Genomic DNA, 51,657 nt, shown 5'->3' with positions numbered 1-51,657 from the left:
TCTCACATCAGGAAACTCCCGTGACTCCTTGAGGCCCTGCCCACTGGACCTTCCTCATGGTGTCATATGTGGAGATCCCCTCGTGGTGACACATTCAACACCCCCCTCGCAGTGACAGGGCATGTCCCCAATTGCGAAGATGATCACTGACAGAGGCCCAGACTGCAGCACCACACACCTTTATTTGACCTCTTCTCGCCTGGCATGCAGCTCTTTGCAGGGGCCATGCCAGTCTTGGCATCTTCCAGGGCTCTCGTGCCCAGGAAGCCTGTCCTGGGGCCTGCTAGGCCCACTCCAAGGTACTGGGCTCCAGCCTTGGGTGGAGGGAGGCGAGGCTGGTGCCAGGAAACAGAGCCTTTAATGGTCACTATGGAAACGGGGGTCTGGAGAATCCATGGAGCTTGATTTTGGGCCTGGTGGCCCTGACCCCTCAGGCCTACAGCACCTGGCAGAGAATATGCTTCATGAGCTCTGGTGTTGGGCAGAGCTGGGCCGAGGAGGTAGGTGGGACAGGGAAAGCAGCTCCTCTCTCCTCACCCAAGTCTGAGCTCTGCCCATTTCCTCACTGTCCAGAGCCTCAGAGCCACCTTGCAGGGAAGGCAGTTACATGGTGTTGGCCCACTTTTCTGATGACAAAAAACAGGCCCAAGAGGACACCGCAGCCTAAGGTCACTCAGAGCCAGGACTAGAATGTCCACTGAATCACTGCCCTCCGGCCTCACCAGCATTGCCCCGCCTGCCAGCTGCCTTCGTGTGTCTGGAGCACCCCCAGGGCTGTGTGTGTGACTGCAGACCTGTGCCCAGAGCTGACTACCACCTCCCCTTCTCCACCTCTGCCCCCACCTCTGCCCCAGATGCAGCGCAGGCAGCAGGCCCAGCCATTTACCTGCATCTCCATCACAGCCTCCTTCCGTGCTCTTCAGTGTGTGGCTAAGGCTGGAAGAGATCCCACAGGTTAGAGCTGGCGGTGGGATGGGGTCTTCTGGGGACCAGGTTGGGGGTGGAGAAACTGGAGAAACTCAAGGCGACATCCCAGGTGGACTCTTCAGCCCCCCCCCCGAGAGTGGACAGTCCTGACAGCCTGACTGCAGTCTCACTACCCTTTTGTCCTGCCTTGACTTTCAGGGCTCAGCTTCCTCTAGTCCAGCAGGAGGAGAGGTGGCATCTCCTGTTCTCCCCGCTGGCAGGTCCCTAAGGAGAGACCCTCCTCAAACCCTCACCTTTGACCTCCAGCCGGCAGTCCACAGACGCCTCCCCCAGCACATTGATGGCCTTGCAGGTGTAGACCCCAGAATCAAAGGGACTGGGTTTCCGGATCTCCAGGGTGTAGACGCCTTGTTCAGAGAAGGTGCGGTATTTGGGGTCCCCCTGGATGTTCATGTTGTTTTTCATCCAGATGATCTTGGGCTGGGGAGCATGATCACAGGGAGGCTGGGAAGGTTGTGGGCTGGGGCCAGGCTCTCCAAGGCCATCCTCAGGCTTTGGCAGAGATGCCTGCTGAGATTCCCCAGCCCCACTGCCCTGCTTGTCCCCCTGGTCCCCAGGGCACAGCAGGGCCCTGCCCCTCACCTTGGGTGATGCTCGAACACTGCAGGAGAGCTGGGTGCTGTAGCCAGAGGTGGTGGTGTGATCAGCCAGGGGCTGGGTGAATGAAGGGGCTTCTGAGAAGTCTCTCTCAACAAACCCTTTAAGTTTGGCAACAATATCTGGGTTCAGGGGAGAAAATGGGGTAAAGCTGAGGTTATAGGAAGAGACCACTTAGGACTGACCACAGCCCTTTTCCTAAAATGATCACTGTAGCTTCCATCTGGGGATCCCCTGACAACTGGCTCTCTGGGTAGAGCGCCGATGGCCTGGAGGAAGGTCTTAGCACCCGGAGGAGGAAGCCAATCCATTTCATCCTGGGCCCTCCAGAGCTCGCTGCTGGGGGTCCCAGGCTCCTGGGATCTTGGGCAGCCAGGCATGACCAGTATGTGGGAACTTAGAGCCAGAATGTCTTAGAGAGGCAGAGGAGAGTTGAGACCTGGGTAGCTCAGCCAGGGGAGCAGAGAGGGTGGGCAGGAAAACCAGAGAGTTGAGATGATCTTGCCTGATGGTGGAGACCAGCAGCCTGAAGAGACTACATTTTATTTTTGTTTATCTTTGGAGAAATAACTGGCTTTCCTTTTTTAAACAAAAATTTATTCCTAAGTCTGTGCAGCTCAGGCTGGTGTTAAAAAGAGTGTGCCTTCCAGAGGCCACACAGACTCTGCGTGGGGAGGGCCTTGGAGCATGCAGAGTGACGGAGGAAGGGCTTGGGTTTGACGTGAAGGGTCACACCCCGCATCTCTCCTGTCCATCTGTGCGGAGTTATATTAGGGTTGGGAGGTCTGTGCTATCAGCAAACTTGCCAGAGTCCACGCTCCATGCTGCCCTCACATTGGTTCCTTTGGGACACTGCATGTGAGACCCAATGACCCCTATGATGTCAGAAGCCACACTGCATCTTTGGAATAAATAGTCTCCCTCTCCCAAGGGACACTTCTTATTTGCAGGGGACTGCTCTGATGTGTTTGTTAAATCAGCCCACCACATCCATATCTGTGTGGTTGCATGTGTGTGCACGTGTGTATGCATTGCTGTGCATGGATGTGTGTGTGCATAGCTGTGTGTGGAGGGGCATCCATGAGAGGCCCTCAGGGAGGGCAGCTGACACACCAAGGGGAAACTGGAGATGGAGATGGGAAGAGACTCAGCGTTGCTGGGCCTGGCTTCCTTCTGTCCAAGCTGAGACCCACCTGCCTTCTTGATGTGGGCCAGCTCCTTGGTGATGGCAGGTGAGTCACTGAGTCCACATAGGTTTTCAGAAAAGACCCGGAAGGAGTACGAGTTGCCCACGATGAGGTCAGAGATGGTGCAGGTGGTCGGATGGTAGTGCTCCAGCACGGTAAACCATTGCTGCAGGGGCCCGGCCCTGTCATCTCAGCGCTCACCCCTCCCTTGCCCTCCCTGCTTGCCACTGCTACACCCCTGGGAGGCGGAAGCGTCTAGCCTTGGGCTCGAGGGGCTTTCAGCTGGGAGAAGGGGCTTCTGTGCCATTCAGGTGACCTCTCTGGGTCCTCAGAGAGTGCCCTTCCCACACCCCCGTGCAGTCTTTAGGGGAACCTGAGGCCCCGAGATGAAAGGGATCGCTCTAGGAGGCCTCACCTCTGTCTTTTTGTCTGCCTTCTGTACCGTGTAGCCCAGAAGCTCTGTGTTGCCTGTGTCCTGAGGCGGCGTCCATTCGAGGGCAGCATTGCAGCCCCAGACTTCCACTAGCCTGATGCTGCTTGGGGGTTGAGGTTTCTCTGCAGGACCGGTGTCAAGGGGAGTGAGGTAGAGGGCTGGGCTTGCCACAGACCCCCACACCCGAGACCTGGCTCCTGTCACACTCCCCTGGCCTGGCCCCATGGGCATCAGTGTGGGGTAGGAGGTGGGTGGTGTCTCTGGGTCCCTGTTGAGGCACCCTGCGTCCCCTGCCCCGTACCAATGACCAGGATGTGGATGGCTGCCCGGGCCTCCAAGGTTTCCAGCCGCACGGTGAGCTCGTAGCGGCCTGAGTCTGAGCGCTGGGCGGAGCGGATGAAGAGGATGGTGTCCTGGTCCCCAGTGCGCACGCTCACTCTCTGGCTGTCCACAGCGTGGCCGTTGTGTGTCCACGAGACCTGAGGCTTGGGATTCCCCTGTGAGGGAGGGGCCCTCAGGTGTGTGCAGGAGGGGCCAGCCCCCCACAGCCCCCTAATTCTGGGGTCTCCAGAGCTGTGTCCAGGGAGTCACCCCCACCAGCCCCTCCCGGGGGGGGGGGGCAGCAAAGGCTGGAGCCACAGTTGCTGCCCAGACCCTCACCCTGCAGTTGTCCATTGAGCCCTGAGATGAGCTGCCCCATCCACAGGTTGGAGAATGTGGCGGGACCATCCAGGTGGGTCCCAGGCAGAGCCCCACAGGAATCCTGACATTTCCTGGGCTCTTCTGACCACCTCAGATGGGGCCCTGACTTCCACCCGAGCTTGTACCTGATTTCCACACACACCTGGAAGGGAATTTGCAGGTTGACCATCTCTCCCACCTGGCGAAGGTAGGTCTGACGGAGGTGGCGGGGCACACGGATCTTGGGGGCCTCTGCCTCAAAGCAAAAGTCAGCTCAGCACAGCAGCGGGGTTGTTGATTGGGGAGGGCTGCTGGCTGGGCAGGAGGGCTCCTGGCTGTGTTCTGGGGCCCTCTCCTTATGGGATGAACTAAGCTTGCTCCTGAAATCCAGAGCCCCAAACCCCCTAAAGCCCTTGGGGAACTAAGCCAGGAGGCCCCAGGAAGGCAGGGCCTCCAAAGCGTGAACAGAGAAGCATCTGGCATTCCCTAGGCTCTCAGGCTCTGCCAGGCTGTGACTTGCCTGCAGCCCTAGATTCCTGGGCTCCAGATGTCGGGCATCTGCACCTGCCAGCCTGCATTCCCAGAAAGGGGGCAAAGCCTTGGCCTCCTAATCCAGCGCCACCACCCACACGAGCCCAAGATCTTCCAAGAAGCCCCTGGGAGACCCAAGTGCCCCATGCTCTATCTCCTGGTTGCATGAGAGGGTTAGGATGTTTCCCTTCCTAAATGCTCCAGAACAGACAATTCCCTTCTTTCTCTGCCACCCCTCCCACCACCTTTCAGTCTCACAGCTGGAAAGGCCTTCCTGAAATCTGACTTTAGTCCCATGCTAGGATAGGACACCACTGTCCTGAGTGTCACCTAACCAGGTGCAAACCCTGAAGCCACTGGGCATTCCAAGGGAAGCAGCAGCAGCCACGCCACTTTTCCGTAGGCGGGGTGGTGGTGGTGGTGGGGACTGAGGGTTCTGAGGCAAACAGGTGGCCACAGTTGTTGGCTCACAGGGCGGAGGGAGGAGCTGGGGAGAAGGAACACTGTGTCTCCAAGGATTAGCTGTGTGGGCACTTGGCTCTGGGAGCATCAGGGAGGAATGCTTGGCAGCTGCAGGTGGCCAAGGAGGGACAGCTGAGCAGCCGAGGAACCTGGACAGGCCCCCACCCTGCCCTGCCCACCAGGAGGGCTGGCTGGTCCCTGTTTGTTCACAGTCTCTCCCCTCTTCTCTCCAGGAAATCCCCTTCTCTGCTGCCAGAGGAATTCTAGCGGAGTAGTGGGGGCATAGTCTGGCTGTCAACGCTGGGCTTCTGGGGAGAGGCCCGGCCCATGCTGCTCTCAGAGTCTGAACTCCCTAGGCCCAAGGGGATGGCCCAGGACCCTCCCAATGAGGTCTTTGTGTCTACGCTGCAGCTGCCAGGTGCAACCATGTCCCACCCAGACTCAAAGGCTGGGAACATCCTTGGGTTTTGAAAACCATGGAGAAGATTCCCTGCCACCTGGCAGACAGGAGTGTGTGGGAACAGGTTCCGGGAGGGATTGCCACCAGAGGCTGGGTCTCCTCCAGAGAGTCCCTGACCCTGTGGACCAGCTGTGACAGCCTAGGATTCTACTGTCCCTGTGGGTCTCACATCTCTCAGGCCCTGGAGTGGAGCTGTATCTTCTTGAATCCAAATCTGACACCTCCTGTGGCCATTAGACCCCCTATTTGTGGATGCCTTGTTCAGACCTGTGGTGTCCTCCTCTGGGGGCTGAGGTACAGAGCAAGGAAGAAGGTTGAGAAGGCCTCAGTCCACCTGCTGGCCTGTATCTCTCTTCACTGGGGCCCTGGGCCGTGCCCAGAGACCTTGGATCAGAACGAATGACTCACTGCCATTAACAGACTGAAACCTGACCAGCTCTGGCAGGGGGCAGGGGTAGGTTTAAGGCTGATGCACCCCACAAATAGAAATCTTAGCAAGGGACATCGCTGGCCTCCCAGGTCCCAGGGCAGTGCTGCCCTCTGGGGATGGAGAAACCTTCTCGGGCCTTTCGAGGGCCCTGCTCTTCCTCCCACGAGATATGGTGGGACAACTTTTCTCTGTTCCAAAACCTCTGGTAGATATGGAACCCAGGCCATGTGACATGAGCAGAAAATGGGCAGGAATGAGCATTCATGGCCACTGGAGGGAGGAAAAGTGGACAGGAGGAAGAATGGAATGGATCTTAGCACTGGGGCCCTGAGGCAGGTCACCTGGGGTGCTTGAGCTTTCATTTTTCGGAGTCAGGAAACCCTTCCCTCAATGCTTGGGTGAGGACCACTCAGGGAAATGTCCTCTTGGGCCTTCAGATGTCCCTTGCTAGTGAGGCACTTGGAACTTTCTCAAGGCAAGATGGTGACGCATGCTGCTTGTGCCTGCATGGTGGGGGTGGGGAATGACTCCCTGTTCGCTCTGCCCATTGGCCTCAGTTTCTCCATCCATCAAACAAGGTGCCTGGGGAGGGCTGGGAGCAGGAGGTGAAAGGCTTTACCGATGATCTCTCGGATGTGGACAGGCTGGTCCAGCACAGCGGGCGGGCCGGCCCCTGCAAGGCTCACAGCAGCCACGCGCAGAAAGAACTTGTCTCCCACGGTCAGGTTCCGCACCGTCTGCTGGGTCACCATCATGGGCCGGGCACTCACGGGCACCCACTCCGAGGCTGGGGGAAAGGAGAGGATGTGAGGCTCTGTCTTCAGAGCCGTGGGCACCCTTCTCAGTGGGCCTTCCCTTCTCGCCAAGGTCTTGGGATGCTGACCTCTCTCTCTGTGCCTATTTCCCTCTTCCTCTCTTCCCTGACCTCTCATTTCCAAATGACAGGACACCTGATGTTAGAGTCCTGGATTGGTGGCCAGAGGTGGGGTAGCTCAAGCTCAGTGTGGACACATTTGTTAAGTTGCATAGCAAGGCAGGTCAGAGGCAGAGGCCAGGCAGGCTTGGCTGCCATGGAAGTGGACAACAGGAATTTGTCCATTTTTCCTCACTGTCTCTAACTCTCCCTCCACCCCCCAGCTACTCTGCTCTGCCTCCTGCTCACCCTCCCCCTGCAGGGTCTCCTGAGATGTAAACCCTCCCTCACAGAGCAGTGCCCAGTGTCTGTCACTCAGGGGCTCCCTGGAGCTGGAGGACAAGCACTTTCTGAGGACATTCAGACACCCTCCGTCTTCAGTCCCTCCTCTGTGTCTCCCTGGATTGAGTGGGGTCTGGGGGCTTGTCCATGTGGCCCCCAAGCCCACCTCCTCTGGGCGTATGCAGGGCTTGGCCTAGAGCTCACCTCCCTCTTTGCGAAACTCCAGCACATAGCCCTGGAGCCCCTGACTCCCTAGCTTCTCCGGAGGCTCCCAGCTCACAGTCACCGAGCTGTCGCTCACATCCTCTACGGTCAGCAGCAGCGGGGCACTGGGCACGTCTGTGGGAGAAGGAGGGGAGAGGATGAGGCGTGTGGCCGAGTCCCCCGTCCTCCAGCCGTGCCTGCCTCCCTCCTCCACCTGCCCCACCTCTTGTCACCTTCACTTGGAGGTGCAGGTTTAGTGGCTTCGGGGGCAGGTGCCTCAGGGATTGCCACGGGAGCCTGCTCTTCCCCTTTGGTCTCCGATGCTGCCACCCCTTCCGCGGGCTCTGTGGGCACCTTGGTCAACTCAGCAGCATTCCCCTCGGGACCATGGTCAGGGGCCTCCGAGGCTGTGGGGGCAGGTGCCTCAGGGATTGCCACGGGAGCCTGCTCTTCCCCTTTGGTCTCAGATGCTGCCACCCCTTCCGAGGGCTCCGTGGGCACCTTGGCCAACTCAGAGGCATTCTCCTCCGGACCATAGTCAGCAGCCTGCGAGGTCGCTGTCATTGCCAGGCTGGCTGGGGGTCAGGCTGAAGTGTGCAGAGGTCAGCAGTGGAGGGTCTGGGCCTCCAGGGTGCCTGGGACACCTAGGTCCAGGCTTATATAGGCAGGGGCTGCCCCACCCCCAGCCAAATGATTCCCAGCTGTGGGGTCAGGTCAGGTGGGGGGGACAGGGGGTGGGGAGGCGCCTGGGCCAGGAATAGCTCTGGGGGAGGAACCGAAGGGTCCCTTGAGGAGTGCACTGTGTCGTCCATCAGCCTGGTTGGCTCTCAGCAGCCAGGGTGCTGGTGCCCAGATGGGAGGAAGGCACAAATGGGTGAGATAGGACATTGCCAGTAGCCTGTGCCAGGGGTCAGGGCAGTGGGAACGAGAGCTTCCATCTAGAGGATGAACCCAGATCAGGCCGCGTTGGCCTCCAGGGGGTCACGTGTGCCCAGGGCTCCTGAGCCTGGGGCTGGGGCCCAGACAGCCTGAAATAGCCTTCCCTGGGTAGCTTTGCCCCTGGTCTTCACATTCCCTGGGGAGGGGGTCTCCCTTGTGCTGTAAGAGGTTGAGGGACCTAGAGAGGGAGGGAATTGGGATGCCAAGGTGGGGCTGAGGAAGGTCTTCCAGCAATGGGATCCCAGGGAGGGGGTCTAGGGCCCTTGGTTACTGCCTCTCTTGGGAATTCTGGCAAGAACCTTTTGGGGCCTCTGCTACCCCGCTTGTTACGGAGCACACAATGACAGACCCTGGCCTCTGGGATGGGATAAAGTCAGTAAGGCAGATGTGGAAGAGACTCTGGAGGGAGCCAGCACTCTGAAACCTCTAGACTCTTCAAAGCAGGGCCTGGCCTGGGCATTTGCAGTGGAGGAAATGAGGCAGGTACAAATTTCTAGCCATTGATTCATTCATCCACTGAAATGCTCAGACTGGTGACCATTTAATAACCTGGGAAACACTGTGTCAGGGAGAAGGGAGACAACAGGAGCGCTCATCGTTCCTGGGACTGTGGGTGGGAGGAATCCCTTTGGAACAATTGGGACGGGATCTGGTATCATGCGAAATGTGCACACTCATGACCCAGTGGTGACACCCCGAGGCTCTCACACAGGTGCACAGGAGACAGACATGCCTGAAAACACCCCCAAGGACTATTTGCAATAGCCAAAACCTGGGGGAAAGAGCTATCCCTCAACAGTGGGATGCTGGATAACCGTGGAGTGTGTACACCTATGAAGCAGAAATGGTGTTACCCATCTACATTAAATGCAAGCTCAGACAACAGCAAGCTCCCTGCTTCCAGGGGCATCTCCCAGTGGTGAGACCACAGAGGAAGCCAGGATGGAGGTTGCCTCTGGGTGGAGTTTGAGGAACATTAATGAGGTCACATTTCCTGTCCTGGGTGGTGGTTACACAAGTTTTCACTATATAGCAATTCTTTAAATTAAAAAACGCATTTTATGTGTGCTTTGGCATGTATGGTATATCCCACAATTTAAGAATAAACACACATATAATTTATTTAGGGTCCTTAGCTGCAGGCAGCCTCTTCCCTCCCTGGGGTGGGACGCGGGAATGTGGCTGCCTTTCACCCTTGGCTGCCCTTGTTGGGGAGAGGTGTGCAGAGCCTTGCCTCAGTGCCCATAGCCTGTGCCAAGTGACTCAGTGTCCTGCCGGGCAGGAGGTGGGCCCTGGAGACCAGATCCCCATCCCTTACGCTGAGTCTGCAGCTATAAGTGAATGTGACTAACTGCAGGACCCTGAGTCACCCCTGCCGAGTATGTCCCAGTTGGGGGAAGGGTGGCCCCAAGGGAGTGGGGTGGAGGGGGTGGCTGCCATGGAGGGCTCGCCCCACCTTCCTTTCAAAGACCCTTGTGTGGTGTAGTGTGCAGTAGTCAGAGATCAGGGAATGCTTGGCCCCACTGGCCAGCGGTGAAATGTCACGTACCCCTGAGGTTCTGGCCAGGTCCCCGTATTCTTTGCCTTTAGCTGGGCTGTGACCTTGGGGCCAGTTGCATCTGCCCAGCTCCAGCTGGTTCAGATTTCAGGGCAGCCAATAGGTATTTCCTTCCCTACACCTCAAACTAGTGTCATAAACCATTAGGACAAGTCACAGGGTCCAAACGTCAGAGACTCCACGAATGAATTTCCTAGGGCTTTGGGATGTGCATCTGGACTTTCTTTGGATACAAAGCATGCCATCCCACTCATCCCATCCACATGACCCAGGCCAGCCTGTGCTGAGGAGCCCTGGTGGGTTGAGGGCTGAGCGTGTCCTAGGAGAGAGATGAGGGGGACAGGGGGCTGATGTGGCGATGGGAAGGGCTGCTCTGTGGCAGTGAGTTCTCTGGGAATGGGAAGACAACAGGCAGGCTGGAAGGCCAGGCCTCCAGTGCCCACAGAGACTCCAGATCTGGGACGAAGGGAGGGTGTGTGATGCAACATGGGTGTCTCCTTTCTAGCCCCTGGCCCTGTTGGCTCCTACACTCCCTCCCCAGTAGATGAAGGGTTAGGATTAAAGGGCTTGCCTCCTTCTCCTTCCTGCTAACCTTCCAGAAACACAAAAGAATTCTCCCAACAAGGAGCTGAGTCAGGAGGTCTGGTGACAGTGACTATATCTGGACGCTGTCAGCCCTCTCGGGTGAAGCCCAAGGCAGGCAAATTTGAGGAGGCTGGCCTCCTTTGGGGATTCGCAGGGTCCTAGCCGTGGCCAGGCTGTCCTTCCCTTCTGCCAGCTCAGGGTCCCCAGCCTGGGAAAGAGGAACCCAGGAGAGACGGGAGAGGTGAGCCCAGTGGGGCCTCAGAGACAAACAAGCAAGCGCCAAGGCTCTAAGGCTCGGGTGTTTTATTGAGCAGCTGTGGAATCGGGAGGGAGGCATGAGGACATTCCTGGGTGCGGGTTGGAGGCCGCGCTGCGCAGAGCATGTGCTTCGTGTGGTCACTGCTTTCTATACGACTCCGTTACGGGGTAGAGGAGCTTGCCCGTGGTGTCCTCTGACAAGGAGGCTCGGGGAAGGGAGCTGGGCATTTTCACTCACCATCCGTGTGTGCTGTACTGTGTCTGACACTATGTGGATCCCCAGCCCTCACTGCTCCCCCACAACCCCACCTGCATGTCCACATAGCTGAGCTCAGGGCTCAGACCCGTGGCCTCTGCATGGGCCCCAGGGAAGGAGGCTGAGGTCCAGCAGGGCAAGTGGCTAAGCTCCAGAGCAGCAAGACCACAGGGCGAAGGGCACCCTGGCCCAGCATGCGCAGCACAGAGAGCTAAGCCGAAGCAAGGGCGTCCCTGATGGCGCCTGTGAGAGGGAAGTGCAGATTCCGACCACAGAAGGTGCCGCGGAAGTCATCCAAGTCCAGGGCCCATACCATGGCTCCACCCAGCTGCCTGTTTCTCAGGTACTGCACCTGGAAGGGAAGGCCCAGAGGTGGCAGGGCTGGGTTACCCTCCCAGATGTGTGTATGTGGGGTGGGGGGGTGACCTGCTCTCTTGGGCCCCCCAGGTGAGGACCCCTGGGGATACCTGGAGCAGGTTATCCTCTCCCTCTTCATCTTGGGGCATGGCCTGGGAGACCTACCTTGTTTTTGACACTCTCCTGGTCATCGTACCCCACCCACTGGTTGCCCTTGGTGGCATAGGGGACCTGCTGGTCCAGGAGTCTGTGCACTGTAGCTCCACGAAGAAAGTCACAGATCTGAGCAGAGAATAGGGCAGGGTAGTGAGGGAGCTGTGCTGGGACTGCAAGTCACGGGAGGGGGGGCAACTCCTCAAGCTTTTTTCAGCCCTGCAGGTTACATGTGCCCCCAACTGTGTGCTTCCTGCAAGCTTATGTAAAACAAAGCCAAATGTTCCTGAGTTGTGTGGTCCCAGGCTGCTTGAAGCAATAGAAGCTGGCAAGAAACCAAAGTACCTTAGGACTGTTGGCCAGAGGCAGACTGAGGATACCTTACCTCCCCTTCATCCTAGGGTGCTAGTCCCTTGGAACATTATTGTTATTCCTGAAAGAGCATAAAGGCGTGGGAGGCCCATCTTCCCCAGTAGATGATCTTCTTCCTGAGTCATACCTCATAGTAAGCGAGGATCCCTTCCTCCTTGGTGAACTGGCCTGGTATCCCTGGTCCTGAGCAGGGAGCTCCCACACCTGTCTCAGAAGAGGCCAGGGTGAAGCCCCTCCCAAAGGTGGGAATGCCCATCAGCAGCTTCTCGGCTGGGACTCCCAGCCTTAGCATGTAGCCCACAGCGTAGTCCTGGGTGGGGACAGGTGGGAACAGTGGAGCAGTTAGCCTTGGGAAGGGGACAGTCCTTACACGTACCTGGAATTCCCCTTCCTTCCAGGAACTGTAACCTCAGTGTAGTGCACTGCATAGTTTCACTCTCAAAAAACCCTCCTGAGCGCAGTAAGGCATGTCACGGCTTGGCAGTTGCAGAAATCGGGGGGGGGGGGGGGGGCTGGCTGGCTCAGGTTCCACAGGAGCAAGTGGCAGGTCTAGTCCTCGGCCCAGCCACCCTCCTGTCCACCCTCTGCCTGCACGGCCTCCTCTGTGACCTGTCAGGAGAGGTCTGGTTCCTTTACAGAGGGGTGGCCTCCTCTCTTCCCAGATCTCTGGGAATGCGTGGACCCTGGGCTTCAGTTTCCTCATCTGTGATGTAGGCCCATAACCCCTGCCTTGAAGGATGACTGAGGAATGGAGGGTGGAGTGTGAGGCTGGGCGGCTCCCTCCCTCCCTCCCTCCCTCCCTCCCTCCCTCCCTCCCTCCCTCCCTCCCTCCCTCCCTCCCTCCCTCCTTCCCTCACTCACAGCATTGCTGAACCTGTCAGCACTTGCGACCTCCTGGCCACGGAACAGGGGGCTGTGATGTCCCGTGGTCTGGCGCCAGGCTCCATGAAAGTCATATGTCATGAGGCTGATGAAGTCTAGGTGCCTGTGGAAGAAGGGACGGAGGGCGAGGTAGGAATTAGAAAAGCTCTTGGCCTCATGACCACTAGCCCTGCAGGATGTGAGCGGGGCAGTCAGGTAGCTGAGAGATTGAGCACCCACCCAAAGCCCAGTCTTGCCCAGTAACCATCAGTCCAAGCTGTGAGACCCCTCCATCTCCATCTCCACACATTCATTGTGCTGAGAGCAGATTAAAAGAGTCATCCACAGACAGCTTGTGAGCAAACAGCAGGACAAAGGGCACCCAGACCTGCAACCACACACAGAGGTGAGGGGCTGCAGGAAGACTCATGAACCTGACCTTCAGGTGTTGGGGGCAAATGCTTGAGGGCTACCTCAGTCCTACCCTCTAAATGGTCAATTTAAGCTCTGAGTCTCCACCTCCCCCAAACTGTAGAGGATTCTGAAGTCATAGCCAAGCCCTTGCCCTTTACCCCCAGGTTCCTGAGACCCATGCCTTGGCTCCACCTGCCATCAGGCCGCTTGGCCGCGGGCTGCTCCTGCTCACCCAGGGCAGGCTGAGGAGCAGAGGGACCCGCCTGCATGTGGAGCATCTACAGGGTGCCCTGGCCGCTGGGAAAGGAAAAGCCTCCCCAGAGGCAAGCACTCTGCCTGGCCCAGCGTGCAGAAAGTGCCCCGTTGTGGCTGGCTGGTTTGTGCAGCGTTTCCTACTTCCTTTCCACAAATGCCTTCATAGCAACTCTCTCCACTGGTCAGTACGACACCCCAGTGAGGAAGGAAGGATGTGGACTGTTATGGCCATTGGCATATGGGGAGCTTGAGGCACAGAGATGGATTGTGGCTTCCTTAAGGTCACTATCCTGTATCCCCTGAGTCTCCGTGGAGGGCAGTGTGGGCAGGGACTCACTGGGCTAGCTGGAAGATGTCGTAGCCTCTGTCTAGGGCCACCTTCCCTGCGGACACCGCAGCGCTGAGGAGCAGAGACTCTGTTTCCTTCGTGGCTTCCTTTGCAAACTCAGCCTTCATTTCCTGGGTGGGAGAGAGGAAGGCAAGTGAAAGGGATCCTGGCAATGGGAGAGGGGGCCCCCCAGAGGAAGTCTAGGCTCTGAGCACCTCGCTGGCCTCCCCCTGCTGGGACCCCAGCCTGACTGGGGCTCAGTGGAATGACAGGTGGCACATCAGTGGTCCTGTCCTCGGGTTCACCCATCCTTCTAAGAAACTGTTCAGACTCATCTCGCCTCCACCCCACCCGATGCCATCAGCACTCAGTTACTCCTGTCCAACCTGGTGGTGCCGGCCCACCTCCCTGCCCCTGTCCCTGACTCGACCAGCACCTTGACCAGAGTGGTGAGATGCTTCTTGTCCCTTCGTCCAGGGTAAAGCCAGGCAAGGTCCAGCCCGTCAAAGCCATGGGTCCTCAGGAACGGTGCCACTGACTTGATGAAAGTCCTGCGACTCTGGGTGTCTGAGGCTATTTTGGAAAATCTAGGAATGAAATCACCCCAGAAGCGTGCTTAGCTCACCTACTAGCCAAGCCACCCTGCACAGGTTATAACCTGGGTCTCAGTTATCTCATCTGTAAAATGGGGATAAATATAATATCTCAGTGCTGCTGTGAGGATTACATGTGACAGTGGCTGGAAAGGGTGCCTGACACTTAGAACCACTCAGCAAATGGGAGCTGTTATGGCCATGCCCCACTCCTCTGTAAGCCCTGCTCCAACTCTACCCGCTCCAGGACATCCTCCAGGGTCTCCACCCCCAGTTTCCCATCCTTTCTATCCCCTTCTGTCCAGCCCCAGGACAGGACCCCCATAAGTCCTTTGCTGTCAGGTCTGAGACAGAGGAATGAGAATATCCACTGTCAGCTGCTGTGTGACTCTTGGCAAGTCTCTCTTGCTCTGTGAGCGCCACTTTCTTGTTTGGGCCCCTGATGACCATTTCTGCCCCCTGTGCCTAACCCTGTGACCCTCAGACTGTGGGCGAGGGGACATCGGTGTCTCCTCACTCCTATTCCGCCAGCGTCTAGGGAGCGGGTCCTACCTTTCGGAACCAAAGCTCCATCCTCCAACAGACAAGAGGGTCTTCAGGTCGGGGTTCCTGAGGGACATAGGGAGCAGGGGCAGGGTGGAGTAAGGTTCTGTGGCACTGGGAGGCCCCAGCTTGGGCCCCTAAGGCCCTTCCAGCCCTGAGATTCGGTTTCTAAGACTAAGGTATGTTGCCTATTTTTGTCCCACTCCCTTGCCAAGCAGGGTAGCCAGAATCTGAAAAAATAGAGTAGTGAGCAGTTTCCATGGCCCCTGGAGAGACAGGGGAGGACTTCTCCTTCCCAGATCTCAGGTGTGCCCCTTTCTCCTGTGGCCTCCATCATCACCCCAAATACTGCCCAGCACCTGCCCTCGTCACCTCCTCCCACTTAAGCTAAGGCCTCCGATTCTCTACCCAGAGGCAGGTGCTAGGGGTCATTGCCCATACTCTTGAGTAGAGGTGCCCTGCCTGGCGACCAGCTGGCCAACCTTCATCTTCCTCCTGCCCTGGCCAGCCTGTGGCCCAACCTGTTCTTGAGTGTGTTCAACGTGTCATATAGCGTCACATCGTTCCACTCCCAGGTGTCAATCTCATTGTTGCTGATATTGGCAAAGCTGTAGATGATGTGGGTGCAGAGGAAGGGATCAATGGCATCTGGGAAGCAGCTACCGGCCCCCTCTCGATACTGGGACCAGCTGGTGTAGTAGCAGACCAGTTTGTATGCAGCACCTGCGGGAGAAGTCAGGCAGGACCTGGGCCAGGATTCCCCCAGAGACCCTCTCTCTTGCTGAGCCCTGAGCTCAGCTGCACCGGGCAGAGTTGTGAACAAAGGTAGAATTCTAAAGAAAAGGGGTCAGCCCAGGTGCCCGGGAGTTCCCCTGCTGATGAAGAATGAAATGGGACTCACTGCAGCAAGGAAGGCTTCCTGGAGGCTTTGAAGGAGAGGAGGCATCAGCCCATGACAGCCCTTGTCAGAGACCCTGGCCTCAGGGTGGGACCTGGCAGGACCCACAGTGGGTCCTTGACCTGAGCAGCTCTGGTCGCCTCTTCTCTGCCCTTCTGAGGGAGTGTCCCTGACTCAGGACCCCCCCAGGACAGCAGTGCCCAGGTCCCCCAAGCTGGGCACAATGTCAGGGGACCAGGAAGCTCTTCCTCTTCTCTCTAGCTCACTCTGCCTGCTGCAGAGTGAGCTTTTCTGCCCCCCTGGTTCTGCAGAAAGGACAGTGGGCATTGCTTGTCCACACTGCCACTGAGTCCTTCACCGAACCTGAGCCTTTGAAAGATTTTTATCTTGAAAAAGATCATGTATACAGAAAAGTAGAGAATAGTAAAAGAAACATCAAAATACTTATCATCTCAGTTTAACAAGTGTTACTACTTCTGAGCCACCTGAATCACAGAAGAAACTGGAGAAGTGCTCCCCTCTGCCAACACTTCCTCCCCACACCCCTCCCCACACCCGCCTCCAGGACTCAGAGGGGTTACTTACAGCTCTGAAGCATCAGCAGGGCCACAAAGCCTGTGGGAGAACCCAGGGTCAGACCCTTGCCAGTGCATCTGGCCCCCCACAGGCAGTCGGGCGATAATGGCCAGCGACCCCCCCCTTCCCCTGCCCCTCCCCTGGCTCTGCTTCCTCTCCCTCCACTCCGTTCTGCCCCTCCCCCAGCAGGTACAGACCCCACTGTGCAGTGGCTCTGTGGGCTGTCTGGGCCCTTCAGCCTGAACACCCACAACCCAGACCCGTGGCCAGCCCAGAGACCTGTCTGAGCCACCCTCAGACCCATCCTGCGGCAGCAGAGAGGGGCAGGGTCCGGCCTCTTCCTGTGCTCCTGGTGCCCAGCTGCCTAGCTGAGCCTCCTCCCTGGCCTCGCACTTCCTTTTATACCTGTCCCACTCCACTCCCCTGTGCCCCAAACCATCCCATTTATGGGAACTGTCAGTGAAGGAACTGCCAGCCTAGGAAGTGGTAGGGAGGAGCACTGCGGGCCCCAGAGGGGGATTGAGAAAGCCTAATGAGTTTTGAAAACTTGTGCCAGGTCTTCATGGATCACCTGCCAGCTGAAAAGCCATCAGGGTGATGACTTGGGGGCCCCCAGCGGCTCAGCCTCATTTCCAAAGACCTCGCCTCTCTTGCCTTCTGCAGCAAGCCCTCCCCAGCTTTTCTAGCCAGCAGTTACCGGATTTTCCGGCAGCCTGTGTACTTCAGTCCAGGCCCTTGGCCACATTGAAACTGTTGTGTAACCCACCTTACCCCAAACAAGGCTGTTCTTTATTTTCTCCTGGAGCCCAGCAGCACCCTGCCTGACCTACTCTCCCCCTCAAAGTTCCTTTCCCTGAGTGTTTCCCACAGCTTGGCTGGAGAGTGGAGGCCTTTTAGCAATTGATGTGCTGGTTATTGAAGGAAAAGTTGGATTGCTGTGGGAAATTCCCGAGAATTTCTGAAATGCCACTGGGAAGGAGGAGAGCAGGAGAGGGTGTGTTGCAAGCCTGGGACTGCAGTGAGTCACCAAGGAGCAGTGTGGCGACTCCTGGTTCCCCAGGAGCAGATCATTGCTGGCGATTTCCACAGCCTCTCCTCTCTCCACTTGCTTTTGAAGCCCAGGCCTAATGACGTCACCCCTGTCTAAATCCCTCATGACCCCTCATCACTCTTAGGATAAGACCAAAACTTCTTACCAAGGCTCCACATGTCTTGGCCCTGTTTGTGGGTACATTGTTTGGCCAAAGATCCAGGACAACCTCATTCTTTGTTGGCTGTAAATTAATTAATAGGCAGTGAGTGAAAAGTTCAGAACAGCAAGAGCCAGAACGGGTCAGAGGGCTTCTCAACAAAGTGTCTTTTTTTACAATAACATTCAGTCATAATCTGATGTTAGCCACACTAGTTTCACAGCCCCTCTTGGTGAGGTCTCTCCTTCCCATCTCCCTTCTGCTGCCTGTAAACCGGGAACACGCCCTCCTCTTTCTCGGGAGTGTGCACGGGGTTACCCTCTGCTAACACTCAAGGGTCAGTGCTTCTCCCTTTAAGGTGCCTGACTCCTGTGCCGAGACGATCTGCACAAGGACCGTCAACAATAACTTTTCTTCTTCCCTTTGGGCAACCTGGGAGTGGACTTCCTCTAATTTTTAATTGAGCTATGACAAAGTAGCAGGCATGCAAAAATTTTCATAATGGTGCAGGACGTTAGGAAACACCTTCTATTTTCACTCTCTTCCTCTGTTATAAATTATCTCATAAGCTCGGATGGGCTCAAGCTTTATTGCCCTGTGCCCTCCCAAAGGCGGATCAAGGGCCAATAGCCAATAATGGGGAAGGTTTTACACTATTTGCAAGCTAATGAGATAGCCACAGCTTCATGGGTTCTGGCAGGAAATGTGAGAATCCTGGTCCGAGGCAAAAAAGGGCTTGTTCACAGGTGCTGACTCCCGCCACCTACAAAATATTTGTTGCAGCCACTCAGGTCGTACAAGTCATACGTCCTCTGGTCATGAGGCTGGAGAAGGGCTGCTTTACTTTCCCTTCTTGTCTAGGATCAGGAAGGTGAGGCAGTAATTCTAGCTAAAAAGGGGATGACTGCCCAAGAGTGGAAAACGGAAATAAGTATGAGCTCCTGGCGATGAAGTGGTGCTGAAGGTATGAGGCACGTCTTGCCTCCAGTCTGTGCAAGCAGACACTCAGGTGACTGAGGGTCATCGTGTGTGGGAGGGTCTCCCTCCTGAAGTGCAAGGGCTTAGTGAAAAGAGGAAATAGACAGATTCCTCTAATACTTCAGTCATTCGGGCAACAAGTGTTTTCCAAACATGTCTCAAGGAGAGAAACATCCAAAGGCCCACTGTTAAATTTCTTTAGGATCATGTCTCATTTTGCTCAGCACGGGAGTAGGGAAGAGAGAACATATGACATTCCTATCATTCCTCTCGTCTCCACAGGGCCAACATATGGCATATGAGACCTTGGATGGCGCTCTTCTGGCATGCCCTTGCCATTCCCAGCTGTTGTCCATGCCAATAATAAACTGATGTGGCCAAGCACCCCGGGCTCAGGCTTAGCTGAGGACACCCTTCCAGTCCTTGCACCCCCCCCCAACCCCTTCATTTCTTGGAGACCACAGTCCAAGAAAGGACACTGAGGGGCCACCTGAAAAGGGGAGGCATCTAAGGGAAAGGGGCATAAGAATCCAGTGCCCAAAACCTTCACTTCCATTAGAATTTGCCATTGGCCTTCCTTAGAAGCAGAGCAGCCACGGCCTTGAGGGGCCAGACCCACAGGCTGGTTGGCTATTTTCCCTCAACTCCTTCCTGGCATCTAATTGAGATCTTCAAGTTGTAGCAATCATTCATATGATCTTATGTGGGCTTCTGTGGGGAGAGGAGTCTCTACTCCATCCATTTAAAAAAAATGTTTTTATTGATTTCAGAGAGAGGAAGGGAGAGGGAGAGAGAGATAGAAGCATCAATGATGAGTCATTGATCAGTAGCCTCCTGCCCGCCCCCTACTGGGCATTGGGCCCATAGCCTGGACATGTGCCCTGACCCGGATTTGAATTGTAACTTTCTGGTTCATAGGTCAGCGCTCAACCCCTGAGCTACCCCATCCATTTTAAAAGTTAGCTCTTAGTTTGCCAGTGTGGCTTGTCTGTGTCCATGGCTAAGTCCTGGGCTGCCTTCCAGTGCATGACCCGGGCTCCTGCACGCAGCCCTGCTCCCACTGGAAGGCCGACTTGGAGTACAAAGGGCTACAGGGCACGACTTGAAGCTAGACATCTGGGACCCCTGAAGTCAGAGTATAGAAAGAATATCACCCTACCATGTTCCTACCACCATCACCCAGACCCAAAGGAGACTTGGTAAGGAGGAAAGTACACAAGGCTTTTAGTTCTGCCTCTCTGTGTGGCCTTGGACAGTGACCTCTCACCCTGAGTCCTCTGTATCCCACTGTTCGGTGGGAAGGTTGGGCTAGATGACCTACTAACTGATGGCCACCAGCACCAACCACCGAATGCCCCTTCCCAGAAAAATAGGACAGCAAGTGAGGGCCGGAGCTTCATCTGCCCTAAGTGTTCCCCGTTGCCCTGCTCTCCTAACCACAGTCCTTTCAATATAAGCCTTGAGCTGAATATGGGGCTCGCTCCCTCCTGTTTGTCCTGCTCCACACCTGCAGGGGCAGCCAGTGCCAAGGCCAGCCAGCGCCTGAGCACAATGTCCAGGCTGAGTCCAGAGGATCCCTGGAGTGACTCAGATGTGCCTGGCCTTTGGATGGCCTCCACCTCTCCACTCCCCAGCCAGTGGAGAGACCTCCCAGCGCTCCAGGCCCCAAATGCCTTGAGACAATCTCTTCCTAATCCTTTGATCCAGTGGCAGGAGCCATATTCTATTAAGAGATAGTGATCTCAGTGGGAAAGAATAGTAGTCTGCAGACCAAACAGCGATGTCAAGTCACTTAATTTAGGTGTGGATGCTGCTGAGGCTCCTGTTTGATGGGGAGAGATGCAGAAAGCACCAAGCGCACCTGGCTTTCAAAGGAAAACAAAACCATACTAAATAATCTGCATTTATAAAGGTTTTTATTCCAAATTTGGCATAGTTGAGATGATGTGACCTGGAATAATGTGAAGGAAATCAAAAGTAAAAAATTGTGGGGGAAAAAGAGAAGAAAGGTAAAGGAGAGAGAGGTCAGGCAGAGGAGGGAAGGGAGGAAGCAACCAACAGGGAGGGAGCGAGGCCGTCTCCTGAGGACAGTGCTCATTTGGTTTTTTGGCACCATGTTCCTGGTCATCCCTAACCTGATAATAGTTTTAGATTATTACCTGGTTTTTACGTTATTACCTGGATTACAGGTTATCATTGATAGAGTCCTGCATGATAGGTGCTTATTTCCATTATATCATTTATGCTTCACAAGAACTTTAAATATTAGATATTTTACAAATGAGGAAACTAAGACCCAGAAAAGTTGCCCTAGTTCAAACACTGCAAATAGAGTCCAGGCTCGAGTCCATGCTGTGGTCCACAGCTCTGCACACTCCACTCTCTGCCCTGCCCGCCCAGCACCATCTCCCGGTGGAACGGGTCACTGTCTGCTCATCGCCCTGTGACCCACGAGCAAGTCCTCTTTGCCTTCCATTTGCGCCTGGCACCCATCTCTCCCCATCTTCCCCAACCTTAAAGCTTAGTCCCATCCATCTCCCTCTGCACTGCTCATACCCAGATCTTCCCATGGCCCTCGTCTCAGCCCTCATGCCTCTAAGAGCCCTTGCAGCCAGTTCCTAGTCACCCTGTACATCGCTCTAACTTATGTTTATCATGGCACTTACCACTACGTGACCCCCTCCCCCCACCACACACACTATTCAGATAAATTCATCCATTCTACAAGTTTGTCCAAGCTCTTTGCTGAGACTGGGTAGAGATAAGTGAGAGCTGACCCCAGACTCAAGGCTTAATCTCCCAGATTTATAGTCTAGAAGGGGGATAAGATGTGTCCACCAGCTTTGCGATTCAAAATTAAATGAGCCATAAGCAACAGAAAATGAACACATTGAGCATGTTCAAAGGAAGGAGAAACCCTCTTGGTTGAATGGTTGCCGAGGCACCAGCCCTGAGGCTGAGCTTTGAAGGTGGGTTCACACCTTCATTAGACTCAGAGGCAGAGCATGATCCAGGCATGGACTGAGAGCCAGGATGCCCAGGGCATGGTCATACTCGACCAGGCACGGGGCTCACCATAGGATGGAGGAGGGGCTGGGGCAGACAGCAGGTTCCTGGACTGAGTAGAGCCACGGGAGAGCGAGCCAGGTGGGCACCCTGACCCAGGCAGCTAAGTGAGCATGTGCAGCCCTGCCTGCTGCACTCAGCCTCGGCTGGAGGGCCTGCCTGCAGTCACCAGCAGCTGACCTCGTTTCTCTCTGAAAAGCTCAGTGAGATAGTTTTCTCTCTTCTTCAAGCAGTGTGAAATACAAGCTGGTCAACACACAAGATTTCTCAACAGCAGGAAATGAAGCAACTGTTTTGAGATGGCATTCGCCTGGGTGGCCATGATCATTTTGCTGTCAAGTTAACCTTGTGTTTTGAAATAGTTCTGGTCCTAAGGGTGCTGGCCTGTTGGGGGAGGGGTGGAGACCTGGGGGCCACGGATGGGGTGGAAAAGAGGACCGATCAGGGCTCTGTGTGGAGGGCAGGGGAGAAGTGGCTTGGGTTCACGGGAACTCAAGAGTCTTGAAGAAGGATGCCAGGTCTGCATCTCTTCTCTCCATTGTCGATATAAAAAACATACAAATCTGTAAAGTAGAGTTTTAAGAATTTATATGAGCCAAACTGAAGACAATTTCCAGGAAGGAAGATCTCAGAGAAGGACACTTCTGCAGTCCTTTTATGCATTTGCAAGATGGGGACTGGATTACCTGGAAAGACTACCATGAACCATGTGACCAAGCGAGGTACCAGGCTATTTCTCCAAGGTGCTCTTACTGGCTTCAAAGTCAGTCTTCATTTCTTAAGGTTTTCTGGTGACATCCAGAGTCCAGGAAAGTCTTTCAGACATGACAGTCCAGCCAAAGTCTTGGTTAATAAAACCATTATTGGAAACTTGTCTTATTGAATTCATGCAAAGAAACATATTGTCACGACTCACTCATTAAGATTTGCCAAATTCTGGAGGGATTCGGTAGGGTGAAAAATATATATAATTCACCAAATTGCTGCAAAAAATGAGTCTTTTTATATCTGAAAGGCCAAGAGGAGAATTCTTGCCCTTTTAACAAAGTGGGAAGGAACCAACTCTAACTGTATTAGCTTACTTTTGATCCTTAAGTTTATTTACTTAATTAAATGTATTACTTAGGGGAGGCACACTGGGATCATTTTGAGGGGCTTTAAGTGGGTGTTTAGGGGAGGGTCTCAATAGAATTCATCAGCTTTATTCTGAGGCACCAAAAAGAGGTTTATTCTCTTAGCTTCCCCATCCTTGGGGGTGGTTGGCAATTGGCACTAATTGGATTTCTGCTGCCCGTCTTCCTGAGTGGGGAGGTTTAAGCTATTTGCCCTCTGGTTGGGGAGGAAAAATGCAACCATCCACTCTTAAGTGTCCTTGGTTTATGGGAGACAGGATTTCCTAGATGGCTGCAAATTGCTGCTGAACTATCTGTCTCAGTTTCCCTCTTCCACTTCTCCCGAATGACTGGCTTGTCTCACACAATTTCCTTTTAACATTTCTCTTTACAAACCTTCTATAACTTTCACAAACCTTTTTACAAATTCAGAAATATTCAGCTTTAGAACAACTCACTTTCTTTTCCTTAAAAATATATTTCCATACCTTATACCTTCAATTACCAAAACTGTATAATTCTTTTCTAATTAAAAAAAATTTTTTTTTGTACACAAAGTGTACAAAATGTGCTAATTTAATTACTTTGTCACACACTGGCAACCTCTTTAACACCTGGAGACTAGATATTGCAATTTTAGGACTTTTTTGTCCATTATATACACAGCAAAACAAAATGCACATTAGCATATAAAAGTGGTTTTATCTGAAAATGTCCAAATATGAACACAGTAGCATATTACCTTTTGTAATTCTTTCCCTCCCACCTCCTCCAAACCAATGAACAAGTACAGACTATAGTATACTGCTCACAGAGGTGGCTTAACAATTCCATTCCCGAAAGATAGTACTTGCTATGAATTTTAGTAAAAAGATATTTACAAAAGTGATACTTTATTACCTCTCCATTTAACATACGTTGGGGACTTCTAAACAGCTAGATGGCCTAGATGTTTCAAATAAGGACTTAATTTGCCCACTATGTACACAGCAGTTTTGAGTAAACTGCACACATGTAACAGTTATAGTCTGAGAGTGTCTTTGAAATACGAACACTGCAGCCTAAGACCACCCTTCCCTTCTCCCCCTCCACCAACCATGGAGGCTATAAGGCTCAAATTTCGAGAAGACCATCTTTCCTAGAAATTTTAACACAAATGTACAAAATGCATTAGTTTGCTAACTCTATTTTTGTCATACACTGGCAACCTCTTGAACATCTAGAAAGACTAGCTGTTGTAAATTAGGACTCACTTGTCCATTATATACACTGTACACAGCTGAGCAAAGCAAAATGCGCGGACACAAGGGACAGTGTTAACCTGCCTCCTTCAGAAACGCTGCACAGAGCTCTGAGCACTCCCTTCTCACCCGAACCAGCGCAAACACACTGTGTGCTGTTCACAGGGGTGGTTTGGCCATTCCCAAAATAACAGTATTTGATAGGAATTTTAACAGGATATTTATACTACCTCTACTTGTATCAGGCTCTGCAGAGCATGTAGAGAGATACTTGGAAGAGTACTTAGCATTGCTACCTGTTACACAGCAGCGAGGAACAAAGCAAAGACATGAAACCACGGTGCGACCTGAAAATGTCCCCGAAGCTGACCAGCCCCGCACGGACCCTTCTTCCCTTCCTCCTCCAGGTCTCCTACTCCGTGTCCCCCACCCAGGGGACAGAGGCGGGCTGGAGTCGTGTCCAGAGGTCGTCTGAGGATTCCATTTCAGAGAGTCATTTCCAGAAGACACTTCTGTTGTTTTTTTAAATGGGCACTTGCAAGACTGTGAGTCTCTCGGTCCACCCCGTCCCGCGTGGCGGCCTCTGCACCCCGCAGGCCCCACGCGGCGCAGTCCCTCTGCAAGGCGGGGCGCTGCGAGCCTCCTTTCATGTCACGCCCACGGCCCAAAGGGCCAGCAGATCTTCCCACGGGCCGCGGGCACTTCCCATCGCCCGACGGCTTGTTCCTCTTTCGAAGTCAAGTCCATAGGAGGAGAGACCAGCCGCCCGAGGCCCGCGCTGTCCACCGCCGGCCGGAGGCCTTTGTCCCTGCGGTCGGGACAGGTGAGGGCCCCTCCCGTGGGACAGAGGCGGCGCCCAGGGGGGTGCCGCGTGCACGCTGCTCCCAGGCCGGGGTGGGCGAGCTCGTGCCCACGCAGACCCCTCTGGGCGCCGAGGCCCTGCCGCCTCCCTCTGCGGCATTGCCCCCCCCCCTCGGGAGGCCGGTCTCGGGGCCTGGCGGGGGCTCTGCTCAGGCCCCCCGACGGCCTGGAGGCCCCGAGGCCCGCGGGACGCGACTGGGGGAGGCCACGGACGGGGTCCGGAGGTGGGGGTGGGGAGGGGTTCGCTGGGCCTCTGCAGGACGGAGCCTGGGGGCCGTGCCCGCTCCGGGGAGCCCGTGCCCGCCCTGGGCCCAGCTCACCCTGCGGCGAGGCCCGAGGGCCGGGAGGGGCCGGGAGGGGCCGGGAGGGGCCGAGTCCAGGCCGCGGGCCGCGTGGCACCGTCCTCTCTGCCGGAACTCTGAAATTCTCAACTCTTAAAAACTGTAGATTTTTACTGACCACTATAAAGTAAGCAATTAGCATTCCTTAGATTGACTTTTATGAACACATTTTAAACATACTCTGTTTCAAGAAACACACCTTCAACAAAGCATAAGATCACATCACCAACTCCAAGTCTACTTCCCAGGCCTTCCCCACTAAAAAGCCAAAAGCAGGTGAGCCCAAGACTTGTCTAGCAATCGGCGTTTTAGCATTTCTTGTTATAGGTGGCGGTAAACTGGTTTAGCCTTTTTCTGTTGGGTAAGCTCTTTATGTCACCTTCGATTTTGAATGACAGCCTTGCTGGGTAGAGTGGTCTTGGTTTCAGATCCTTGTTTTCATTACCTTGAATACTTCACGCCATTCCCTTCTGGCCTGTAGAGTTTCTGATAAGAAGTCAGCTGAGGGCCTTTAGGGAGCTCCTTTGTAGGTTTTCCACGTGGGGGCGATTGCTTCTCCCTCAGGCCAAAGCAGTAAATTGTCTGCCTGAGAAAGACATCCTCTGCAGTCTGGGGGATGACTCGGCACAGGAGTCCAGACGGGTGCCTTCTGAGCTCCACACCTCCAGAGCCCACAGCCCTAGGTTCTCCTCACACAGCTCCAGCCCACTCTGCCCTCTCTCTGCTGGCGCCCAAGGTGAGTGGCTGCACGTGAAACTGTGGGTTGGCTCTTTAAGGGGGTTCCTGCATTTCTAGGCGTCTCTCCCTGGCAGACAGAAACCCGGCTGCTTTTCACAGCCAGATGTTATGTGGGCCCCTGTCTCAGTTCTGGTGCTTCAGGCTGGGGAGCCCAGCCTGGGGTTGAGGCCCCAGAGTCTTCAGTGGGAACCCCCACAGCTGAGATCACCCTCCAGACCTTCAGCTGCTGCCTGTGGGAGCCCAGCCAGCCCTCTGGTGCCTCCGCACTCCCTACCTGTCTCTATGCGGCCCCCCTTTTCCTCCTTGGTCATGAGGGTGCTCCCCAGCTCATCCTCAGTTGCAGATGGTTTTTCTATAGTTTAGTTGTCATTCCAGTTTGGTCCCCAAAGAGCGGCAGGGTAGCCTCCACTCGGTCTGCTGCCATCTTGAATCTCCTGGCAAGTTTTCATTTTAGTATTGAGCTGTGTTTTTAAATCCTCGAGGTGGAACTAAGGTTAAGGGTCGGCAGAACCCAGTTGAGAAAGGAGGAAAAATGGGCGGCTGGTTTTAATCCTGGCTTTTCAATTGGAATTGCTTTCTGAGAATCTGAGGAAAAACCTTCACTGTATAAATGATAGCTGAACTCGTTCAGTTCTGAAGTCCTAGTAAATCTGCTCAAACTCTACAGGTATAAGGAGAAAAAAAAAGAAACTAAAAATTAATATGGGAAATTGTGCCTCCAGGACAGGAACTCCCAGACCCCAGCCCTCATGAGTACTCCTGATAGGAAGCCTTTACTTGCAAGTGCTTTATAGAAACGGGAAGATGTAATTAGAAAATATCAACTTAAAACGGCTAAAATGCAGTTGTCTTTGGGTACCCAAATTAATATTTTGCATACATTAAATAAAAAAAAAAGCTGGCTCTAAAATTAAACTGAATGGATAAATGATCTGCTTTGCTCACTAGTAAATATTACATCTAAGAGTGTTTTTGGTAATTGCTTTGCATCACTCCATTATTTGTTTTCATTTATTTAAAGGTGGGGGCATATCCCACTTTGCTGGAGGCACCGGCTGCTTTTGGTGGGCTGGACCCTTGGGGGGGCGGGGGGAGGAAATAGAAGGAACTTCCCAGATATTTTATGAATACAAGGAATCCTTTGTCTGCTGCTGTGCTGTGTTCCTGTGAGACAAAACCTCTAAGGCTAGCTTCCTTCTCCCTGCTTTTGAGATAAGTCGTTTATTTACTTTAGGGGTTGTTTTGTTTCTGTTTTGAAATAGGGTAAGATTTCTTATGTGCAAGAATTCCTGTTGTTACCTTCTTCTACTCAGAAAGAAAAATATGGGAAATGAGTCTTTTCAATGCATTTCACCGAACCCAGCTACGTCTCCCCCTTAGATTGTAATCTATAAAGCAAGGAGCAAAACAGCCCTTCTCCTGAGCATGATCCCAAAGCATTTAGGTTTTGGCTTCCCAGAAACTGTCAACAATTTGGCTCAAATGAACTCAGAAAAGTTCTTCACAGGTTTGAATGATTTTTTATGTCAACAGCATAGTCATTTTTTTGGAGTTTAGCAGTTTTCATAGGGGTTCCCATTGTTCTAATTAGCAATTCCCTGATGATCTAGCGTATTGAGCTCATTTTTGCAAGCCCATGTACCATCTCTTGTCGACGTAAGAAGGACCCAAGTCTGTAGGTAATTTTCATGATTTTATTTTACCCAAACTGAGCACTGACACTTGGGATCAAAGTTTGAAATGCTCAAGAGAATATCAGTGTTGCTCCTGGACTGTTTCTGGGGTACAATCTCAGGTGCCAATTTAAGAGAGCAATTCCTGTGGGACCACCTTTCCGTGAGCATATCCTCTAAACCGGACACCTGGTTTAGGAGGGCACAACTTCTGATCCCAGTTCACCAGAGCATTTGAGGTGCAGCCTTATGGGCTCTCAGGAGCAGAGCTGAGTGTTAAGCCAAGGCCTTTCAGCAATGAATGCTGTAAGCTGTAAACATGAAAATTAGTAACAAAAGAAAGACCCTAAAAGGCTTGTTCCATGCAGCCTACTGAAATAATACAGAAAAGTAATAATAATAAAAAAAACCCTACCCCAATAGGTAAAAATGGCTATCGTTTTAAGTACAGACCCTTCCAGACACCTCTACATGCACATTCCTTCCTCTGCTTTCTGTCGATTTTGTTTATTGTTCTAGGTTCTTAAGATGGGTTCAAAACTTGTATACGTTCAGGTTTTCTCCTTTCCTAATATGTGTACTCAAGACTGCTTGTTTTTCTGTAAGTTTTGGTCTGTAGTATTTTTATTACCATTCAGTTCTAATTATTTGCTAGCTCCATTGTGATTTATTTTGTGGGTTAATTAGAAGTGTATTTCATAACTTCTAAATATAAGGACTTTCTAGTTAACTTTCGTTAAACATACTTTACACAATTGAATCCTTTGGAGTTTGTTGGACTTGCCTCACAGTACTACCGTTTAAATGTTCCAAGTGTGAATCTTTGCTGCCATCTCGTGTTCATCTTTGGAATAACGCCTCAGTGCAGGTCAGCAGCAAAAGTTGGGTGGAATATTGTGAATGCTGAACTTGATTTGCTGCTCATGTTAGGTGTTTTATATCATTATTAATTTTGTTGTGGGGATATATTGGTTCTGAAAGTGGTATTCTCAGTCCTTGAATGAGAGGTGTGTTAAATGTATTATGATCATAAATTTGTCTATTTTTCCTGCACCATTCTATATAATTTGTAGTATGTTATCAAGTGCATGTGAATTTGGAACTTCCTGGGAAATTGAAGTTGTCGATGTGGAGTGCTCTTCTTTATTTCCAGTAATGCTTTTTGCTTTCAGGTCTCCTGTGTTATATTTTTACGTAGCCCATGTTTTCATCACACGGACTTTTACATTCTTTCAGGCCCCCGGCCACTGTTCCATAGCTACTTACTTTAGATTCCGTTTGCATCGGCACAGACAGTGGGCCCTGCTGAGGTAGGTGACAGGCACGTTCCCAGTATTGGGCTAGTGCATGAGTTTTTATAGTCTGTTGAGTCAGTTTTATCCATTGATCTAAGGCCATTGGCTAGCTATGGCTTGGAAACAGCTGTGGTAGGCAGAGTGGACCGGAAAATGTTGAGTTTCCAATGCCCACCAGATGAGCTAGTTTGTGTATACCACAGGGCTTCTTGCAGCGTCCATGACGCAAGGAGGGTGGAATGGTGACAGACATATCTACCCACCAAGTAATCCCAATATAATTTGTGAAATGCAGACCCATTGACTTTTTCAGGTTTTCCTGGACATCCAGCCACAAGAGCATGGCTGGTGCATCTGAGAGTAAGATACACTATGACACATAGGACAGGCTGCTGCAAGCCTTTCCCAATCTGTTCTGCTATTTTTTATAGTTTGTATCTCCACTGCAGAGGGAAGTGTGTGTGAGAGACAGGCGTAGAAGTCCATTCACAGTCAGGTGCCTTTTTAAAATGAGAAATGCCAATCCATGACCTAACTCCTGGGCAGGGTTAGGGTTAGGGTAGGGTTCAGGTTAGGGTTAGGGTTAGGGTTAGGGTTAGGGTTAGGGTTAGGGTTAGGGCTTGGGCTAGGGCTAGGGCTAGGGCTAGGGCTAGGGCTAGGGTCAGGGTCAGGGTCAGGGCTAGGGCTAGGGTCAGGGTCAGGGTCAGGATCAGGGCTAGGGCTAGGGCCCACGTGACATCCTAGCGCACGCGATGTTGTGTGGTGCCCGCCTGACTTCATCTCTTTGCTGCCTGGAGGCCCGTTCCGAGGTTTCGAGGTTTCTGACAGCTGCCTGCAGACCGGCTGCCTTCATGGGCCTCAGCCTGTCTGTGCAGTGGGGACAGGGCTGGGGAGCCCGTCGGCCGTCAGCATTCCCTGCTTGTCTCCACCAATCCAGATTCAGTTCCCGGGATCATGATTGTTGGGGAGCAGAGGGTGTAGCGCCTTTATTATGCTCTCTCTGCGCCCTGGCCACGGTCACTTTAGAGCTTTCAAGCGCGTTTCTCTGCTGCCATCTCGTGGGAACCTTGGGAATAACACCCTGGTGCAGGAAAAGCTGCTGGGAAGAGGGCCTTATTTGCGTGCTAATGCTGCCATCTCGTGGGAATATTGGAAATAACACCCTGGCGCAGGGTCTCAGGAAAAAGCTGCTGGGTAGATAGCATCACCTGCATGTTGAATGCTGCCGTCTTGTGGACAACCTGGGAATAACACCCTGGTGAACGGTTTTGGTTCAGGGTTCGGTTTCGGAGTTCAGGTTTAGGGGTTCAGCGTTGGGTTCGAGTTTATAGGTTGGGGTTTGGGGTTTGGGGATTGGAGTTGGGGTAGGGAATTTGGGTTCAGGTTTGGGCTAGGGCTCGGGGTATAAGCTAGGCTTTGGGGTTCAGGTTAGGGCTCAGGGTACGAGGTAGGGTTTGGAGTTCAGGGTTCGGGGTTTGGGTTCGAGGTTCGGGTTTTAGGGTTCTAGTTCAGCTTAGGGTTCTAGGGTTTGGGGTTCGGGTAAGGGTTCAGGTTAGGGTTGGGGTTGGGGTTGGGGTTAGGGTTTTAGGGTTAGGGTTTAGGGTTTAGAGTTGGGGTCGGGGTCGAGGTCAGGTTAGGGAGATGGTTACTTTTAGGATTAAACCTAGGGTTAGGGTTAGGTTGAGGGTTAAGGTTAGGGAGATGGTTAGGGTTAGGATTAGAACTAGGGTTAAGGTTAGGTTTAGGGTTAGGGTAAGGGAGATGATTATAGTTAGCATTAGACTGGGCTTAGGGTTATTTTGATGGTTAGGGTTAGGGAGATGATTACTGTTAGGAGTCGACCAAGGGTTAGGGTTATGTTGAGGGTTAGGCTTAGGGAGACGGTTACTGTGAGTATTAGACCTAGGGTGAGGGTGAGGGTGAGGGTTGTTAGGGTTAAGGGGGTTTGGAGTTTGGGTTCGGATTTGGGGTTAAGGGTTAGGGTGTGGGGTTTGGGGTTCGGGTTCAGGGATCGGGGTTCGAGTTCTGTGTTTGGGTTTCGGGTTTCGGGTTCGAGGTTCAGGTTTGGGGTTAGGGTTCGAGGTTCAGGTTCGGGGTTTTGGGTCAGGGATCGGGGTTCGTGGTTCGGGGTTACGTTTTGGGGTTCGGGCTCAGGGTTGGGTTTTGGGGTTCAGGTGTTAGGGTTTGGGTTCAGGGATCGGGGTCGGGTTCGGGGTTCGGGTTGTTAGGGTTTGGGTTGGGGGTTTGGAGTTAGGGCTTGGGGTTTGGGGTTACGTTTCAGGGTTCAGGTTCAGGGTTTGGGTTCAGGAATCGAGGTTGGGGCTCTGGGTTTGGGGTTTGGGTTGGGTTTATGGTTCGGGGTTCCTGGTTAAGGGTTCGGGTTCTGGGTTCTGGGTTCGGGTTCTTCGTTCGGGTTCAGGGATCGGGGTTCGGGTCCAGGGATCGGGTTTCGGGTTCAGGGATCGGGGTTCAGGGTTAAGGGTTAGGGTTTGCGGTTCAGGTTTGGGGTCAGGGGTTGGGGTTGGGGTTCGGGGTTCAGGTTGTTAGGGTTCGAATTTGGGTTCGAGGGTTCCGGTTCGAGGGTTCAGGTTCGGGGTTTGGGGTTCCGGTTGCGGTTGGGATTCGGGGTTTGGGGGTTTAGGGTTCGGGTTCTGGTTGTTAGGGTTTGGGTTTGGGTTCGGGTTCGAGGCTTCGGGTTTAGGGATCGGGGTCGGGTTCGGGGTTTAGGTTTGGGCTTTGGGTTGTTAGGGTTTGGGTTCGGGGATTGGGGTTTGGGTTCGGTGTCGGGGTTGGGGTCTGGGGTCTGGGCCGAGGTGGGGGCTTGGGGTCAGGGATTAGGGGTTAGGGTTGGGGTTAGGGGTTAGGGGTTAGGGTTAGGGTTTAGGGTTTAGGGTTTAGGGTTTAGGGTTAGGGTTAGGGTTAGGGTTTTAGGGTCATCTCGTGGGAACCTTGGGAATAAACACCCTGGTGCAGGAAAAGCTGCTGGGAAGAGGGCCTCATTTGCGTGCTAATGCTGCCATCTCGTGGGAATATTGGGAATAACACCCTGGTGAACGGTTTTGGTTCGGGGTTCGGTTTCGGAGTTCGGGTTTAGGGGTTCGGCGTCGGGTTTGAGTTTATAGGTTGGGGTTCGGGAATTGGAGTTGGGGTATGGAATTTGGGTTCGGGTTCGAGTTTAGGGGTTTGGCGTTGGGTTCGAGTTTATAGGTTGGGGTTCGGGGTTCGGGAATTGGAGTTGGGGTACGGAATTTGGGTTCGGGTTCGAGTTTAGGGGTTTGGCATTGGGTTCGAGTTTATAGGTTGGGGTTCGGGGTTCGGGGATTGGAGTTGGGGTAGGGAATTTGGGTTCAGGTTTGGGCTAGGGCTCGGGGTACAAGCTAGGGTTTGGGGTTCAGGTTAGGGCTCAGGGTACGAGGTAGGGTTCAGAGTTCGGGCTTGGGTTCCGGGTTCGGGGTTCAGGTTCAGGGTTAGGGTTCGAGGTTCGGGTTTTAGGGTTCTAGTTCAGCTTAGGGTTTTAGGGTTTGGGGTTCGGGTAAGGGTTCAGGTTAGGGGATAGGGGTTAGGGTTAGGGTTTAGGGTTTAGAGTTGGGGTCGGGGTCGTGGTCAGGTTAGGGAGATGGTTACTGTTAGGATTAAACCTAGGGTGAGCGTTAGGTTGAGGGTTAGGGTTAGGGAGATGGTTAGGATTAGGATTAGAACTAGGGTTAAGGTTAGGTTTAGGGTTAGGGTAAGGGAGATGATTATAGTTAGCATTAGACTAGGCTTAGGGTTATTTTGATGGTTAGGGTTAGGGAGATGATTACTGTTAGGAGTCGACCAAGGGTAAGGGTTATGTTGAGGGTTAGGCTTAGGGAGACGGTTACTGTGAGTATTAGACTTAGGGTGAGGGTGAGGGTCAGGGTTGTTAGGGTTAGGGTTTTTAGGGCGGTTCGGAGTTCGGGTTCAGATTTGGGGTTCAGGTTCGGGGTTAAGGGTTAGGGATCGGGGTTCAGGTTCAGGGATCAGGGTTTGGGTTCTGGGTTTGGGGTTTGGGTTTAGGGTTCGAGGTTCAGGTTCGGGGTTTTGGGCCAGGGATCAGGGTTCGTGGTTTGGGGTTACGTTTCGGGGTTTGGGTTAGAGGGTTCAGGGTTCGGGTTGGGTTTCGGGGTTCTGGTGTTAGGGTTCGGGGTTCAGGGTTTGGGGTTCGGGTTCAGGGAACGGGGTGAGGTTCGGGTTTAGGGTTTGGATTGTTAGGGTTCGGTTTTGGGGTTCGGGGTTCTGGTTTGGGGTTATGTTTTGGGGTTCAGGTTCAGGGTTCGGGTTCAGGAGTCAGGGTTCGGGCCCTGGGTTTGGGGTTTGGGTTGGATTTATGGTTCGGGGTTCATGGTTAAGGGTTAGGGTTCTGGGTTCGGGTTCTTCGTTCGGGTTCAGGGTTCGGGGTTTGGGTTCAGGAATCGGGGTTCAGGGTTAAGGGTTAGGATTTGGGGTTCAGGTTGTTAAGGTTCGGGTTCGGGTTCGAGGGTTTGGGTTCAAGGGTTCAGGTTCGGGGTTTGGGGGTACGGTTGTGGTTGGGATTTGGGGTTCGGGGGGTTAGGGTTCAGGTTGTTAGGGTTCAGATTCGGGTTCGGGTTTGAGAGTTCGGGCCCAGGTATCGGGGTTCAGGATTAAGGCTTAGGATTTGGGGTTCAGGTTCGGGGTCGGATAGGGGTTCGGGGTTCAGGTTGTTAGGGTTCGGGTTTGAGGGTTCGGGCTCAAGGGTTCAGGCTCGGGGTTCGGGGTTACGGTTGCGGTTGGGATTCAGGGTTCGGGGGTTTAGGGTTTGGATTCGGGTTCAGGGTTCGAGGGTTCAGGTTCAGGGATCGGGTTTGGGTTTCGGGGTTCGGGTTTGGGTTTCGGGTTGTTAGGGTTTGGGTTCGGGGATCGGGGTTGGGCTTGGGGTCTGGGGCCGGGCTTGGGGCTGGGGGATTAGGCTTTAGGGTTTAGGGTTAGGGTTAGGGTTAGGGGTTAGGGTTAGGGTTAGGGTTAGGGGTTAGGGTTAGGGGTTGGGGCTGGGGTTGGGGTTAGGGGTTAGGGGTTAGGCTTAGAGTTAGGCTTAGGCATTAGGGGTTAGGGGTTAGGGTTAGGGGTTAGGGTTAGGGTTAGGGATAGGGTTAGGGTTAGGGTTAGGTGTTAGGGGTTAGGGTTAGAGTTAGGGTCAAGGGGTTAGGGTTAGGGGGTTAGGGGGTTGGGGTTAGGGTTAGAGGGTTAGGGTTAGAGGGTTAGGGTCAGGGTCAGGGTCAGGGTCAGGGCCAGGGCCAGGGCAAGGGCCAGGGCCAGGGCTCGGGTTAGGGGTTAGGTTTAGGTTTAGGTTTAGGTTTAGGGCTAGGGCTAGGGGTTAGGGTTAGGGTTAGGGCTAGGGCTAGGCCTAGGCCTAGGGCTAGGGCCTAGGGGCTAGGGTCTAGGTCTAGGTCTAGGGGTTAGGGGCTAGGGATTAGAGGCGGGCTTGGGGTTGGGGTTGGGTTTGGGGTAGGGGTTAGGGGTTAGGGTTAGGGGTTAGGGGTTAGGGTTTATGGTTAGGGTTAGGGGTTAAGGGTTAGGGGTTAGGGGTTAGGGTTAGGGTGTTAGGGTGTTAGGGTTGGGGTTGGGGTTGGGGCTGCGGCTGGGGTTAGGGTTAGGGGTTAGGGGTTAGGGGTTAGGGTTAGGGGTTAGCGTTAGGGTTAGGGTTAAGGGTTGTTTAGGGTTAGGGTTAGGGTTAAGGGTTGTTTAGGGTTGTTTAGAATTGTTTAGGGTGGTTTAGGGTTTAGGGTCAGGGCCAGGGTCAGGGTGGTTAGGGTTAGGGCGAGGGCCAGGGCCAGGGCAGTTAGGGCCAGGGCCAGCAGGGGGGTTAGGGTTACGGCCAGGGCAAGGGTCAAGGCCAAGGTATTAGGGTTATGGCCAGAGAAAGGGAAGTTAGGGTTAGGGCCAGGGCCAGGGCCAGGGTTGTTAGGGTTAGGGCCAGGACCAGGGCCAGGGTGGTTAGGGTTAGGGTCAGGACCAGTGCCAGGGTGCTTAGGGTTAGGGCCTGGGGAAGGGCCAGGGCAAGGGAGGTTAGGGTTAGGACCAGAGCCAGGGCCAGGGCCAGGGAGGTTAGGGTTAAGGCCAGTGCCAGGGCCAGGGCCAGGCCCAGGCGCAGGCCAGGGCCAGGGCTAGGGCCAGGGTTATAAGGGTTAGGGCCAGGGCCAGGGTGAGGGCAAGGACCAGGGCCATGGTGGTTAGGCTTAGGGCCAGTCCAGGGTCAGGGCCAGGGCTAGGGCCAGGGTGGTTAGGGTTAGGGCCAGTACAGGGCTAGGCCAGGGCCAGGGCCAGGGTGGCTAGGGTTAGGGCCAAGGCCAGGGCAAGGGTAAGGGCCAGGGTCAGGGCAAGGGCCAGGACTTTTAGGGTTAGCGGTTAAGGTTAGGGTTAGGGCTAGGGCCACGGCCAGGGCCAGGGTAAGGGCCAGGGTGAGAGCTGTTAGGGTTAGGGCCAGGGGTAGGGCCAGTACCAGGACCAGGGCCAGGGCCAGGGCAAGGGTAGGGCGATTAGGGTTAGGGCCTCGGCCAGGGCCAGGGCCAGGGTGGTTAGGGCTAGGGCCACGGCCAGGGCAAGGGCAGTTAGGGTTAGGGCCAGAGCCAGGGCAGAAAAAGGACAGGCAAAGAAAAGCCTGCAGCACCCGGTATTCCCAGACAGCCTCCGATCCAAGTACTAACCAGGCCTTACCCTGCTTAGCTTCCAAGATCAGACGAGATTGGGCGGGTCGGGGTGGTATGGCCGTAGATGCTGGGGACTGCCTCCAGGAGCCCCAAGAGCCCCTGCCTCCTCTGCCTCCCCTGCCTCCCGGGCCCCTGGGCCTCCCGCAGGCCCGGCTGCGCCCGCGCTGCCTGCTGCGCGCCTCCCCTGGACCCCGGAGACCGCTGCAGTGCGGGGCCTTGCCAAGGCGGCGCGCGCTTCCCTTCCCGAGCCCTGGGACGGTGCGGGTTGGGGGTGGGATGCCGGAGCCTGCCGGCAGTCGAGCAGTAACCTGATTGAGGGGGTGAGGATTGGAAAAGAAAGACAAGAGACAGGATGGGATCGGGAGGGCTGCAGTACGTGACTGAGCCCCGAGTTTATTTTTCGGCTTGTAATTATAGCACATTCAGTACGGCAGCGGTTTAATCAGTAACCTTTGTCCCATGTATGTTCCCCACCTAGCTCTTTGTTCTCATGCGTCCATTCTTGTTACCTAGGACGTTCTGCCCTTAGGACTCTGCCAAGCTTCCTGTACAAAGGTACTTCCTCATGCATGCACAGTTAATATTAAGCTTAGCCAAGTCCTTAAGGAGGGGGAGCGGGGGGAGCAGGGCGAGTGCTTGCACCGCTGCCCACCACTCGGGTCAATGCCCCAGAGATTCCTCTCTTGGTGACACTAGGGCATACGGGCCACCCCGGGTGTTCACCCCGGGGCAGCACCTCGCCCGGCGGGCCCTCCCCGGGGGGAGTCCCGCCGGCTCCCCACAGTGGGACGCCCTGGGTGGCGTGGAAGAGGGTGCCCTCCCCACCGGCTCCGGACACAGCCCCGTTGCCGGTGGCGGAGGGTGGGGACGACCCCGGCCTCCCGGCCCCCAAGCCGCCGGGGGCACGGTGTTTCCTCGGGCGCTGGCGGGGTTCCCCCCCGCCCGGTCAGCGGGGCGCGGGTTCGCGCCATTCCCCGCGTTTCGGGGCACCGGGTTCTGAAAGGGGGACTTTGGGCTCTTCCCCTGGATATTGGGGTCAGACGCCGCACTCTGACGTCTCGGGGGTGTCTGTGGACGGCGGGAGGCTCCCTTCAGTGATCGTGGGTCAGGGACACCCATCCAGGAGCCAGGTTCCCAGAGGATGCCGCGGGACGCCCCCCTCCCCTCCCCCAGGCACCTTCTGGAGGAGCATGAAATCGCGGGGCCGCCTCCTCCAGGAAGAGCCCCCGGGGGTTTCTCCCAAGGGCAGGGAAGGGGAGGGGTGGGTAAGGGAGGGCGGGGGCCCGCTGGGTGCGGGCGCGTGGGGCGAGGGGACGGGAGTGGTGGCGTTCCACTCAGCGGGCGGTGGGTCCAAGGGCCCAGTCCTGGGGGCGTGGAAACATCTGGGGGGCAGGACACACTAGGGCAGCCTGGACCGCGCCGAGGGCCCTGGGCCTGGGCTGGCTGGGGCTCAGCGGGCGGCGGGGAGGGGGCTGCAAGAAAGGGTTAGGGTTAGGGTTAGGGTCAGGGTCAGGGTCAGGGTCAGGGTCTTAGGGTCGGGGTCGGGGTCAGGGGTCAAGGGGTCAAGGGGTCGGGGTCGGGGTCGGGTTAGGGTTAGGGTTAGGGTTTAGGGTTGGGGTTGGGGATGGGGTTGGGGTTGGGGTTAGGGGTTAGGGTTAGGGTTAGGGTTAGGGGTTAGGGTTTTAGGGTTAGGGTTTTAGGGTTAGGGTTATGGTTAGGGCTAGGGTTAGAATAGAATTAGATATTGTCCTAGGGTTAGTGAGAGGGCTAGGTTAAGGGTTAGGGTTAAAGCCATGGTTAGGTTTAAGGCTAGGTTTAAGGTGAGGATTAGGATTAGTGGTAGATTTAGGGTTAGGGTTTGGGCCAGCGTTAGGTTTATGCCTAGAGCTATTGTTAGGGTTAGGGTTATGTTTAGGGTTACTGTTAGTTTTAGTGTTAGGAATAGGATTAGGGTTAGGTTTAGGGCTAAATTTAGCGTTGGGGCTAGGGCTATGATTAGGGTTAGGGCTAGGGTTAGCGCTAGGGTTAGGATTACTTTTAGGGTTATGACTAGGGTTAGAGCTAGGGCTAGTGTTAGGGTTATGGCTAGGATAGGGTTGGGGTTATTGTTATTAGGGTTTTGTTTAGGCTTAGGGCTAGGTTTAGAGTCAGGGTTTTGCTTAGGGTTAGGGTAAGGGCTAGTGTTAGGGGTAGGAGTAAGGATAGTGTTATGATTAGGGTTAGGGTCAGGGCTAGGTTTAGAGTTAGGAGTAGCGTTAAGTGTAGGGCTAGGGTTATGTTTGGCTTAGGATCAGGGCTAGGTTTAGGGTTAGGGTTGGGGCTAGGGTTAGGGTTAGTGTTATATCTAGGGTTATGTTTAGGGTTAGTGTTATGGTTAGGGGTATGGTTTGGTTTAGGATTAGGGCTAGGGCTAGTGTTAGGTTTAGGTTAGGGTTAGGGATCGGGCTAGGTTGTGGCTTAAGTTTAGGGCTAGGGTTAGGACTATGGGTAAGGTTAGGATTAGGGCTAGTGTTTAGGCCAGGATTAGGGTTAGTGTTAGGGTGAAAGTTTGTGCTACGTTTTGTGTTAGGGTTCTGTGTTGGGATCAGTTAGCAGCTGAAGCTTGCCGTAATAGCTGCCTGTTTGGATTTGTTTCTATATATTAGGTTGGCCTGCTTGGACAAGCTGTCCTTTTGGAGGGTCTGTAGTGCAGGCCAAAGCCAGACGCTGTTTGTGAGTGGCCTTGAGCACCCCCTTTGGAGCTATCAATAACCCACAGCTTGAGGTCCCCTCTGTTGGGGCTGAGTGTGTTTGGACAGGACCGAGATGCACACCTAAGTCTGCTTTTGCAAGGCCTGGGTCCAGAAGCAGATCAGGCAAAGACTCAAAGCACTCTGAGGTCTGCCTCTGCCTGCAGGCTGATAAACCTGATTCTCTTAATGAGCCTCAGGCTGTAGAAACTCCAGGGGGGTAGGGCAAGAGGTTTTCTTGCAGGGTGGGGCAATTGCTTCCTCCTCAGGCAAAAGCTGCTTGGAAGGTCAGTGTCTGCCTCTGCAGTCTGGGGGAATGGCTCGGCACAAGAATCCAGAGGGGTGCCTTTGGTCTAGATTCTCCTCACACAGCTACAGTCCACTCTGCCCTCCGAGCCTAAGGTGAGTGGCTGCACACGAAGCTTTGTGGGTTGGCTCTTGAAGAGGGAGCCTGCATTTCCAGCCATCTCTCCCTGGCAGAAATGTGGCTGCTTTTCAGGGCCAGATGTTATGTGGGCACCTGTCTTAGGTCTGGTGCTCTGGGTTGGGGAGCCCCACCAGGGGTTGAGGCCCCAGAGTCCTCAGTGGGAACCCCCACAGCTGAGCTCTCCCTTCGGACCTTCAGCTGCTGCCTGTGGGAGCCCAGCCAGCTCTGGTGCCTCCGCACTTCCTACATGTCTCTATGCGATCTCCCCCTTTTCCTCCTTGGTTATGGGGGTGCCGTCCAGCTCGTATTCAGTTGCAGTTGTTTTTCCAGGATGGTGTTTCTATAGTTTAGTTGTCATTCCAGTTTGGTCCTGGGAGAGCGGCAGGGTAGCCTCCACTCAGTCCACCACCATCTTCAATCTGCCGAGGTTATCGTTTTCATGTCTTTTATTTGTCAAAATAAAACATACACATGAAACAAAATAGGACAGTGAGGAAAGAGCAGAAAATGAAAGGAAGCCTCTGCCAGCCCTGCACTCCCCTCTGCAGTGCCCCTGAGGACCTGCCAGCTCCTGCCCCTGCAGCAGAGGGTGGAGATACTGAGACCCGCCTCTCCCCACTCTCACCCCACAGTAGAAATATCATTATCTTTGTTTATTTCCTAGGGGTAATTGCCGTCATCAGTCCCTTTAAAGAATGTGCATTGCGATAGGTGTCTCTGATTGTCCTCTAGTACAGTAGCATACAATAGCATCGTGAGACCTCCCACCTCTTCAGGAAGGTGCCTGGGCTATGACTGCAGCCCATGCCCCACTTTTCTGAGTCTCCTGTGGTTACAGACATGTTTTCTTGGGTTTTCTAATTGTCCTTTTCTTCTTCCATCGCCTGATTTTCTTCACATCCTTTAGTCTTCCTAGTGTTTGAAGTGTCCCCAGTGAAGACTTGCTGCTTGCAGCCCTCCTCCCTGTCCCCATCCCAGGGATGTGTCCCCGAGCCAGGGGTGAGGCCGTCCTCCTGACAGCCCCTGCAGTAGCTTCCCTGGGTCGGCTCCAGGGTGTCCCAAGTCATAGGTCTTCCCCTCTCTTTCCTGACACATGTCTTATGTTGGAGACCATGTTCAGTTAATTTTACAGTAAAGGGTGAGTGAAAAATAAATTTCCTGATAAATTGTTCTCAGGTTGTCTTGTATTGTAATATGTATTGTAATATGATTTTTTTGATTTCACAGAGAAGAAGGGAGATCGAGGGAGGGAGATAGAGAAACATTAATGATGAGAGAAAGTCATTGATGGGCTGCCTCCTTCACGCCCCCTACTGGGGATCGAGCCCGAAACCCAGGCATGTTGCCCTGACCAGGCATGGAACTGGGACCACCTGGTTCATAGATTGACGCTTAACCACTGAGTCACCCCACCTGGGCTGTTACCGAATATTTTGAGTCCTTTACTCAATTCTCCCTCCCCCGCCCCCTTCTCCCCGTAACCACCATTCTGGGATCTGGATCTATGAGTTGAATTGATTTTATCTGTTCATTGGTTACTCCTTTTGTTTTACATTCCAACCACCATGAATGTCTAAGGCTGAAAAGGAGGGTTTTGTTTTGAGTTTTAAGCCCTAGGTTAAGAGACCTTGTAATTCACTTTGGTGCTAAGCCTTTGAGTTAAAGTAAGACATCAAGGTCTCCTTTAAGCTCTGGGCATTTTTTGGTCATCTGACTCTTTGATAATTTCTTCCCTCCGTGTTCTCCGGTTTCTCTCGAGCACAGATGTGATGTGGATGTTGGAAATCCTGGACCAATCTTCCAAAATGGTTACCTTGTATCTTAGGTCTTCTTTTCTTTGTTATTGGACATGCTTTTGAGGGTGTTTCTTAAAATCTGCCTTCCAGTATTTTATTTGGACAATTCTATATTTTAAGAGAATTCCAAGCTCTGCCTTGGTTGTGCTGTATGTGAGCCGGGCCCCACCCCCCAACATTGGGCTGTGGACATTCCTTGTGTGCAGGGTTCGCGGACCCACCCAGCAGCACCCCCAGAGCACATACCGGGAGGAGGGTCAGGGCACTGGCGTTAGCCAGGCAGGCACACAGGCGGGCAGCTTCCTGGTGACACAGCCCCCACTGCAGGCTCCAGAATTTGCCTTCCATCAGAGGTAAGGCAGCAACGCCTTGTGGCTCAGGCAACACTATCCACAGGCTATGGGGGGAGTCTTACCTGGTTTACTGATGCCCACCAAGACAGTGCCAATAAAGTCCTTTGCTTACCTGTTTCTGGAAATCACAACAGTCCCCAGCCAGCATCTCCCAAAAAGAAGAGGGTGTTTTTTCCCTCAGACAAACATCCCGAATCGTGAGGGCAGACAGGATATCTGTCCCAAGGATGGTGCTCAGGCCTTTTCCTGAGATTGTCCTGGGATTTTCCTGCAGCCTCTTTCTGGCCTTTTCTTTCCCCAGATAAAGGCTGTCAGAGTTTCTGAGCAGCATAAAGATCCTGGATTCATATCCAGATTGTAGTCTTAAAGGGCCTTGGGAGGGCCATGGGGATCCTGGGTGCTGTGGACTGGCTGTGTGTGGGGCCAGAGCAACAGTCCAGCAGCATCCAGAGCAACAGTCCAGGAGCATGCAGACAGGGGGAACCAAGGAGTGTGGCGAGGAATTTCCACACCTGCCCCCTCTACCTTTCCCAGCTCTAGCCCCTGCCATCCAGCCAGGTGAGGCTTTCCTAGGAGGTAGTGTGGGCTTCCTTCCTAACTCCTGGAGTGAATCAGCTAGCCAAAGATGAACACAGGACATGAGGCCTCGAGGCTGGACGTCAATGGAATGGGAGCTGGGGGTTGTGCAGTGGGGAGCAGGGTTGTTCAGGGGGGAGGGGGAGTCAGGCAGAGGGCACCTGCCTGAGTAATGCTGTGTGGGTTTCCAGGCACAGTGGGCTGACAGCCAGGCTTGCAGCGATGCCTTCTGGGGGGCCAGGATGCTCCTTGAGCTTTCAGGGGGAAGCCTGGGCTGAGCCACCTCTCAGAGCCAGGCCAGTGCCCTAGGGAAGCAGGTGTGGCCATTGGTCCATTCAACACAAGTGACAGCTTTATCCTGATGAAAATGGGAGATTTCCTGAGTTCCCTGGGTGGTTCTGCTGAGAAGTGCTGTGGGGGCTCTGGCCCATGCCATGTTTGGAAGGTCCTCGGGAACTCTAATGCTGCGGTCATAGGCCATGGTGTTCTTCCCGCGGTGAATCTGCTTCTGTCTCCTTATTAGGATGCTTTCGTCTGTCTCCAGGTGGGCCAAGGATGCCTTTGAGTCGCAACTTCCCGTTGATGCTTTCCTTTCTTTTCCAGAGTCATTCCCATCTCAAGGTGGGAGGAGTTTTCTACCTGGCAATTTCCTCGTTCACCTCAGTCATTTCATTTTCTCCACGGCGCTCACCCAGTCTGAGCATCGAGGGCGGGGCTTCGGAGTGGTGAAGCTGTCAGGTCTGTGGTTGCAGGCCCTCTTCCCTGGGAAGGGGGTGGTGGCCTCGGCCCCTCGTGCACCCTCTGTGCCCTGAGCCATTGGTGCTGACCGTGGGGGAGGATGCGGTTGGCATTGTGGTCACAGCGGCTCCTGTAACTTGGGGGACTTTGTGGGCCACAGGCCATGTCCTAGGGCCCCAGCCGGTGCATCATCTTCCGTGACGCACACCCATCAGTTGATTCTTATATGTGCCCTGGTGGGGATCGAACCCGCAACCTTGTCCTAGTCTGGAGGGCCCTCTAACCAACCGCGATATTCTGCGGGGCTGCCAATGACACGCCAACCCCTCTGTCGCAGCCTAGTTAACGTCTCCTTGCGGTGGAAGTGATCTTTAAACCCTCTTGCCCTGGCAGCCACTGGGACATGTCCTGAGGCTGAAATGAGGTTTATTCAGTGGGCTCGATGTGGGCTGCGCCGTAGCACATCCGGCAGTTTCCCGGGGTCTGTAGGAAAATCCTCTATTAGTCAGTACGGTGAATCATCATTAAACGAGGGTCCTGTTCCTACGAGGTGCCCTCCCCATTTCATAATCACGGTTAACAGAGGGTGATCCACATCTCTGCCCCCAACAATATCACGCCAACGTGACGTCTTAGCCCACGTGATGTTGCTTGGTGCCCGGCCTGACGTCGCATCTTTGGGGCCCAGAGGCTGGACACCCAGGTTCCTGATGGAGCTGGCTGCGGACTGGCTGCCTTCATGGGCCTCGGCCTCTGTCCGTGAAGTGGAGACGGAGTTGGGGAGCCCCTCGGCCAACAGCATTCCCTGCGCGTTTCACCCAGGAGGCCCCGGTCAGATTCAGTTCCCGAGATCATGATCCTTGGGGCGCAGAGGGTGTAGCGCCTTTGTTCTGCCCCCTCTGCGCCCTGGCCACGGTCACTTTAGAGACATTCCAAGCGTGTTTCTCTGCTGCCCTCTCCTGGGCACCTTGGGAATAACACCCGGGCGCAGGAGCTCAGGAAAAGCGGCGGGGTAGAGGGCATCACCTGCATGTTGAATGCTGCCATCTCGTGGGCACCTTGGGAATAACACCCGGGCGCAGGTGATCAGGCAAACCTGGGGGTAGAGCGGATTATTTGTGAATGTTGAACTCCATTTGCGGGTCATGTTGTTGAAGTTTCTTACATCACATTGAGGTTTTAGTGGCCGTCTGTTGGTTCTGAAAGAGGTAGGCTCTGTCCCTGAATGAGAGGTGTGTTAAATCTATTACGATTATCAATTTGTCTATTTTCCCTTGTAAGTCTTTTTTATATTCTTTGAGTGTGTTATTAAGTTCAGACCTTTTTACCCATTCTGAAACAAGCAGCTTTAGAACAACTCACTTTATTTTTCCCTTGAAAATATGTTTCCGTACCTTATACCTTCTGTTATCCAAAGCATACACTTTCTTCCCAATTAATTAAAATTCGTAACTCTTTAAAATCTTTGATTTTAGTGACCCCTCTAAAGTAAGCAATTACTACTCTTTAGATTGAGTTTTATGAACACATTTCAAACATACTCTCAGTTTCAAAAAGCACACCTCCCACAAATTATAAGACATTAAATCAACAGCTTGAAATTTAAAAAGGAATAGTTGAAATAAGTTAAATTGATTTACATAGATTGCTAAGGTTCTCCTTTTTCTTTTCCTTTTTCTTTCCTTTCAAAAAGGCTCACCTCCCAGAAACTTTTATTTTATTTTAGTATTTTAAAAGATTATCTAGATAAGAGTTTTTGACCAGGTATTTGCATTTGAAAGGTCCAAGGACTGGGTTTCATAAAGCCAATTATCTGTGTGAATCTGAGGAACTGAGGAGGTTTTGGGGAGGTAAAAAGATTTGGTGGGCTTGGATATTTTGGAGCCACACCTGTGGCCCTATAAAGACTAATTGTAAAATAAGGACAGTCACTCTTAAAAACTTAAGGATTGGGAAATATTGGCAAAAGACTAACAAATTCATTCATCCATTCTTTGAAATGGGCTAGTGCTAGGGTGAGGGCGAGGGCGAGGGCGAGGGCGAGGGCTAGGATTAGAGCTAGGGCTAGGTTTAGGGTTGTTAGCATTAGGGCTAGGGTTCCTTCAGCCTGCATGGGGATTCAACTGTCGATGGTGACCACACGATATTTTTCTGACTCATAATCTATATGTCTGAGTCCATTTGTCCAGTCAGAGCAGGAGTCTCACAGGGAGGAGCCGCTCCTTTGTGTCTGTACCACCTTGCTCCCACTCACGGTCTGATCCTCAAACAGGAGCTCCCTGTTCATACAAACTCCACTCAGTACACAGAGCTAACCGTATTATGCCCACCCATGATCTAGCATGTAGAAGGTGGGGTCCCACCAAACCACAGGAGGGATGTGTGAAGCCAGAGGACAGGGGTATCCACTGTTGGCTGCATCTTCATCTTCTGTGATCTGGCCCTCATAAGGGCCAAAGTGCAGACCCACCGGCAGATCCGATTCCTCTTTCCACACTCCAAGCACAGCCTCGGGGATGCTTCACAGTCTGATTTTCAACCCAGGGGGCAGAGTGAAGGCTGAGTGGTTGGGGTGCCCCTTGTCCACTGCACTGTCTTTTACAAATATAGGGGGCCCATGCACAGAACAGCTGTCAATGAAGAAGTTCTGACACTTCTCACAATCTGGAAGCAAGAGGAACAGGGATCAGGAAAGGTGTAGTACATGTTCCTGGACATAAAGAGTTTCAGAGAGAACCCAGGCACTCACATAATTGAGCCTCAATCCTCTACTCCAGGTCACTAGAAGAAAGGAATGATTTGGGCACCCAATGACCAGATGAAATTATTGTATCAAGATATAACATGCTTCTTGGTGAGGGTCACTTACAGAGGTAGTCGCCGTCCTGGGTGTTCGCTGACCTCTTGGTACATGTGGCCCTTTCTTTCTTGTAAGCTGTACATCTTCACTTCCATCCCCTTCCTCCTGAATTCTAAGTTGGAGAAGAGCAGGTGAGAGAGGGGGGTGGGGTGTGGAGTGTTGGTCCCTGTTTTGTCAGAAAACACACAATCTCCTCCCATTAAATTGTTACCTGTTCTGCCCAGCCAGGTGTGGCTCAGCAGTTGAGCGTCGACCTAGGATCCAGGCGATCAGGGTTCGATTCCCGGTCAGGGCACATGCCCAGGTTGCGGGCTACAGCCAATCAATGACTCTCTCATCATGGATGTTTCTATCTCTCTCCCTCTCCTTTCCTCTCTCTGAAATCAATAAAGATATATTTTTAAAAAATTATTACCTGTTCTTCTATATACTCTTGGTATTTTCCTCTGTTAAGTAAGAGAGACTAAGGCTCCACAAAGACTACCAAAGACGGATTCAATTTTAGTTTCTAGATTTTTCCCATTATCAGGGAAAATCTTTCCCAATCTTTACTCATTCATAAAATATTTATTGAGGGCACATTATGGGTTAGGTATTGAGTAAAGGCTTGGGCGTACAACACCAAGAAAGTATGGTTGCTATTATCACAGATGGGTTTATTGGAAAACTTGCATGTGTCAGTTACTTTAAATATAATGTAATGCTCTCAAACAATATATGAGTTATGTATCCTTATGTTCCCTTTACACATGAGCATTCAGGAGCTCAGGGTTTATAAGATTTGCCCAAAGTTCCAGTGCTACCTTCTGTCTCAGCTTAGTCCAGCTTCAATCCAGGCCTCTGCAGTCTACCCCACATACATAAGCCATACTTATCAGCCTTTCTAGAGGACTTAGTGGAACTGAAACCTCCAAATTATTTTCTCTTACCCAGTTTTGGTCTAGAGTGCTGTCCAGAGGTACTTGCTTCCCCAGGAGGGGACACTGGTTTCTGGGCCGGCTATGAACCACTTGTGGTCAGCAGATTTGCTGTTCCTGACAATTCCTTCAAACTGGAATCATTACTTAATGGTGCCCTGGACATTGCCTGCAATGTAAAAGTCACACGTTAAAAGACAACATTCATTTCTTAATGCTTTAAGACTTATGATATATTTTACATGCATGACTTTAATCAATACTTCAACAACCCTTGGAAATACCTGGGAAGTATGACTATTAGAGGGAAAAGAAAGGGCCATGTGGGTAGTGAATCCAAGATTGGAACCCATGCCTTAAGGCTCTTTCCTTTCAGTTTTCTCTATAGTAGTGAAAGTGAGGGGTACTGGGGAGAGAAAAAAGAAATAGTTGGCAGAAACATATCTAAACAATACAGAAATTGGTGTTGAAATTTGCAAATTGTTGTATCTTGGAAAGAGTATTTGTGATTAGTTTAGCTGGCTCCCATCAATTATGCTTGAGTAAGGTTGTATCACTAGCTAGTTCTCTTCAGTTTCCTGATCGATAACATGCGAATTCTTTTTTTCTTTTTCTTTTTTAAAATATATCTTTATTGATTTCAGAGAGGAAAGGAGAGGGAGAGAGAGAGATAGAAACATCAATGATGAGAGAGTCATTGATCGAGCCTGCAACCCGGGCATGTGCCCTGACCGGGAATCGAACCCTGATCGCCTGGATCCTAGGTCGACGCTCAACCACTGAGCCATGCCCGGCTGGGCGCATGCTAATTCTTAATGTTATAGTGAACATGAAATATAATGATGTCCACACCAAAGTGTTTTGTGAGCTATTTAATACTGACTGTGAGATTACAGTCTTCTTATCAGTTTACCCCTCAGCCATCTCCATATTTGAAATTGCACATTAATTATCTTTAGTATTCATTGACCTTCCTCTAGTTTAATTTGTAAATATGAAATCATTCATTCAGCAAACATTCAGGGGACCCTCAGGGACCCTGAGCTGAGCCTGGGACTTCTAGAAGAATCAGCCTCTCAAAGAGCTCACAATGCAGAGCCAGGCAGGCTGAACAAATGGTTCCAAACAAGATGAGAGTGGCCTAATTAGAGGTCAGAGAAAGAAGCTGGTACTTCCTCCTACAGGAGTGGACCTTTGAAATCAGTTCCAGATGGATAAGTTTCTATTGAATAGTGTGTAACATAGATGAAGTCCTTAAGTCACGTTATTATTTATTTGTTGTTCCTCAGTCATCAAACCTGAAGCTTTTCAGGGATGGGAGATGCTTTCTTTTATTAGAGTGGGAGGCTCTGATACTGGGGATCCTGTGCCCTTCTTCATCTGGGACCACCCACTGCACAAACTGCCTATACGTCAGTGAGCTTCTGTTAGTTAGAGGGTCTTAGTGCACCTCTCACTGAAGCATAGCAGAAAAGAGCTGAGTTTGGAATCACCAGTCAGATGAATGATGTAGTGATATATGAATAAGACAGGGTAAAATGTATAGAAGTATGACTGGTTTAATGAGCTTGTAAGTGGTTTAGAGAAGAGGCTGTGGATTATATTGCACTACCACTGATACTGTGATCTCAGAAAAATCAAACATTTCTATATGTCTGAAACCTTGGTTTCCTCATCAGAAACGGTGATAGTTATAGCTCATAGGAGTGGGGTAAGGTTTAAGTGAGTTTATTCATGTTGAATTCTTAAAGTCTGAAACATTGTGAAAATAAAATGAGTGGTAGCTACTCTTGTTGCTGTTGTCATGAACTATTAAGATGATAATATCGGACATTGTGTTGAAGAGATCAGCAGAGGAAGGCAGCGGTTCCTAGGATACTCTCTGCATTTTCCTACTCTTACCTGAATTGCACCCATGAGTAAGATTTTCTTGTCAACAGGATTTGGGAAATACACACCTTCTGGTATTTACTCTGTTCTACTCTGAAGGTCGCCCAAGAAGGTTTGACTAAAAGATGACGAGAAATCAGTGTTTTGGTTGGTAATTTTTTCCAAAATCTGGAGATTCTTATGAGAGACAGAGAATTCTAAATCAGAGAGTAATACAAAGATAGTCCAAGGATAACTGGAAAATGTTTTCTGAGGTTTCATTATGATTCTATTGGGGACATCATTTATTTTAGAATGTTAAAAAAAAAAAAAAAAGACAAAGCATCATCTCTGCTTCCTCCTATGTTTATAAGTTATCTATTACATTTATGTAAAAAATTAGCCTACTCATGACAGAAATGTAATAAAAGCCACATAACCATTCACAAACTCTGTTTCTCCTTTCTGTCTTCTTGATTCACACTGGCCTTGTCCAGTCCAATGGCACCGTGACTACTTTGCCTCATTCCTTTCTTGTCCTTCCACCTTTGCATGTACTGGCTGTCCACCCCCTTTGTTAATCATTAGATTCTGGTAAGCATCACACAGTCTTAGGAACAAAGACTCAGGGCTGTTGGCCATAGACACAGAGTTTTGGGTAAGTTAGAGATAACATCTTGACTTCAGGTGTTTAAACCCCAGACCCGTGAAAGCGGGACGACCCTACTGACTACACTTTCATGAAAGTTGACAGAATGATGCCATGGCAAACATCAAGGCCTGATTAAGTGATGAACTACTCTCTACCCAGGCCCACAGCCCAACCCCCTTAATCACCATGATTATTAATTTTTCTCATGTCCCTATGCAAGCTAATAGGCAGCCAGGTCTTCCTCCTCTGTGATGACAGCTGTTCTGAATTAGTTAGTTCTTACTCACTTTTGTATTTTATATACTTAATGCTTATTAATTATCTATAAATATATATTTATTTATTCTTCTTTCTTTCTTTTATTGTTTCCATCACCATTTATCCCCCCTATACCCTCTTGCACCTCCACACTGTGTCTATTATTATTGTTTTTTAATCCTCACCTGGGGATATTATTTCCATTGCTTTTCAGAGAGAGTGGAAAGGAGACAGAGAGAAACATCTATGTGGGAGGGACACATTGATTGGTTGCCTCCTGCACGCACCCTGACTGGGGCCTGCGATCAAGCCTGGAAGCAAGGTACCTGCCCTTGGCTGGAATCAAACCTGGGACCCTTCAGTCCATGGCTGATGCTCTAACCACTGAGCAAATGGTCAGGGTTATTATTATTGTTTTTTAATCTTCAACCAAGGATATGTTTTTATTTATTTTAGAGAGAGAGGAAGGAGGGGGAGAGAGAGAGGAACACTGATATGAGAAACATTGATCAGCATGCACCCCTATTGGAGATCGAACACAAAACCTAGGTTTGTGCCCTGACCCAGGATCGAACCTGCAATCTTTTTGGTGTAGGGGAGGATGCTCCAACTGACTGGCCCACCCAGCCAGGGCTATCTATTTATTTTTATTTTGAGAGTATGTTTATTAAAGATGGGCACAGTGAAACAAGGAAGGGCTTAGGACAGAAGAAGCAGGAGGAGAGCCTAGTCTGGGCTGCCTTGGCTCATTGTTATAGGAAAGCAATCAGCCTAGGCGGGGCTGCTTTGGCCCATTGTCAATTCACAGAGAAAGGGCCTTGGAGGCAGGTTCAGGGGGTTATCCAGGAACAAGCTGCTGATGCTCATGCAAACCTCCTGGGGTCCTTTAGTGTTTAGGAGACGTAGGCTGTGGGGGAAGAAGGGGGGGGGCAGAAAGGCGTGGGTGTGCTTTCAACATATATAACTATATATTGGAATGGGGGCCTCTGTAATAGTGTCGACAATAAAAACATATAATTCTTTTACCCATTTAAAGAGTTTATATGAATAGCCCCTTACTGTATAACAGTTTTGCATCTTGCTTGTTTGCTGAACAAGCAAACACAGTTCCCTTGGTAACTCCTGAGATGCAGCCTGACCTAAACCCAGGTCCATTCCAGGAGGGCACCTCTGAGTTCTCCAGGCCCCTCACCTTGCTGCCTCGGGGTCCTCTCCTCACCACAGTCCTCAGGGTCCTCCGCCTGGGGTTTGGTGACCTGCCTGCGGTGACACATGACAGCTGGTCGAGGGGCTCTGAGACCTGGAAGGAAACAAAACCTTGGTCCTGAAAGTGAAGAGTTTGAAGGAGGAACAAAGGCCACCAAGCCGGTGGGGATGGGATGCGATGGGGGGGAGGGGAGGGGGTGGGACGGAGAGTCCAGAACCAGGTGCTGAGAGCTCTGCGCGGCCAGCGCGAGCCCTGCACTGACAGGAGCAGCATCCCCGGGACTGGTGCCCACCCGGGAGGGCGCTGCAGGCAGAGCGCCTGAGGAGAGAGCCCCGTGCGCCGTGTCCCGGGTCCCCCGGCCCAGCACCGCCGTCCCCTAGGCTGGGAGCCCCTCGTGGCTCCTCTTCACGTTCCCGCACCGCGTTCTCCCGTCTCCCACCTGTGCCCGCTCTTCCCGGGGAAGTAGACGGAAATGTCTGAGAGCGGCTCTGGCCTGGAGACGATAATAGATTCCGTCGGCAACTCACTCCTGCGGGAGAACTCGCAGCGGGGCCTTCGCGCCGCCTCGCGCGGGGAGCAGCCAGGCCTCTGTGGCCTCTGCGGGGCCGGGACGAAGCGCTCTGTCCCCCGCCCCGCCCGGCCCGGTCGCATCCCGGCTCCTGAGCCGCTCCTGCGCTCGTGCCCCCGCCGTGACCTGACCCGGCCCTGACCCCTGGGGGGCTCTCCCGGCCTCCGCGCTGCCCATGCGCAGAGAGGGGCACCCAGCCCTGCTCCCCGGCTCCCCGCGGCCCCCCAGCTCCCACCTTGGGTTTCCACCCCGCTCTCCCCCTTCTTCCTCAGGGCTCCCCTGCGAGCACCTGTCGGGGTTCATGGTGCTGCGACCCCGAGTCCCTGAGCCTGAGGCCAAGGTGCCTGTGGAACGAGAAGGTGCTGAGAGGGTGACAGCCCGTCTCCCCGTCGGGCAGGGCGTCCAGAGGGGAAGACGCGGGACCCAGCTGCGACCAGGGCACGGCTGGGACGGGGACGCGGCCATGCAGACCCGCCGGTGGAAGCAGACTCGCTCCCGCAGCTCCCGCCTCGCTGTCTCATGGGCCTCTGAGGGGCCCTGGGGGGCTCAGCAGGGGCGTCTGAGGGGCCCTGAGGGGCCCTGGGGAGGCGGGTCAGGGGTGGGTGAGGGGCCTGGGGGGTGACCGTGGGGTCCTGAGGGGCCCTGAGGGGAAAGTTGGGGTCTGGAGGTCCTGAGGGTCGAGGCTGGAGGCGCGCTGACAGCTAGGAGGGGCTGTGCGGCGACAATGGAGGGAATTCCACCTGGACATTCTGGAAAAATCTGCGCATAACGAGGCGCAGTCTCCAAGGGGCAGAGACTTCTCAGCCTGAGGAGACTTGGACAAGACCTGGGGTTTTTCTGGTCAAGGACATTTAGAATGTTCGGGGTGACAGGATTTGGGACCTCTGAGGGTGAGGAGATTTGGGGTCTCTCATTAGGGGTTTCAGGCTTCCTGACATTGAGTTCCCAGGATGGGGGCATTTAGGGTTTGAGTTGTGGGAGATTTGGTCTTTCTGGGCTGTATTTAGAGTGCCCCCGGCTGAGGGGAATGGGGTTTTCAGGGTGTCTGGGGATGTGAGCATTGGGGGGTTTAGTGTTTATCTGGGTGAGGAGACTTGGGGTCCTTCAATGCTGAGAGGACTTGGAGCATCTCAGGAAGAGATGCATCTAGGGTCTTGGGCTGGAATTCGAAGGCCTCTGGCTAAGGGTTTCGTACAGCAAGGTCCCCATTTTCCTGTCAGTGTCCCGGCTTTCTTGCTGTGCTGCCCACTCTGGCCGAACGCCCTCTCTGAGCCCCTCGTGCTACCTGCCCTCAGGAGGAGTGAGGGCGCCCGGGGCTAGGTTCCCGCCTTATAGAGGCGTCAGGCAAAGCCACCAATCAGTGGTGCGATCACAGGGCCCTGCGGGCCAATGGGTGGTCAGAAGAAGCTGAAA

General features: G+C 53.0%; 2 protein-coding genes and 1 pseudogene across 3 annotated transcripts; all 3 read right to left on the bottom strand.

Annotated features, from left to right (window-relative positions):
* Positions 1-884: 884 nt before the first annotated feature.
* Positions 885-7,791, bottom strand: LOC148090729 (myosin-binding protein H-like). 2 transcript variants are annotated; one of them, XM_087829192.1, is made up of 10 exons: positions 7,401-7,791; positions 7,168-7,302; positions 6,388-6,555; positions 4,049-4,137; positions 3,506-3,701; positions 3,187-3,326; positions 2,778-2,937; positions 1,570-1,706; positions 1,221-1,407; positions 885-936 (listed from the first exon to the last, which is right to left on the bottom strand). In XM_087829192.1, the coding sequence occupies exons 1-10, from the start codon at positions 7,729-7,731 to the stop codon at positions 920-922; spliced, it is 1,560 nt and encodes a 519-aa protein (XP_087685318.1). In that variant the 5' UTR covers positions 7,732-7,791; the 3' UTR covers positions 885-919. The 2 variants fall into 2 exon arrangements, with proteins under 2 accessions (XP_087685318.1, XP_087685317.1); XM_087829191.1 differs by lacking the exon at positions 885-936 and having other exon boundaries at positions 1,189-1,407.
* Positions 7,792-10,917: 3,126 nt separating this feature from the next.
* Positions 10,918-16,417, bottom strand: LOC148090728 (chitinase-3-like protein 1). Its single transcript, XM_087829229.1, has 10 exons — positions 16,393-16,417; positions 16,123-16,152; positions 15,161-15,362; positions 14,649-14,705; positions 13,940-14,090; positions 13,513-13,634; positions 12,507-12,630; positions 11,773-11,955; positions 11,286-11,402; positions 10,918-11,115 (listed from the first exon to the last, which is right to left on the bottom strand). Exons 1-10 carry the CDS (start codon positions 16,415-16,417, stop codon positions 10,975-10,977), a joined length of 1,152 nt encoding a protein of 383 aa, XP_087685355.1. The 3' UTR covers positions 10,918-10,974.
* Positions 16,418-35,242: 18,825 nt separating this feature from the next.
* On the bottom strand, positions 35,243-35,360 carry LOC148090727 (5S ribosomal RNA; annotated as a pseudogene).
* Positions 35,361-51,657: the final 16,297 nt, after the last annotated feature.

This window comes from Miniopterus natalensis, chromosome 22 (assembly GCF_054644295.1).
Source record: "Miniopterus natalensis isolate mMinNat1 chromosome 22, mMinNat1.hap1, whole genome shotgun sequence".
NCBI lineage: Eukaryota > Metazoa > Chordata > Mammalia > Chiroptera > Miniopteridae > Miniopterus > Miniopterus natalensis.
The sequence above is the reverse complement of the archived record's forward strand: the minus strand, read 5'-3'. Positions and strand labels throughout refer to the sequence as shown.

What these genes read in the sequence shown, in the direction of transcription:
- LOC148090729 (XM_087829191.1), bottom strand. Translation starts at nt 7,731, where the DNA reads ATGACAGCGACCTCGCAGGCTGCTGACTATGGTCCGGAGGAGAATGCC. An exon ending in ACCTGCAAATTCCCTTCCAG is followed by an intron (nt 3,702 to 4,048) that starts GTGTGTGTGGAA and finishes CCTCCCTCACAG; the next exon opens with GGGAATCCCAAGCCTCAGGT. An exon ending in CATCCACATCCTGGTCATTG is followed by an intron (nt 3,327 to 3,505) that starts GTACGGGGCAGG and finishes CCGGTCCTGCAG; the next exon opens with AGAAACCTCAACCCCCAAGC.
- LOC148090728 (XM_087829229.1), bottom strand. Translation starts at nt 16,417, where the DNA reads ATGGGTCTGAGGGTGGCTCAGACAG. An exon ending in CTGACAGGTTCAGCAATGCT is followed by an intron (nt 11,956 to 12,506) that starts GTGAGTGAGGGA and finishes GTCCCCACCCAG; the next exon opens with GACTACGCTGTGGGCTACAT. An exon ending in AGGAGAGTGTCAAAAACAAG is followed by an intron (nt 11,116 to 11,285) that starts GTAGGTCTCCCA and finishes CTTCCCTTCCAG; the next exon opens with GTGCAGTACCTGAGAAACAG.